We start from the raw sequence: 72089 nt of genomic DNA on the forward strand, positions 1-72089 counted from the left end.
CTTATGTAAAGAATATCCGGATTCAAAGATGATGGGCGGCAGTAGCAAAAGAAAGAACATGTTGGGACGAAACATTTCCTCCTCCTTTAAGAATGAGACAGTGACAAAGTTACATACAATCCACACACATTGAAAAAAATATAAATAAATAAATGTAGTAGTGGTGGGTTACAGACAGTCATTCTAACTCTGACTTGGAGTTGCAAGAAGTCTTTTTAGATTCAAATAATTAAAAGTATCCGAAACAGGAAACACTAAGTTCCAATTAAACAAATAGTTTATTTCCCAAAATATTTTTTAGTGGACTATGTTGAAACACCTTCCATCATGCCTGACATTTTAAATGAAACCTATAATAGTCTTTAAACCATACATTTTAATGCTCACCAGTACTGTTCATTGTGAGCAAAATATGTGTCTCACACAATTACGAAGCATGTGCTTGTAGTTAGTATGCACTCCAACATATATTCCCAACTATTCATCCGACCATGGAAGGTTGGCTCAGTGATCATCAGCTGACTAAGTACTTGGTGATGGAAGAGAGGAAATGGCGAGGAGGGAGGCCATGCCCTGGGCTTTTAGTAGCCCTTCATCTGACAAAACCAATTTGGATGTTGACGTCAGGACAACAAACATGCACACACTCCCACAACACACAGACACAAGTCAGCTGCTCATCATGGGGGATGCCTGTCTGTCCAACAGTCAAATTATGCACATCCCTACAATGTAACAAAAAAAAAGTTTCCTCTTTCAAATATGCTGAAAAAAGGACACGTGCTGTGAAAAAGTAAATTCCTGAATTCTTCTGTTTGTGCTTGTTTCTCACACTTATTTGTTTCAGATCATCACATAATTTATAATTTAAGACAAAGGCAACTCAATTGAAATCAGAATACAGCTTTTGAATTTACATTTTTATTGAATGCACGCACACACACACACACACACTATCCCAGTGACCATAGCTCTGTGGTTATTTCAGCGACATAATGAAATCATTGTTGCTTCTCTGCTAAATGGGCCAGCATCCCAGATCAGGCGTCGGCATCATGTGCCCATACATTACGCTCTGGCTGCCAATGTGTCTGTGCATGATGCACCATGTGTTCTTGTGAAAGCTAGTGTGTGTGTGTGTGTGTGTGTGTGTGTGTGTGTGTGTGTGTGTGTGTGTGTGTGTGTGTGTGTGTGTGTGAGAGAGACATAATGTGTTATGTGCATCTAATGTAAAAGTCAATATACAGTATGCATTAGCGAATATTCACCGGGAATATCTATTTTTGGACCCTGGTTGACACTACAGTTGTGCGTGTGTCAGAGAAATGGAAGAGGAGAGGCCCATATTTACTCCATCCAGCCAACAATCTCTCTCATTGTATTATGGTTGCCAGTTTCGACAGCTGCTAGAACCAGACTCTTACAACCTCTCAACAACCCAACATGCAGATATGAAGACAATTCCTTTCACATTTAAATGGGTTTCCTTCAAGGTCTCTATTTATTTACATAAGAACTGAATAGAGATGGTCAAAAATAAACAACCGCTGAGATATGAGCCAGACAAGTGCATGCTTTTCTACAATTATTTGGTTTTTGACATTCTGTACCAAAAAAAATGAATACACTGTGCTACTGGTAAAACATACTGTTGAATAGGATAGTGCTGACAATATTTTATAAACATAATGGCACCACAAGTAGCTTCATCATCTTCCGAATGTATTATCCATTTCTTCCCATTCAACCAATTACTTAGTGCTATGACGCCAAAGGTGCATGAGGTGATGGGCAAATGAGATGACAGCACACTGTTTATATAAAGATCACACACACCGGCTGTAAAGACAGTAAACAACTCTGTGGACACCCAAAGGCACACCATTCTGGCCACAAGCTGTTAGAAATAGGTCAGGCATAAAGATGTATGCTGGAGTAAAGGCTATGCTCCTGCTTACTTTGTCTCATTAGGTATTCAAATTTCAGGACAAGTAGGCCAACAATTAATTGCTTCCAGGTTAGCACTTTTTCATGACATTTCTATCAGGGCAGAATTCTACCCTTCATGGACGGTGAAAGGTCAGTACTAATTATTAGCCTCCGAGACAGAGGGAGGTATGCCATGCATTCCCCTACAAGAAGCGTGCACGTTTTACTGCCAACAGGCACATACTGACGCAACAGGCACATACTAACCAACTTTGCATAGGCTACACTCATTTACACATATTTAAATAAGCACACAACAGCAAGCTAGTACTTCGATTTTTTTTTGGTAAAAATGACAGACTTATCTTAGTCAGGCTGAAATTAATGGTTACAATTATTATCAATAATCTGTCTACTTCTTTTTTTTCAACACTAAAAACCACAAAGGTATTCAATAATTTACAAAATAATTGAAGAAAGAAAACAAGCCATCCATCATATTTGAGAAGTTGAAAACAGCAAGTGTGCATCATAAGTCATTTGCCGTACAAACCACTCAAATATCAAGATTGTTGATGATGTAATTACTGATGATCGACTAATTGAAGCAGCACTAGATGGGGGAACCATGAAGCAAGATGCAGCCTGATATGTTGGAGGGGGCACAATTATACTATATCCAAAAATATATGTTGTAATAGAAGGAAGGACCAAATGGAATCAACTGAGAAACGACATACTCTAGGGAAGTGCTGAGACAGAGATTGAACTAAATGAGAAAAGATGAATGGCAAAGATGAAGGTAACAGAGTTAAAGGAGGGACGAGAGATAACACAAAAAATACATAGTGCCAAAGATGAAGAGATCCTTCGTTTCTCTCTTTCTTTTTCGAGTACATGCTCCCCTGAGGGTGGGCTTTGACACACAGTGACATCACTACATGGGGGAAAAGCCAAAACAGGCCCCTGTAACCACAATTAAAAAACTGCTCTCCCTATGTAGTTATATATCTTTGCAGCATGATGGGGAGAGAGCTATTAAACGTATGTGCTGCCCTTTGGGGCTCAATACAACAACTACTGCAGCCACCAAAGGGAAAATGACGATCACGGATAGAATATGCATATATACAGCACAGGCTAAAATGCAAAAAAAATAAAACTGAGAGAAAACTAAAGTATAACCGTACACTCTAAATACAAATATATTCACCTATGTATTCTCTGTCTGTGCTTTGCCTGGCAGATGAATGAGCATGTTACTTCTTAACAGCGGGCTATTTCGTTTCAATCTGTGTCAGAGCACAGGGGAGAGATGAGCAGATGAGAGAGGAAAGGGAAAAAAACAGTGAAGAGTGGCAGAAAAGGCACATAAGGGAAAAAAACTTCTCCTTGTGTGCTGGTTTGTAAGGAAAGGGTCAGAGAGGGGTTGGTAGCAGAAAGCAAAAAAAAAGGAAATTGCCGGTGAAAGGCGAGGGCAAAGCCAGTGATGACAGGATGCTGCTGCCTGGGTTTATGTACAACCTCGCTGGTTGCTGGGGCAGTCTCAAAGGCTAGCTAGCTAGCTAGATTAGCCAAGTGGGCCAGCTTTACATCATGCCAGTTGGAGGGCATGACGCCATGCTTAAAGTTAGCCTAAAGCAATGAGGGAGGTTGCATCCAGTTTCAACCTGAGAAAATGAAGGGCCATTGATTGACTGTGACGGCGTGTTTTGGACAGTTTCAAAATGACAGTGGCAGAATCACATGATTTGCCATTGGCTGTGTTATTCACTGCAGTGGTTACACCAAGCATGCCCGCTTTAAAGGTGGTCCCTCAAAAACAAAAAGGTCATACCTGAAGGCCTTTTGAAGTCTTCAATGGCCTATAAACCACTTACTATATCAATACTCCTACAAAGCAGTTGCAGCAGATCATAGTGTAACACTTTACATACAGACAGTTTTTATGTAGCTGAATTGTGATAAAAGGCCACAAAGACACTGCCCACAATATATAGACAGGTGAGCAGGTGTGCCTTTAGTAAAATGAACACAGATAAAGTAGTCTAGCGATTCACTTGACTGAGGTAAAGAATTGGGCTCTGGTTACTAGTGTGGATGACTCTGCAACATCCGGGGGCCCCCCAGGCCAAAAAACAATGGACCCCAGTATGCAAGAAACATTGAGACAACCTGTCCTCTTTTCCTCCCCTCCCCTCCCTTCCCTTCCCCTCACCCTGCATTTCTCCCTCTAGCGCCCTTGTTCATTGCTTCCCTCGCTCACTGGCAGAGAACAAGGAATGTTAATTGAAGGCTGTGAGAATCGGGAGAAAAGAAGGAGGGCTCACAGGGGCACAGGGGGAACGATAGCATGTGAAGAATGGTGTGTGTCACTGTGGGTACACAGGTAATTGAGTGGAGATAGCAAGATTAGATTTGTGACAAAAACAGTGACCAGGAAATTAACAAAGGAGCAAAAAGATGGGCACATGAAAGAAAAATTAAAGACTCCAGCAAAAGGACGACGGATGTTTATTGGGTAAGGGGATTTCCAGAGATGTTGCTGGGGGATTGATTGCGTAATAACAGAACTAAGAAAAGTGGATATACTCTAAGATTGATGCATTATGTTTTGTTCCAAAAGCCAAAAAAATGACAAGTAGATTACAGTTGATAATGCTGTGGTGTGGCTCTTTTCTTAATGGATGTGAGGCCACTCATAATGTTAGGGAGTCACACTGACTGAGATGTTAAACCAACAAAGAACAAACCTGTACGAAATGTGCATGCGTTGCACCTGTTTGTGCATGTGTGTGTGCGTGTGCGTGTGTGTGTGTGTGTGCAGTAAAAGTGCAGTAAAAGTACAGTACCTTCCAGTTGGCCAGTTCCTGGAACTCAATGAGCTTGATGAAGCCTCCCATTAGAATCCCTTGGAAGAGCAAGGAGACACGAAAAACAGTAGCTCCGTTTAAATATTTTACGAGGTTCTAGGACATTTTCAAACGAATCATAATACATATTGAGATGCATACCTGAGGCAAAGTGCTATTTTGGCAGTTAAAACAAAAAGATGGCTAGCATTTCTAGCACAGCTCATGGACACATTATATACACAACAGTGTAAAGGGGCTATTGTCTTAGGTTTGTCTTTGTGAGAGTCCCCTTGGGCATTCAGCCCTTTTGTTACACAGCCCAGCAGAATATTTAATTGAAAAAGGGTGAAGAAAACAAAGACATGTAGAGGGCAGAGAAATATATAACATGAAAAAATAAATGAGGTGTGAGCATCAAAGCTTTGAGTAAGACTGACATATAAAGGCTTATGGAAAGGGATGTATGAATTGGAAGTCAGAGAATGAGCAGATCCGACATAGGAAGTGCCGAGGAAGGAAAACCAGTCTTTCCTGATTTGTAAGCAGTGGGTTATCTCTTTCCCGCAGAGGCCCTTTGCTGTAAACCCTCAGACAAGCTCTGTCTCATCTGCAACAAGCAAGGTCAAGCTAAAGGGAAAAGCCTTCAGGAGTGAGAGTGTCAGTGAGTGTAATTGCACAAAACATGTCAAGAGAGAGACAATGGAAGATATTGCAAAAAAGTGGAATTGACTAGAAGTGACCTAGTACAAGAAGCAACACTTAATTTGGCCTGCCGTGCTTATGCTGGTGTATCACCCAATGTATTAAGTTGTGTCTTGTCTCAGCTGCTATGTCTTTGTGTATTCTCTCTATAGATAATAATTGAAAACTTAAACATCATAGACATTATAGCATTTACTATAATCACATGTTTGTCGTGCCTGATTGGCTGTGAACTGCAAAACATCACAAAGTTTTACAAAGACATACCTTTGCACAAGTATAATCAAGGACATAAAGTAATGTGTATTTGCATGTAACGACTGTTTGATCTTGATAAAAGCAGCTGTAGGCATTTAAAAAAAAAGTCTTGACACACTTTTCTTCTAGAAACTCATTGGCCCTCATTTATCAAACTTGCGTGGAAACTGGTGCAGATTCTGGCGCCAATACCTCTTTACGCCAGGTGTCGCGTGATATTTATCAAACAGTCGTATCTCGCCAATCTCGGCGTACGCCACGCCATTATTGATAAATGCGGAGGATGAAAACGAGCGTATCACGCCCCTATATTTTCTCAGTTTAGAGGCCTCGCCCAGAGGTTTTACGACATGGATATGCGCAATACGGCACTTCCCTGAAGTAGAAATTGACAGAATAACAGCGAAAGTAGAAAAAAAAAGTTTCATTTCGGAGCATTAGCCTACAAGCAGCATCAAAGAACGACAGAAGGCAGCAGTTAGGAAGGAAATAACTGCTGCGGTCAACAGCGTTGGTGTTGACTCAAAATCGCCACTAACAAAAGCGTGTTGCTGTTCTGAAATGCAACCAACTGTGGGTGCGGGGCTGCGGGCATAATATAAGTGGAGAAAAAGACGCACCAACTGTCCGATAATGGTCTCCATAAAATAAATAGTCTGCAGAGATTTTAATGATTAGAATGTATTGGCCCTTTTAGATAGCACTACTCAAAATGGTTTTAAAAACTAAAAATTAGCCTACACATTTTGCGTTTTACTGTATGACAGCACGAGTGGTCAGCCCGGCCGCCAGCTGCACAAGCCGACCCAGCAGCGATCAGCTGAGCGCCCACCGTCCTGCTCCACCAGCAGATCGGAACAACGTGCCGGTTAACGGTGGAAATAAATCGCTTGCTTTAGCATCAATGACACATTAAAAGAGGAACTAACATCTACAAAGTGCGTCAAATAAATAAAATGTTAAGCTGAATGTTGTGCCGTGTATTTTTTTGTATCATAAAGAGCAGTGTAGGCCTACTACATATTTAATACTTAGGCTAACATTTTGAATGAATGCAGCCCCCGTGCCTCAGTGTCCCCCCAGCTGCTCCAAGACGGAGACAACTGCACTTACGCAGTCCCATGCAGCCCTCCTAAGTGGCCGGTGTGCGCACTATTGAATCAGCTCTCCTACTCAGTTGCACACCATAAGCTGCACATTTTTAAGTGATTAATATCTTTATTTCGGTCTTATTTGCACTGCATTTGTATATCTTCTAATAATTGTCCAACAAAGTCATCGGCTACCCGGCACAGCCTGCACTGCGAGTCCAAGCTGTTTTCAAATTTGCGTACACGAGCTGAGAGCTGGCGTGGGATTTGAGCGTATCCTACGCTCACGTCCATATTGATAAATGCCGAGGTTTGCGTGGAAATGTGTGTACACCCAAATTTCTGGTCTACGCAAGGTTGATAAATGAGGGCCATTGCCTCTATACATTCTGCAAACTCCTTCCCCATGATGCTTCTTGCAAATGTTGATCAAAATCGTGGTGTTAAAGTTTCTATTGCTGCCGCAGCCCCTAAAAATACTCGCATTCGGCTGTTTTGTTCAGAGTAAAATATGTAAATTACAAGAACAAGCATCAACTTCAATTATTTATACATGCTCTAAAGCAAAAGTTGAGTGTTCTGGCAAACTCTTCCTAGAGAGCTCTCTTTAAAAAAGAACAAAAGCATTGTACTTTCCTGTACCAAGCCTGTGCAGACTAGAGCAAGTAACATTAACTACTCACCGAGGGACACGACAGCCACACTCTCTGGAAGAAAATGCAGCTTGAACTTGATGAGCAGGTGCACCAATATGATGCAGATACCTGGGGTGAGTGGGGAGACCAAAACAAAAACAGTGAATGAATATTTAGGGAAAATAAATACATGTCTCAACCATCATGTCACACCGAATCAGATCATCCCAAAAATAAACCCGTATGTGGAATAGTGTTAGGATCTCTCTCTGGCCGATTTTCTCCACATTACCCACTGTAGACTGGACACGTATTTCTTTAATAACAGATATTCTGCTTCCAACCCCATTTCCTCTGATTGGAAGTCTAAATGAATACTTGACCTCACATTATACAGTATTAGTCTAACTAAAAACAAATATGTTATGGAAATTATAGTTCTGACACTGTACGATAAAAGATAGTTGCCTCCACTTAAAACATACAATTAGCTTTTTGTCAGTACCCTATGCCATATGCCAAAGGCCATACATATCAATGTGCTAAATCAGTGTGTACTGAGATTAGCATAATTATGATGACAAAGGCCACAATAAAGTTTAAGTAAACAGCAATTCATTGGTACAGTAAAAATGGAGTGCCAAAACATAAAGACACAGTGTATGCCATGCTAAATTCCGTAGAAGGTCTGTTCACCAAAGCTGGGTTTTTTTTGTCATATGGTGGTGTTAAATTAGTGCACACTTGTTCATAAACATGGTGCATTATGTTAATACACTTCAGTGCTATTTAGGACTAATGTGTGGTTTCCACTGTGACTCTGCATGTTGTAGCCTGGTCCAACCAGACCATCGTACTTCATTTAATTTGTACAGAAGGTCTGGAAGTGCTGTAATTGGCAAACGTTCACTCACTTGGAGGCGGGTGTCTGTCGAAGTTTAAAACTATTGGATCTGCCCAGTGCCACTCTGGATTAGCCAACCTATCGCATCACGTTTGGTCGTCACGTGTGTCATGAGCCGGCTTTTGACGGTGCGTTCCAGTTGGACAGGGAACTCGGAAATTTCCGACTTCACTACATATTGTAGTCTATGAATCTACCGGTACCTGGCAACAGTAACTTGTTAGAGCCTAACGTTTAGTTATTTGGACGAGAACGGTTTTAGGCGTCCATACTTTCGCGAGCAGATGCACTGGAACACAGACAGGTCGGAACTCGGAACTACCAAGTCAGAATCTCCTTCTTCCGAGTATAAAGGAACGCAGCATTCAACTGAAACTGGAGCGCGAGTTCGACGTCATCGTTCTCAGCCACTCTGTTCGCTGATTGGACGACTGTAGATTCTCCGGCGAAAGCTGGGAAATGCACTGTACACCCAGACTGACTACTGAAGAGAAAATGAAATTTGGTCGGAAGTAGGCGGGCGGGCGGAGCCAGGCTATGCATGTTGTGCTTTTGGCAACAAATTAAAATATTTGTTACAATGAAATACATGGTTCAAGACCATAACTTATACTTAACTAAATCTTTACATGCCTACAAATATAACGATTCCAATCGCTAACCTTATGCATATTCAAGTAATTTCCTCTGTCTCAAACCCTAATGGTGGTAAGCAGCATGTGACCTAACCTGCAAGGAACTAAAGTGCATTATGGGTACTTTGTGTCTTAGAAAGCACTTAATTACTTATGTAATAGATCTTTTTCCTTTGTCCACTTCCTTCATCCTATGTCACCAGACACACATCTGATTTCATGAAATGCTGAAGTGGCTGTACATTTTTCCTCCATTATTAGCTAACTCATGCATAGCTTGAATTTGTATAGTCATGGTCATTAAATTACAAATCAAATACAATAGTTGAGTACTGCATGAACCACAATAATCCTATTCCATGGTGGTGATTAGTAGTCCTTCTTTCTTCTATCCTGTATGTTTGGAAGGATAAAGTAGACAAAGACTAGATACCTTTTTTAAATTAATGTACGTGGGGTGTTTATAGGCCTGCTAACAATAACAGACAGACTACAACAACAAAAAAATTCAACAGAAAAGTCAAACAAGGGGCGCCCTTAGCTCAGTTGGTAGGGCGTCCCCCCCATGGGCCTCGGCCAGCAGCGGACCGGGGTTCAATTCCAGCCCGCGGTCGTTCTCTGCATGTCACTCCCCTCTCTGCCCCATTTCAACTCTGTCTCTACACTATCAATAAAGCAAAAAAATGCCCCAAAAAATATCTTAAAAAAAAAAAAAGTCAAACAGATATTCTGCAATGCAGCGACAAAGAGAGAACTTACCAATAACGAGCAGGCTGAAGAATATTGTCAACCCATTGGACTGCTCTTCTTCTTGGGCCTTGACCCCCGTCTGCACAGGCAGAATGGGCTTGGGGGTTGGTGGTGCTGGGGTGGTCGGCTTGACGGTGGGTGTTGTAGAGTGGAGGGTCTCATTGCTGTGGCTATCAGTGTCATTGGACTTGCTGCAAGTAGGCAGGGACAGGGGGGGAAAAATACATGGTGGTTTGAAGCCTACAAATCGATCAATTAGCCAGATAGATAGATACGTATAATGCATGGGAATCGATATAGCAATTCACAGAAATTACATTGTTATAATAGGAGAGCAGAGATGGGTCAGTGGGAAACAGAAAATCTTGAGAGGTGAAATCGGTTTCAAATGGAGTCTGACATAGTTCCTGTGCAATAACATTGTAACACTGTAGGCCTACCTGCAAATTTAAAAAAATTATATTATTATCTTATTATTATTATTATCTATTACTATAGATTGCATGTTGTTATAGCTACTAATAGGCCTAATGCATGGAGGACACCTAGAATGTTTTCTCCCCACCTTGTTCTTTTGATTTTGAAAGAACCATTTTTTCTACTTCTTGTTGACTGTTATTAAGTAGGCCTAATGATGCTGACAAACCAGTATTTGGTTACGTAAAACCGTTTGTCTAATTGACATCAATACGAGTTCAGAAATAGGCTATACCGCCTAATAAAGTTGATAAATCCTCACCTTTGATAATGAATGTTAACAATAAATGACAGCTGTTATGTAGAAAGCTAAGAATACACTACGTGTCTAGCTGCTCGTTTGCTATAGGCTACATTGGAAACCGGTTTAATAACATTTCACTGTAGCAAATTATACTTCCTAAACTGCAACTCCAGAGAAAAATATGTGTTGGCTCAAACCTGACAGACTGTCCATCCTTCCCTTTCGTCTCTGCATTTGAATCGAGACCATCTTCAGTTCCGTGTTGTTTTAATGTTTGCTGGTTTTCAGCTGGAATATTGTCCTTATGGTTCACATGCCCTACGTCGTCATCTCTCTTGTGTAGGTCTAACGAGTTTTCCCCCTCGGCTCGCGCTGGCACGCACAAATTTACCAATAGCAACAACAATGTTAACAACCAAACATTATGGCCGACTCCTCTCATCCTTAAACCGGCTAGTTTAAACCCAAAAGCAACGTTTTGTTATAAAAAGGACTGGAAGTTCCATGTCGACAGCTCCATGTATCTGTTGACATTACGGCTCCACTTCCTGGTAAAGACGTTGAAGGGAATTGTAGTCTTTAGGTGGCATGGATGACATGACAATGTAACAAAGAAACACACGGACGCAATTTGATAATATTGCCAAGGTTAATTATAGCCTACATTTTTTTTTACACTTTAGATTTTACTTTAATTTGCACAGATACAATTTAGGTGGTTGACAATAACTCTTGCGTACTCAATTTCCCGTGAGCCACTGTAGTGTATCGTCAGCTATCCTCCTGCTGTGTTATGGATATTGTAGTTTTATTGTAGCCTGCGATAGCTGCATGTAACCTGCATATAGGCTATGGGGACACACCCATGTGATGGATGCTCACAATTATAAATTAAATTAATGAATTGGGCAACATTAAGATATTTTGGAGTAGGCCTAGGCTATGTGTAGGTGTGTTTGCATAAACCTATTTTGAGAACATGCATGAATGCATGCAAGATCACTCCCAAAATCATACACTTGTATTCGGGGGGCTAGATTAGGTGAATAGATGTAAGCTAGGCCTAGCATAGTAGGCCTACTACTTAGTTTATTAAGTGGTATAGCCTAGTTCTATTCATGGGCCTATCTTTATTTTCAAGCTAGGCCTATATGATAGGCTATAGGCTATCATTGAGGACAAAATGCCAAATAGCCTGACGAATATTAGTAGGCCTATTTAAACTGTTTTTGAATTATTGGTTCAGCTGTAAGATTGGCCTATTAGGCATATTTTAGGCCTCATTTGGGGGGACCTATCCTAAGTCTACTTATGTGAGGGGGGTTGAACACAACCCTCAGTCTACACGACCAGAACCACACACGCACACACACACACACACACACACACACACACACACACACACACACACACACATTAAAGATTACAGATTAGGCTACAAACTAAATTCATCAACGTAAAACTGAAGATGAATAGGCGGTAATAGGCCTAGTTGAATTGGTGCTGTGATTGGTCATTTAGGCTAATGCTATGTGAATAGTGGACTGCTTATAGTTTATGATCATGCAGGCTTTGCCATAACGTAGTCTCCGTCGACGGTTGTCTGTGGAATTTCGTTGGTTGCCAGGTTACGTTGTCTTGCGGTGGGAGTATGCATAGATACAGTATATCTATGGGAGCACGTAGGCTAGGCTACTGTATGCTGGGTAGACTATAGCTACTGTTAACGCCCACTTCAGATATTGCTCATTTTGCGGAGGGGCTGCCCCATTCATAGGGCCATCAGGCAGGGCAGGCAGCCAGGCAGGCAGGCACAGCGCAGGAGCGGCCAAACACAATCAGCGACGTGTGATCCAAATAATGGTCTCTCTCTGAACATACCAGGCCGGGTTCAACCGAACTACAGATCCCAGCCGTTTGGATTGCCGAACAACACCGATATCCTCAGGAATGGAATTTGGATGTCTTGATTGAATACTGGAGGTCCACTCCTGCGCTAGACCTGCCGCGGAAACAGACTGACTTCCTTGTCGCCTGGATCGTCAACGCTGTCTGTCGCAGACCGGGGCCACCCTACTCGTCTTACAATCTGTCCGCGAAGGCATCAGGACACATTGGAACTGATCTTTTGCCGCCCTAACGTGCCTGTGTGTGTTTTTTTGAAGCCTGTATAATGCCGACACACTTGCGGTTCCGGAGAAGGTCATTCCTTGGGCTTTTATTCCTTTTTTCGCTGTCCACCTCCGCATTGTATTTCATCTACTCCGCCCCCGGAATCGGTAAGTCACATCTTACCGGTGATTTAAAAAGAAAAAAACGTTTTAATTTCTTAGACGTTAGGGTGAAAGTGAGGCTGATAGTAAAGGATGTTAGGGCATGTGTGACAGCTCTGCTTGCGATTGGGAGTGTAGACAAGCAGAGGGGCCATGCGACTGTGCTGCTGAGCCGTGATCTCTCTCTCTCAAGATCGATGATGAGACTGGATGCTGGAACTCAATCCTATAATATTCATGTGTCTGACTATGATAATAATAGTGCTTCTGATGAGCGTCATGGCTACTGTAATCATGCTGATGTTTGTAGGCCTAACGACCATGGTTATGATGCTTGTTGTAGGCTAGGTAACGAGTAGGGACACAAGCAAATTATTGTGTTTTTTGGCTCTGATTTTGGGTTCATTTTTGGCTTGAAGAGTCCAAATTGACCTGTGTGTATTTCACAATTCAGACCCTTTTTTGGCAAAGCAAAGCTATAAATGCCACCTGCAAAGACAGCCAGAGCAAAGAGATCACTGGCAAACGAATAGTTCCTTACATTGGGCCTATTAGCTGCCCGTAACTTACCGTAAGTCACATGAGGTTGTGCAATATCACATGTCCTGAATCTCTCCTATCATTAATTCATTATATGTGTCTCATCATCCCCTCCCTTGTCTTTTTTTCTGTCACTCGACACTCGCATTGTATTTGTGTGTGCAGACCATACAGACTGGGTGCAGACTTGTGTGTGACATATAGTCTTGAGCGTTACCCATCTTTTTAAGGAGGCCTTTTAGCTTAGGCCATGGTGCACTTATCCTATCAACCTCGATACATAGGGCAATATAATTGTGCTTGCTAATTTAGTCATTATCACCCATGTGATGGCCAAACATGAGTCACTTTATTGCAGTTAAAGGCACAGAGAGCTTATCTTGATGTGCAGTGCCCTTATTGTAAAACACTGGGACTTTCACCTGACTCTGTCCTTGACTCTGTGCCAACCTGATTTGTTCTTATTTTCCACTGGGTAGATTGGAGTGCACTGACGACTCATGTGTAAATGAGTGGCAATAACATGGTTCCCAGTATTCCTCTATTTTGGGCAACAGAAGAGGAGAGTTAGCAGGACATCTTTGAGGAAACACAAGGTGCAGTTGGCTACTGGGACCTTTTTCCTATGTACTGCTTAATCCACCATTGGTTTGATATCCTGTTTGCTGAACATGCATGCCTGGGCTTCCTTGGTTCCGCTCTAATAAAAACAACCCACAGTGAGAGGCCTGAGTCATCTACCTGAGCTAAAATATGCCAAAAGACCTAATAGTTTTCAAAATAATGTAAAATAGAAAATAGAAATTACATTCAATAGGTTAAGGGTTTTTCTCTGCCAAAATGATGTATGGCCATTATCTTTTTATGAATGCATAGCTCAGTGTTTATGTCATATAAGTGTAGCTCAAATGTTCTCAAAACATCAAAGAGAAAGCTGGTCCTTCTTATACTCACCAAAATGGTTATTGATCCATGCTTCTTACCTGCTGTGAACAACTAAATCAATAGTTAAATCAATTCTCATATGGAGGACACATTACTGATAGGAATAGTGTTTGTAAAATCCCAATAACAGAGGGCAATGATTCCTCTAAGTGTGAAACAAATAATCAAATAAATTGTTGAGCAACCGGGCTGTGTACAAATAATCCTTCGATCATCACTTGTTCACAATTTTTCCGCCTGATGTATTGATGGTGTGTCTGGGAACTGACTGAGAGCTGCTCTTGGCCCAATCCATCACCCTGGGTGTTGATTAGGCTGTAATGGCCAGCCACGTGGTTTACTGGAGAGGTCAGTTCACACACGGAACAAGGACCAGCAGCACCATTGCATTAATTATAAATGGTTACCAGGAGCCAAGAAGCTTCTGCTGCATGTTAAGCTACAGTTTAGCTCTTTTACACTTGGGTTACCGGCTGCCTGGTGGAGCTCCAGCAGCACGCCCAATCATGAGAGTCAAATGGGGGAGGGCAGTGATGTGCACATGGGTGGTGAGAGGGGGCAAACCCGGCCCTTTTTTTTTTCTTAAATCATGATTTAAACCAGTGTTATCAAAGCAGAAGTAAGCATTATATTTATGTTAATATACTGTTACATTGCTCTATATTCGTACAAGTGCGCACTTCACTACATAGTGCGCTCTTCATAACACAGATCTCTCTGTTACTCCGCACGTAATCGGTGGATACACTTTCTGGTATCCCACAACCATCAGATCAGAAGACAGAACGCAAATGTGTATGTCTCTCTGCTCTTGCACGCGCTAGAAGACCGCTGTACGTTAATGTGGTGATGTAGGGAGGGGACTGCCTGGTATCTGCAGTCACTGACTGGAAGTTAGCTAAAATAACCATTTTGCTTACTTCTCCTTTTAAGGTGCATACAGATTAATGTGGCTTCCACACTTGCCTTAAGGCAGTGGTTCTCAATTATTTTCTGTCATGCCCCCCCTAGGGGACATAATTTTTTTCGTGTCCCCCCCCCCCCTAAATCGAAATACTATTGAGAACCTGCTAATATTTATTTATTTATCTGTACAAAACCACTGTATGAGTTTCTGGCGCGAGCATTCTGCATACAATCACCTTATTATCAAATTAGATAACAAAAAATAGCTGAGATAACTTCTGCAGCAAAAAAAATCAAAGTTCAGTTTATTAGCTCAATTTATAACATTTAAACAAGACTGCTCAGTCTGTGTGAATCTCAGGACAGAGAAACAAGAGCAAATGATTCACTGAGGTTTGCATTTCATTCAAAACATTTTAAAACTGTAAACATAGTTAAGGTGGTGTTTTTTTTATTATTATAGGCCAATAGGCCTTCTATGATGCGATAACCAATAATTCATTAATGTTATTATTAGTCTACTTGCTTGATTTCTTTTTAAATAGCCTACAGAGACACTTGGAGACACATATGGACATTTATTTATTGCAAATCGCGGCCTTTTGCGCGGATATGACCATACACAAGCACACATTGTGCTTGCTAGCATTTATTTATTTATCTGTAAAAAAAAATTTAAAAAATGTATTATTTTTTTTTGGTCAGAGATCAAGGTGTTCTGTGGTGGATGTTTCTAAATGTAGGTAATGTATTACGCATTGTGTTGGTGTGACTTAATTTGTTGACTGTTCATTTACATAGCACAAATTGCAGCCTCGCTGGCACATCTTACACAGTTTTAGCCTGAGCTCAGCTGTATGTCCATGCATCAATATTACTTCTAGGTACATTTAACCACCATACTGTGTGTCTGAAAATCTGGCCTATCCCTTTAAGAGCAGGTGAAGATAGTGGTAGTTGGCAGAGTGAGCAGATATGCCATTGGATCTTTTACATAATTGCACTGTACTGTCTATGCTCCATCACTAATCCCAGCAAGAGTGAATGATCCCATAGTGTTTCCTATTGCCACTATCTTTCAATAATGTTATTGTATAACAAAACTCCCAACAGATATGCTCAAAGGGAGTTTGCTGTTTGGACACGGCAAAGAATAATGTAGAATAAAAACAAAACGGAATGATGGAAGGGCAAGAGGAGGAGGGGGAAATGTTGAGGGCTTGATGAAAGAGGTGAGCAAGCTGCTTTCCTTCTGCTGGTTTAATACAATGGGAAACCCATCCACAACACCTGAGCAGGGCTTCCTATAATACCCAGGTGGCTTCAGGGCAGAATGCCCCAATTTCATGCCCCACACTCACTCTCTCTCTCTCTCTCTCTCTCTCTCTCTCTCTGACGTTCTCTGACGTTCTCTATCTCCTCATATGCACTGACACCCCATCCTCAATGTGTTGCCCCTGAGCAGGGCTGCTGTCTGATATAGGCTGGGAATGCAGGGCACAGCTGGGCCTGATTGCTGCAGTTTATTTAATTAAAACATGAGAGCATCCCACTGGAGCATCAGCCAGGGAAGACACAGGCTCTATAGGTTTGAACACAGATGCACATACACACACACACACACACACACACACACACACACACACACACACACACACACACAACTTCACATCCGGGGAGAACAAGGAAGGCAGGTGCTTCCCTTTGTCTTTGGAGACCAGGCTAAGCCTCCCAGTTGAATGGCTATGTGTGTGTATTGGGGTATAGAGGCTTGTGAATATCTGTCTGTAATAATACGAGCGTGTACCAGATCTAGTTTTGGCCTACTGACAGCCAGTACAAACTTGACAGTCTTGCTTCACAATGTGAAGAAATGCAGCCACACTGTTATTCACACGGCATCCAATAATCCTGGTTTGTGCGTGTCGCCATTTTGTGAGGGGGAGGGAGATGGCTGACGTATACCTCCGAGGCAAAGTGAGGGACAACGGGCGGAGAGCTGTCACTCAAGAGATCGCGCCAATACATTTTAACCTCCAAAAGAATAAAAACTATTGTGGTCCAAAAAAATTCACCCCCCTCAGTGTTGTCATGGAGATATGACCTAAACATACAGACTAAAATGGTTTTGTGGACCACCAGGCTGTAAATAGGTTTAATAAGACTTTGAAAACGGCCTGTCTAACAAGTGAGTCAAAGAAAAACTGCTCAGTCTTGGTACCACCCCCCCAGTGGCACTTCCGGTTACTACAGTTGTGGTCACTTCCTTATTGGATGCTGGCAAAAATCGCTGAGGTTGGGGCTTGGTTGCCACCCTGACTCACAACACATAACAGAACATTCGCTAACAGCAACAAATACTGTGCTTAGTGATTTTAGAAGCTACCTAATGGTCCATTAAACCCTCTTCAGTTTATTTATATGTACACTATGCCTTATCTACCTGCCATCCTTTACTCTACTCAGTGGTAAGGGTGCAGCCTGTCAGTAAGTACATGTCTCAGAAGGAAAAAAAATATAGCCAACGCTTTTGTAGCACCTCCTGCTATTGCAGAAAGGAAGTAATTGTGGATCTACACACCATGTCCACAAGTGGGTCTGCTTTATCAGCGTATTATTCAGAGTATAACTGATACTAGGCAGTCTCTTAGCTGCCCACAGCAAATTTGCCTGGCCTTTTTTATCAGGCTTTTGAGAATATGCCAATACAGAATGATAAGCCCTGCATGACTTCTGTTGGTAAAATAAAAGGCCAGTGGAGGGCATTCTTTCAGAAAACTAACACAATGTTTTATATTGAACTGTGGACAAATATGTTACAATAATAAATAAGGTGGCTTACCTAAGTAATGACTAAGCCAGCCGAAAAACCCAACATGAACTTCAACATTTGGCTACCTGACTAAACCATCCCACTCAAGTGTTCCACTCTGCTTTCACAACTTGCTATAACAACCTCGTTTTCAACTGATTCGAAGCGGAGTGGCCTTGAACGAAAATGAACTAAAGATGGCATCCAACACTGCCTCAAGTCTTTCCACTTAACAAGTGATGTGGAGAAAATGTATTTTAGTTAAATTCTATATTACTTCTTTTAAGTCTTCCAACAAATGAATTTCTCGCCAGTAAACCCACTATAAAAACCTATCCGACATTGGCAATGAAGTTTGTCCATTCTTGTAAAAACATGGCGGCCTCTGAGTGGGTTGACCCGCTCCTAAGTAAATACAAAAGGCTCTTTCTAAAGAAGTTAAAGAAAAGAACACTAAATTCTACACACTGCACGTTAAAGTGTTATAAATAAGGGGTTGGAGAAATAAAGTATACCACAGTTTGACAGTTGCACCGGTGAAGCAAGTGGTGAGACAATTAAGCAGAGGTGTGTATCCTTAATTTGCTAAAGTCGGTTTTAGCTCTGAATCTGTTCAGCTTCCTGTCAGTTCAGCTTTCTGACAGGTCACAACCTGTCAGAAGGGAGCATGTGGACCTTTGACATTTAAATGTCAAATGCATTCATGGTGATGCATTTGAGGGATATTTTTTAGTTCAAAGGTATTCTAACTGAAAATAGTTTATACATTTAAATACAATATTTTTTTATAATTTATTTTGGAATCCTCACCTGTCTTGTTCTTGCTACCCTATCCTAAAGGGAGGCTTTTTCAGAAAGACGTACAAGAAGGACCCATTTTTTGATCTGTGCTTTCCTTGTGCCTTGTCATCACTTTCATGGCGCAGATATCATTGGCCACTTCTGCGTTATCACTCTGTGAAGCCTTCGTCCTAATGGCCCCATGCTTTTTGCCCCTTCACTGTTTCATACTCTCCACGGTGTCCGCAGAAAGCGGTTTCCTCTGAGCAGTTTTTACATTTCCTTTTGGTCTCACCCGCTATGGGGTGTGTGAGTGTGTTCCCGTGTATGAATGTCAATCCAATTCTATGTCAATTTGTTTGTGCAGCCACTTCCTGTAAAGCTGCTTGACTTTCCAACTCTAACTATGAGTCAGAGTGGCTGCTTTCCCCAGGAACATTTGAATCCTGATTTGGGTAAAAGCTGGAGCTTGTAAAGATCACACATATTATCTCTGTGCTATGCAGTTTGGTGCTCTGCATTACAAGGAAAGGAAAAAGTAGCTTTTAGCCTAGATAAACAGGTGTGTCTTTGCCAGCATTGTTCATGATTATTAGATAACCTGTTATCCTGGTCTGTATAATAGGGGTAAATCATTAACTTTGTTATGGGTAGAAGAACTGCTTTATGTGTTTAACTTCCTGCTCATCGATCTCTTGTCATCACTATCAGCACTATCATATGAATGAATAACATTTGATCTCTATTTTAAACACAGCTGGTAAGACATAAACTCCAAATCCCTACTTGCTGCCTTTCCTAAGTCTTAAAAGTTTATATTATAGGCATCAAATGTTTTGCACTGCATAGTTCTCATGTTTGCCAAGACTCAGACTCAAATCCACTTGCTGTGGTAAAAATGTTGTTTGTTTTTGTGGTCTGTTTGTATACCGGTGTAGACATATCTGAAGAAAAAAACAGCTTTAGTGTATGACAATAGTTCTTTCTGCTCATGATTCGTGTCCATGCTGCTTCTGCGCTAGTTATCCTCTTGTATTAATGCAGCAGAGCTTCTCCAGCACAAAAGCCATCCATCTCTATTCTTCAAGGCCCACTGTAATGCTACCCGCAACCCACCTTCCACCTGCCTTCTGTTCCTAATTGATCCATCCATTTAGCTCAATTCATGCAGCCTCTTAAGGCTAATTTCCAGGCAAGGCATAGCCTGGTTGAAATATTAACTTGGTGCCAACTGCCAAGCGGCCTCAGATATATCCATTGTGAATAAACAAGCATCCTACACACAGTGATAAATTATGCAGCTTCTCTATTTAACGTCTATAAAGTTCTTAAGCCATTTAAAAATGGAACACCTCTAGTTAAGTAATCATGATTAGAAAATGGCGTCAAATATTGATAAAAAGAAAACATACAGCTGTATGCACAGCAGTTCAATCACTGAAATTCCGGTTGGAGCACTGGTCTGGAGGTCTGGTGTTTGACATTTTCACTGCAGTCACCATGGTTCCCTGAGGGCTTGTTCCCATCCAGGCCTGACTCCTTTTTACTGTCACGGCAACCACAGAAAACATGCCATCCTTGTTCCCATGATGATAGGGGTGACAACAAATCCCCAAGGATACAGTCATTGCCGTCATTTGAGACCGAGCCAGGAACTCTCCCTTTGTCATGAACATCTGTATCCAGTAAAAGGGACCCCTCCAGTAAGAGTCATTACAACTTCTATACCTTTTAGATAATGGTAATTTTGCTTGTTCTTTAGCACTGACAGGTCAAAACAACACACCACTTCCATTAGTGGAATAAACCCCTTCCAAATAGTTTTATCTTTAAGACCTTTTGCACTTGTGTAAATCTGCCCGCTGTGTTAGTCTGGTATGTGCCTATGTAGGCCAAGGACATGTGACTCTAAATTCACCATTAACAGAGGAATTTAGTTAAACATCAATAGAGTGGGAGTTCATTGCACCTTGTGAGTCAGAGGCACGAGCAATCCTCTTAGAGACTTTCATTGACCGTGTGATACCCCACCCACTATCCCCCATTTTACACACACACACACACTCTATGTGTAATATAATTAAGTTTATAACGGTGGATATTCATTATTATACCATAGCCCAAAGCAGGAAAAAAGATAGGCTACTATAGCCTGACCTAAAATGTAATGACATGCTGGTATCAACAGATTTATTGAGAATCAATATTGAAGAGATGGTTCACAGTAACTAAGTCAAGACAAGCTCAATTACTTGTGCGGGGGTTGGTATCCCTTAACTAAAGAGGCAGGGTCTATTTGTTAAGTCACACCCAACTTTGTTTTTTGATAATACCCTTTGATTCATTGAGTTGGCCTCCCCTTTCAATGACAGAGCCACTCCTGTTTGGAAAGTTCTATAGCCCACTGACAGATCTTTATATCACGGTGATTGATGAAGGTGTTGCCAAGGTTTTCCTGTTTTATTGTAGGGCTGAACGATATGAGGAACACGTCTAACAGAAATTTCCCTGACAGATATAGCATTTGTCATTCAGTTCAATATTCACTGTGATATAGTGTTAATAGTTTGTCAACTCATGACGCCTTCGTGAACGCTTTTCATATGGAGTAACATTCGCAAACAAATCTGAAAATAAGAGTTTTGTTTTCTAGACTGGGCTAGAGCATCACTACAGTACACTCGTCTTATAGCTGCTTGATGTAGCAAGTGTTCCATGACAGGCCTTGAACAATACCTTCTTTTGTTGCACGTGTCATCTTAAACTCAAAATGTAAATGTGTAAACAGCCCCTAAGTTCCTGCATGTTGGTATTGTACAAATGTCTTTACCACCGCTAAAAAAGCACCATGCTGTTTTCTACTGTATATTTTAACTTCAGACACTATGTAGCAAGAGTTTCATCAAATGAGTTCCTCAATTTTCATATTTTATCTTTGTCTTTCTAACCACAACCTCAGCCTAGGTTCCCTTTTCGTTTACAGATATTGTACCTACAATGGCATGTGAGCCCTACCTATTAGAAAGAGATAGGTGGGACCATAGGTGATCTAGAGGTAATCCCTTAACACATAGTAACTCTACTCTAATGTTTTATACTGTAAAATTAATGATCCATCTTCAACCCTATAGTCCAGACATATGACCCCAAACAGATGGTCAAGCCGAATTAAGTTTAGGTGGAGGTGTACCAGTGCTTCGATGTGGAGTTGTGAGTCATTTCAGAGGCAGACACAAGGTCTTGTATTTAGGACACTAAATCGTTTATGTAACCCAATCATCCTCAGGAGAATCCCAGCCTTTGTTGACCTGGTCCGGGCCTCCCTTTGTTTTTCGAGACTGTTACCCTGGTTACTCTGGTCATGTGATTGGGGACAGTGAAATTGTTACTTATGATGAGCTGGTGTACAGCAGTGACGAATGCCAGTGAGTCATAATCCAAACACAAACGTTGATAACAATGTTGATGACGGGAAGAGTACTGCTGATTGCAGGGATAATGTTTATGATGACCGGGCCTGTTTCAAAGTTGGCCAGCAATAAGTGTTTTCATGAAAGAAAGCATATTTATATCTGCATATCTTAAAACCTGTTTGTTATAGTATCTGGACCTCATTCACATTTTCCTTTTCATAATTATCTGCCTAAAACTATTTGAAGTAGCTTGCTACAGTGACTCCTCTTCACCCATAAATCCAACCTCTGCAATTTTGGGGACAGAGCCTTCTCCAGGGCAACTCGGTGTCCCTCACCATCTTTCTCTCCTGTTTTAAGACCAACCGACTCTGCTCTTCTCCCTATTCCTACCCCCTCCCCTTTTTTTGTATGTTATTATAATCTGAATCCATACTCTTTTATAATTAAAGCTCATTTAGTTTCCCTTCATCATCCAATATGAAAATATACAAGATGAATACAAAAATGTTGCAGTGGTGTGTAGATGATACTGTATGTACACACCATTAAGTCCTGGTTGAAGGTTCCCCAGATGCCAAGACACTGCACAGTAGTTTAGATTGTCTGGAATGTTATCACTGTCGAACAGCAGACTTTGCACATAGCACACACATAGCACAGTACAAGCTATATGGAATGTGAGCTTGCACGTTGCTCAAATTGTCCAATGTGTTGCCAGATGACGTTGTACTGTTCTACCGCTATATTATTCGAAGCACTGCCAATGTCAGTGTAACCGCAGCGGCCTAAGCCAGAATGTGGAAATCCTGATGTTGCCTTCTGACGCACACCTGCCTTAGTGTCAGGTATCCACATCAACAACTTCTGTTGGCCATGGCAGCAAACTTAAACAATCATCAGCACAATGCCTTGGAGCTTCATTAGAAGCTTCCTCTAATAGAACCTCAGGGTGGTAGGTTAGTTGATTAACAAAGCACAGTAGTGGCCAGAGCTCATTTACATCCACTGTATGACAATAGTGCGAATTCACTAAATGCCAATTACCAGCAGCTTTTAAATTATCATTTGGTTTTGCCACTAAGATCAGAGGATAGATGTTGAAGTGGCTGGATGAAACACCATTTATTAGATCTTTAGGTAGGGTTGGTGCTGCACAAAATGTAGTTTAACAGACTTTAGTAATTGATTAACGGATGTTAAATGCATTTCCCTGGTTTGTAATAGTTTTTATACTTGATAGTCTTTGTAATCTACTGTGTCTTTTCACTTGCAGTTTATGGTTGACTTAAAAAGTGTGGATAACTTAATGTAGCATTTGTGTGAATTGCCAGATTACCAAGTGTCTACCAATTTCAGGTAAACCACAGTGATTACAAACCTTAGGTGTGTGCAATTTGGTCTTTGCCGGGAATTAGATGTTGAAATCTATAGGGAAGGGCATGTGGGGGTTTTCTGTCTCTTGCTAAACTGTACGTGCTCACTGTGGCGGTGTGGTATAGTTAGCTGCCTGCTCTGGCCCATTTGTTCAGTCAACAGGAGTAACCTCCAGCTGTGAAGAGACCTCATCTTTCTGCTGGGGGGCGGGCAGAGGGGGGGTTGAAAATAGAGCAAGCAGGAGGAAATAGGCAGAGGCAGTGTGTGTGTGTGTGTGTGTGTGTGTGTGTGTGTGTGTGTGTGTGTGTGTGTGTGTGTGTGTGTGTGTGTGTGTGTGTGTGTGTGTGTGTGTGTGTGTGTCTGCCTGTTTGTCCTCTGCACACTGAGCTACTGCAATAACACAAAAATGGTCTGGACATCTGCCAGATATAAAAACAGGCGGAAATGGGCTGGCAGAATGGAATGGCGGAGGTAGCATAGGGATGAATAACTACGTGCCGGCCTAGTCATACCAACAACACCACAACTGTCCCGCTTACTGCAAGTCCTTTGATTGGGACAGGACAGGACATGGTGTGAAATAGTTTGTGCTCATGCAAAGTATTAGCGGGGAGGTTTCAACAAGATTATACATTCACAAGTGTGTGTCGTAATAAGGTGGAGGTTTTCATTTTAAAGGTGCAGTTCAGCATATCAGTTGTTGAGCAAGAGACAAGCTGTAAAGCTGTGGCGAGACAGGAAGAGGAGAGGGCACATGGCGGGAAGAGACTGAAATTAATCACGAGCGGATTTAGTGCAATGTGGTTGAGTAAATGAGTGATGAAACAGGGGTTTCTACCCACAAGGAAAAAAATAAATGCAATCAAGTGGAACAGCAGTGAACAGTGAGGGTAAGCGGGAGAGAGTAGAGGTTTGGCAGGTTTATCACCACATGGAAGCAGACTTACTACAGCAGAAAAGAGTGCACTGTAAAAAATAAACACACAGAATCCAAAACTTCTAAAAAGCACCCATTGAACGTTTGATTTTTTTAGTTTGATAGTTGCTTACTGTATCTCTCTGCTTTTATGGTGCACAGCAGGCCGAAAAGCAATTGCATGAGAATGTGAACGGAAACATTAAACTAGCGGGCTGGACGGCTAAATGATGAGCTGAAACTTGTTTATTTCAAGTCTCTTTGACTTTCCAATCAAGTTGCAGATTCAGGTGATAACTCTCTGTAGATGTTTTTTGGGGTGTTTTCAACATGTTGTTAAGTACAGCGTTGCTATGGAGAGAGAGAGAGGGGGGGGGGGGGGGGACAGTAAACGCCCGGGCTGGACTTGAACCTGGGTCTGCAGACAAGGACAGAGCCTTAATGGTATGCAACCCTATTTCACATTATGTCACGGTGCTTTTATGTTGTCATTTATTACTTCAATATTAAACGTAGACTTTATCCACATTTGGCCCATGCAACACTTCAACAGATGCTTTTTGAAGTGGAAGCTGGTCATAGTGTTATTTTCTGCTGCTGTAGCAGATGACACTCAGATAGCACCCTCAACTTCTCACTGGCAAGGCAAGGCAAGGCAAGGCAAGGCAAGGCAAGGCAAGGCAAGGCAAGGCAATGCAAGGCAAGGCAAGTTTATTTATATAGCACAATTCAGACACAAGGCCACTCAAAGTGCTTTACAGGGGCAAGATTAGAATACATAAAACACATTATAAAACATTTAAAAGCGAATAAAAGAAGCAAAAAAAAAAATTAAAACTCGATTTAAAAACATAATAAAAGAAGCAAATAAAATGAAAATTGCAAGTTAAAAAGGAAACAAAAAAGTCTTCAGACTCGATTTAAAAGAACTGAGAGTTGCAGCAGACCTCAAGTTCTCTGGGAGTTTGTTCCAGATTGTTGGTGCATAAAAACTAAAAGCTGCTTCTCCTCGTTTAGTCCTAACTCTAGGGACTGTAAGTAGACCTGTCCCAGACGACCTAAGGGCTCTGGACGGTTCATAACTTATCAGCATATCAGTAATGTATTTTGGCCCTAAACCATTTAGTGCTTTATAAACCAACATCAGAATTTTGAAATCAATTCTTTGAGTGACTGGAAGCCAATGTAAAGACCTCAGAACTGGGGTAATGTGATCCACCTTTTTGGTCCTAGTGAGGACTCGAGCAGCAGCGTTCTGAATTAGCTGAAGCTGTCTGATTGATTTTTTTGGAAGGCCAGCAAGGACACTGTTACAGTAGTCAAGTCTACTAAAGATAAATGCATGGACAAGTTTTTCTAAATCTTGCTGAGACATAAGCCCTTTAATTCTTGATATGTTTTTTAGGTGGTAGTAGGCTGATTTATTGATTGATTTTATGTGTTTCTTGAAATTCAAGTCGGAGTCTACAACAACACCAAGATTTCTGGCTTGGGGTGTAGTTTCTAACATAATGGATGTAAGCTGTGCGCTGACTTTTAATTGTTCATCTTTGGCACCAAAGACAATTACTTCAGTTTTATCGTTGTTTAATTGAAGGAAATTTTGGCACATCCAATCATTGATTTGTTCAATGCACTTACTCAGTGCCTGTATTGGACTGTAGTCTCCTGGTGATATGGTTATGTAAATTTGTGTGTCGTCTGCATAATTATGGTAGCATAATTTGTTCTTATTCATAATCTGAGCTAGTGGGAGCATGTAGATGTTAAATAGAAGAGGGCCAAGAATGGAACCTTGGGGGACCCCGCATGTAATATTTGTCCGCTCAGATGTGAAATTGCCTATTGACACATAGTAGTCTCTATCCTTTAAGTAGGATTCAAACCAGCTTAGTACAGTTCCCGAAAGTCCAACCCAGTTTGCTAGTCGATCTAGTAATATGCTGTGGTCAACTGTGTCAAAAGCGGCACTGAGATCCAGTAAAACTAAGACAGAACTTTTGCCACTGTCTGTGTTTAAATGGATGTCATTGAGGACCTTAACCAGAGCAGTCTCAGTACTGTGGTGTTGTCGAAATCCTGACTGGAAGACATCAAAAGTGTGTACCATACTATGAAAGCACCCTCTATCTACAGTATGTTTCCATCTACAGTTTGTATTCCTTTCAGGCCAAAACCAGGGCGTTGGATTGAACTTGTATTTGCCATTGATGTTTGTAAATTGACATTGAAACAACCCTCGGCTTTCCGACGTCCTTTTTTCTCTTACCCACATATAAAATTATTCATATACACTCTGTATCATGCTCTCAACTTAAGCCCCCCTACCCCTTCCTCTAATCTGTTTTCAAGTGTATTTGCTTGCAGCATTGTTAAAACAAGGGGTCCTAGCACCACTGTGTAGTTTATGTAATTCTTCTTTGCCGAGTCTGGTCCCTGTGTTTCTCTGCCATGTCGTTGCTCAGCAGACACAGTGACTCAGGGGAGGGTCACACACGCACACAAACATGCGGACATGTGCTTGCGTTTGTGCAAACACACACACAAACACACACACACACGCTTAGGAGAGCAGAACAGATGGAGGTGCAGAGTGACTACTGCGAGACCAAAAATGAACTCAGACTATACCCCATGCTGTCCCTTCTGGCATTTGTTAGTATGCTGTGTGTCTGATGGTGACATGTTATTTTAAGAGAGATTTTTTTTATTTCCTTTTTAATGCATTTTTCATTTGACATAGTCTATGTTATTTGTAATAATAACTATACTGTATGTTATCAGCTGCGCTCCACTCCTTTTCCTCTATCTTTGGTATAGGTGCATCAGTGGGAAGGGTTCAGCACTCTTTACAGTCATAAGGGCACCACCCTGTTTCTCAGCTAACATACCACCCACATTTTTTTCCTCTCTTTCTGGAGGTTAATCAATCGATTAATGCCATTGATTAACCAGGCCAGTTTGAAAAAGCCATAAAGCTGAGCGGTTAAGAAAGAAGAAGAAAAATCACTATGAGGTGGAGTACAAAAGAGTTTTGACAGCACGTATACAGAGACCCTCTTCCTTTTTTTTAAACGGAAGCTGCTACCCACAGCTAAGACTACATTGGTGGAGTAGAGTTAAGTATAATTATTGCTGCCGGGAAGTGGCTGCAAGTTTACTGTAAATGCAATGCAGCTCTGGAAGGGAGTTCATTTTACCCCCATGTTTATATCTCTTTCTGTTCTCATTTTCACTTCCTTCTTTGGACTTTATTCAGACAGTTAAATCTTACGGGTCTCACATGTGCTCTTTTCACATGGAGCTTAGAACGCCCAACTAGTGTAGTGGTTTTGGACCCAGAAAAAAGTCTTGGTTGGAGTGTGTCATGTGTGTTGCCCGCACCACAACACCTTGCATGTGCAATGATTGCTTTTACCGTTACATGTCAGAACAACACACGTCATTAACTGTATGTTATACATGAGTATGTCAACGTTTATATTATATATTACAATATATATTTTTGTTCCCATTGAAATGAATTGTGGGATATGGGCTTGGTGTTACCTTACCTGTATTTTCTAAGAAGTTTTTGTATGTTAAGATCAGTTTAGCTTTTGGGTTGAAGCAAAAAAAAAGAAAAAAAGAAGAAGCAATGTTTTGAGAGTGTGATTACAGTGCTTTGCGAAAGCAATGACGAGTGTAGAGAGTTACCGATATTTCATACACAGGCTTGTTCGTTCTTTTTCGTCTGTCGTCACACAGGGATGTGGGAGAACATGCTCTCACTCCCACCCCTCTTGCAGTACACACACAGGAAATGAATACAAAAGTTGTCAAAAGATTGAAAGTTTTGCTGGGCTTGCAAGCACTGCTAGAAACCTGAAGTTGTCCATTAAAGTGATTAAAAAAAATCCTTTTGTTCAGTTATCCTTCACAGGCAGGCGTTTAACCCCTGAGTGAGGAGAAGAAGGCAAAGAAGAGCAAGATTTAGGAGATAAATGACAATGTAGTAAATTAATTAGTGAAACTGACCAGCCAAGAGGAAGTGGGGAACGAGGGGAGAGAAGGAGCACAAATGGTTTGGATGCTCTCAGGAAGTGGGCTGGATGCCAGGGGGGCCGTGATAAGTGCTGACGTCATTTCTGTTGCGGTAAATGAAGGGTACTCAGGCTGTCAAAGAGACATCTGCTCTGAGAATAATTTTTGTCTTCCGTTGCTCCATTCTGCTGTCATGGACTCTTTGCTGTCTTGATCTCCAGCCTGTCAGTCAGGCAATCTGTATTTTTGGCTTCTGGCCCAATCGTGGAAAGAGAGAGATCTCTCTGGATTTAATTTTAATTTTTTTTTGAATTCCTGTGCACATGATGAGGGTTCTGGTATGCTGTCGTCTTGGGCTTTCCTGTCATTGTAGTTCTACACACACAGTGTGGGTGTGGTGTGAAAGGGGATATGCGTGTGTGTGTTTGAGTGCCTATGTGTAGTGCAGCTGTGTGGTTCTGAGGAAGCCTCATGATCTACTTATGACTGACTTCCATGTGACCATAACTAGCATGGGACTAATGTTGTGTGCTCGCATCAGATGCAACTTCGGCGTTCATTCCCCGGTATGTTTATGCAAGTGGACAGAAAACGCATTCAAGGAGCAAAAAAACAAAAACATTTGTATCCGCTCTGACAATTCTTGTAATGACTTTTGTTTCCCATACTCCATTCAACCAGTCTTCTAACGTCACAACCAACACACCCATCCTCTCTGTCTCACGGGCTATAACCACTTCTTCCTCTTCCCTGCGGTGATCTGAGGACAATGCCCAGGTCTCTCGACAGCTGAGCTGATTCCTGACCGCAATAACAATCCAGTTCATAGAATCGGTTAGCGTGGCCTTCCTTCCTAATCATTTACTGGGAGAGTATCACTTGACAAAAAAGAGAGAAAGAGAGCCCTTTCCATTTAGTGTGAAAACATTGTGATATATATACACGTACAATGCAAATTTAAATTAAATTGCATCATCAGATCAGACCTGAAGAGGCAACTGACACCCCAAGAGAGGTGAGTTTTAAAATGTGGCCGCAACGAGATGATTGGCCCACAGAGGTTGTGGCGGATTATATGATAGGTCAGGCCAAAATAGAGAAACGCCCCATTGTCAGTCGGTGGAGTTAAACAAAGGGTGTGAACAAGGGTGAGAGGGAAATTGTCATAAGAGTGAACTTGTGACTTCCTCTCTTAACTTTCACTAAGCTTCACGTGAACAGTTGGCTGGTCATGTGTGTGAGGCATTCTTGAAGGGATTGTTCCGGGAGCAAACACTAACACTGCCAAGGTTTGGTGTTTGTGTTACAGTGACACAGTTAACACTTAAAAGATATGCCAATGCTGCTTGCGTTACAAATTGTGCCAAAATGATAACAACAGATGAACAGCAGAATGAATTAATAGCAAATCTAATAAACGATTTAAATTAAGAACAATTAACTTTGTTGATTGTTAAGCTTTCAATAGGGAGCATTTGGTTGCGCTTCTCTTCTGCATATTAAGTGTAAATGTTGTGTTTTTTTCTGACAAGATAACTGATACATTAATCCTCAATTGACAGTTGTTTTCCTACTAAAATAGGATAACATTCAAGGACTACAGTATAATCAGATTGCATACGAGCAATTGTTACTGAATGTCCACTTCAAATGTGAGGACAATGTGTCAGTATGTGAGCTTTGTGCAACCCCATAACACAGAACACATTTTACAGCAACATTCTACAATGACGCCCTTTTCCTCTTTCCGGCTCCCACTGATGGTGGTGTTGAGGAAACAGCAACTTTATTTTCTTTTGCATACATGATTCTCTTGAGGTGTGGACAAAATGGCCCCTTGGGAAATAATTATTGCTTCTTACATAATCTAATGTTTTTTTTCCTTTTTTTGTTGTGATAGGGGTGGGAGGGTTCAAAAATATGAGGAAGAAGGAAAGATAAATAAAGAGTAAAGATAAGAGACATCAAATCGGACACGGAACACAGAGAGCAGTGTATCCCCCTCCCCCCGTGAGTGCAAGACGGAATGAATGAAGTACTTTGTTTGATGAAGTACCTTCTTTTCCTGTCAACCTGAAAATACGAGAGAACGATATAATCTGGCAATCTTACCCAAACAATGGTGGAAATGGCATCTAATCAGCAACTTAAATATTTAGAAATACCAGCGCTGTGCAGTCATCCTGATGTGGTGCAGCCTAGTGTTTTTGCCAATCTGTAGTCTAGATTCAAACAGAACACCAGATGTATTTTCGGTCAAAAAATACTGTAACTCTCTTGAGGTTGGGCTCAGTATTCAACCCCTAAAGGAGTGACTAACCCTGTGAATGTTTATGTTGAAATGCTTAAGAACTATAACTCTATGCAGAGAAGGACAATATTCCCAGAGGTTGCGCTCAGAATGATACCCCCAAAGGAGTGATTTTCCCCTGTAAAAATTGTTGTTAAAATACCATAATAGCTCCATATGGATCATTGTCTGTAAATGTCATGCTCTGATACTGTGTATTTTGTATTGTAGCATTTACAACGCAATAATAAATTACACATGGGGGAAAGGGAAGTGGTTTTTGAAGATGACAGTGTGTGTGCGTGCGTGTGCAAAAGCAAGAGTGGTTTTGAGTGATTTATGTTAGTGTTACGTGTGTGTGTGTGTGTGTGTGTGTGTGTGTCCCTCCCCCTCAGGAAAGTAACTGGAAATAAAAAAGGAAAAAAACATGTGCGTGCGTGGGCTTGACTATTCACCGCAGCCTCTTCAGCCAGTTTCTTTGCATCACTAACAACGGGTCACAGGAGGTAACAACATGCTTGTTCCTTCAGATGAGATCCAATAATGCATGATCAAAAAAGGACACGCGTTTCAAAAAACCAACAAACGCTCAATCAGAAATACAGTAGGCTATATAATATGCCATTCTCTCCGTCATCATCTCATGCCAATCCCAAACATCCCCAATAGATCAATATGCTCGCTGACAGTGGTTGTTCCTGCTAATTGCGAGAGATTTAGTGCTAATGCTTTGAGTAATCAGCTGCTTACTTTCCAATAAGGCATTGAAATGGGCTGCTAAATCATGTGCAGCCAATTTAGAGTGTTACATTACTGATAGTGCCATTAATTCCACTTTTACACTGACATAATACACATGCACCATCCACTGTGATGTATTTGCGACTATAGTGCCCCATTTTCCTGGACGTCTTTATTCGTGTGCGGGTAATGGGTATGTGGGTGTCACTGATATGCATAGGTGGCAAGAATGACCTTTCATCAAGTGACGGCTTAAACCCTGAAATGTGTGTGTGTGTGTGTGTGTGTGTGTGTGTGTGTGTGTGTGTGTGTGTGTGTGTGTGTGTGTGTGTGTGTGTGTGTGTGTGTGTGTGTGTGTGTGTGTGTGTGTGTGTGTGTGTGTGTGTGTGTGTGTGTGTGTGTGTGTGTGTGTGTGTGTGTGTGTGTGTGTGTGTGTGTGCGCAGGAACCGTTTTTTCTTTACTCTGGGTGGAGAAAAAAATGCCTTCCAGCTCTTATCAGGGAACTACCAGAACGGGACCGATCACCTCCCTCTGCTGAGCTATCAATGTGGAGTTAATTGCCTTTCAGAGGCAAAGCCCAATGGTTGAGTGGGTGGGTGTGTTTTTATGCGTTTTAATATATATTTTTTTTTCTGCTTGTTTGTTGGCTTTTTCGTCTTTCATTAACTTCACAGTTACAGTGCAATATAGCGGAATTGTCCCTGTGTGCCTTTGCAATCCATCATGCCGGGTGATTTACTTAAATGATGGGAACAAAATTTACTTGACAGAAACTGATACAAACCACATTACACAGAGACAGCAGCAGCAGCACAGAAAAGATGGAGAGGGAAGATAGGGGGAGCGACAGATAAGTGGAAAGATGGAGAGAAGGGAGAGAAAGAGAGGTGGGCCGGGGGTTTGGCATGCGGACAGGGCTTTCTGTGAGAGCTATAGAGGACAAGGTCGTTCAAGGTCTCCTGGTAGGCTTGATGGGGGGGGGGGGGGTTTGTGATGGGAGGAGCAGCAGAGGGTTAAGGGTGTGTTTGGTCTACATGCATACTACTGTATGTTAGATGTGTATGCGCATCCCTTGCCAGTGATGCATCAGAATGCTGTGTTAACTAGGTATGTACGTTGTGTGTGTGAGTGTGTGCATGCGTGCGTGCGTGCGCCTTTGCTTATACGACCACCTCTAATGGCTCTCTGTTGTAGTCTACCTCGCTAGCTTCCTCTAAACTGCAGGTCTCTCATGTCTAATTGTATTTGTCACAGTTTGTAGCCTTGAATACCTTGGCGCTCTCCATTACGCCAGTCTCTAGGGTGCGTGCTTGATTATAGAGGATGTGTGTGCCTTTGTGTACAGTATACCAAGTGGTCACATTCTCCATCTCTGTGCTTACAGACACATGATGTGACTTCTGAACAAAACTGTTACAAGTAAAATATTTTACTCCAAAGGTCCGAATGCGGTTCAAGGTACTGTACTTATGCATACTGGAGTTTTTTTTGGACTGTTAGGGATATGAATAGATAATGAATCTCCATATGTTCAGCAAGCATGAGGAGGGGAGGCCAATGATGTCAAAGTCTGTTGGTGCCTGCAGGACAAGATCACACTCCAGAAGCCTCTTAGCATTTTTCCATCATGGCGCCTCAGAAGGTCATCAGTGTGTGTGTGTGTGTGTGTGTGTGTATGTGTGTGTGTGTGTGTGTGTCGATGCACTTCATTTGTTACAATGAGAGTGAATGGCATTTATCTAGTGTTCTTATGGTCCTTTTCATCATATCTATCCTCTGCAGATTTGCTTCAGCTGCACCATAATATTTGCGTGTCGCAGAGGTAACAATAAAAGTTACCGCTTAGCCACTAGTCTCTATGCCTGCAAGCCAGGCAGTTTGCGTGAAACAAGATTAATGTGATGGAAACTGTAATACAATTACTAATGACAAATCCCATCCCATAGATTTCAAACTCAGCAGTAAATTTACACACACGCACCAACACCAACACACATCTACGCACATTTGCAGAAGGATGTGGATCATATTGGGATTGCTTTAAAAAAAATGCTGATTGGATTAATGGCCAGTTGGATACATTCACTGAGGCAGAGATCCATCAAATTGGCAGTGCACAGTGCTGACATGCTGCTCCACATATCAAAACAGGAGTAGTGCTTATTGACTCTAGAAATTAGTCAAGGAGTTTGGGACAGATCTTCTTTTTCTCTGTTGAAATAAACCTATGCAAGTCACTATTCTATTGGTTTAGAGGCACACTGCATACATCTACTGTGCATACACATCCTAATGCAAGCCCACATTTTTGTCTAGAATGTGCGTGTGGGTGCTGTGTGCATGGGGTGAGCTGTTGGATTAATGTGACAACATTAGACCACATCCCGTTTCTTTGTTTCACTGCATCCATTGCTCCTTTTTGGCAGGTTAAACTCTGTTGTAATGTGATTCAGGTCAACCCACACTGAGCGGAACTGACACTTAGCATCTGTGGTGAAGTTCTAGATAATAACTGTCATGCAAATCAACTTAACGGTCGTCATAACAATTTTACAACATGATATGAGGATATAGACCGGGTCTCTTGGTTTTTAATTCAAAGTGGATTCTGCTACTATTTTTTTTTAGATGAAGCATTCTTACAACTGGCATTGTATGTTTTTTTTTTACAATGATGCAGCACAAAACGGGGAAACATTGTGATTTTTTGTATGCATGGAAGGCAGGATTGATTGATTGATTGATTGCTTTTATTTGACCATATCATATATAAAAATAGGAACAGCACTCTGTTACAATTAAAGTACATAAAAAGCGAGGGATAAAAACACAAAAAAGCCCAAAGGCTTATTTCCATTTTGGTCCCTTGTGGAACCAACCAATCCTTTAGAAATGCAATCTCAAGTATCTTTGGCTGTTTGAATAAGTGGGTTGTATCTTTGTCCTGCCTCCTTCCCCCATGGTCATAGATTAACTTAATAGTTTGCTTCTTAGGAATGAAAGCCCCTTGATGTTTGGGTTGGAAAATCCCCCCTCATTAGGTCACAGAGGCAGATAATCAGTTTGGGCCCGATCAGGTGGAAGAGTGTTCTTACACCAAAGCAGGCATTAACCAGCTTCAGCTCTTCGAACCTGGGCATTGTTGAGAAATAAAAAGAGGAAGTTAGTCATTGACCTAAACACAGAATTTCATGAATAGTGTAGTTGTATTCATGCAATGGTGTGGGTTAGTAGTACGCCTGCTGACTCCGCCTGCCTAGGTGTATTTTTTTATTTTTAAACTAATGTCTCTTTTTAATCTACTGGGTAGAAACACTTTGGGGAATTTTTCAAAGTGTGTCCAAAGTTGAAATGTCTTTTAACTCTCTGTCCCCTTTTTTCCCCTCTCTCCACAGTGAATGAGTATGTGTTCATGGTCCAAGCTCGAGGGATCCAGATCAGAGAGAACGTGAAGAACATTGGAGCTCAGGTTCTGGAGCAGGTGGTGAGAGGGGCTTACAGCATCAATGGCACAGGTAAACATGTAAACCTTTTTTAATGCACCAAGGTGAATTGGGGAATGCTTAGCTTAATACCCAGTATGTTTTGTGGACAAAAATGTAGTTTCCATCATGGTTAAATAAAGAAAGTAGTGAAAAACTGACTGTTTTAGTTTGTTTTGTTTTCCTGTCTTAGTGTTAGGGATTCATATAGAGTACATAGCTTAGGGCAGCCGGGAAAGAGGTGGAAAAGATTGAAATAATTGATATACAAAACAATAGAATACAAAGCCAGACCAAGCTGCTGCTGATAGTGATGTTAATTATTCTTGTATGTTTGCCACTCCAGATTACTCCTACGACTTCAATATGAGTGAGATTGATGCTCCCTCCACCACATACCTCCCTGAGGGCTTCACCTACCTCCCATCTCAGGTTTGCCCTGAGAGAATGCTCTCCATGAGTGAGTGTTTTGATTTTTCCTGGTTGATGATACTGTAAAATCAGCAAAGCACTCACATGAGAAAAATGTCACTCATTGACTAAAGACAGTTGTTCATCCGGTTTTCTTGTCCCTGAAGTGAACTTTCGGTGTGCTTATCTGTACTACTAACTTAGACAGTTTTACTTCCTGCTTGGAGTACTAATGCATGCAACTATGCTGTAATGGCACAAAATAGCTTGGCCCATCAATTTATGTATGTCCCATATTATTTCATTTTATTCACAAATCTCTCTCTCTCTCTCTCCCTCCCTTCCTTACACTGTCTATTATTTCACACACACAGAGGGCAGGTTGAAGGTAAATATGAGTGAAGTATCTTTGGAAGATGTGGAGAGAACCTTTCTTGAGGAAGAGCCTAACGTGGCCCCAGGAGGCTACTGGAAGCCCAAAGACTGTTTACCTCGCTGGAAGGTGAGTGTGCATGTGACATTGTCTAAGGGGCTGTTCACTGAAAAGCATTCATTGTCCAATACACAGACGTGTGAGTGGAGAAACATAGCACACAGATGCTTTCATGAAGGGCATGAGGGGTCACAGGGAGGTTTTAGTACAAAAAATATCTAGATCTCAGGCTCAATGGCCCTCATTTATCAATCTTGCGTAGACCAGAAAAATGGGTGTACGTACATTTCCACGCAAATCTCGGCATTTATCAATATGGACGTGAGTGTAGGATACGCTCAAATCCCACGCCAGCTCTCAGCTCGTGTACGCAATTTTGTAAACAGCATGGACTCGCAGTGCAGGCTGTGCCGGGTAGCCGATGACTTTGTTGGACAATTATATGAAGATAATACAAATGCAGTGTTTGCTCAGACCGAAATAAAAATATTAATCACTTAAAATTGTGCAGCTTATGGTGCGCAACTGAGTAGGAGCACTGATTCAATAGTGCACACACCGGCCACTTAGGAGCGCTGCATGGGACTGCGTAAGGGCAGTTATCTACGTCTGGAGCTGCTGGGGGGACACTGAAGCACGGGGGCTGCATTCATTCAAAATGTTAGCCACAGTATTAAATATGTAGTAGGCTTACACTGCTCTTTATGATAAAAAAAAATACACGGCACAACATTCAGCTTAACATTTTATTTATTTGACGCACTTTTTAGATGTTAGTTCCTCTTTTAATGTGTTATTGATCGCTTAAGCGAGCGATTTATTTCCACCGTTAACCGGCACGTTTTTCCGACCTGCTGGTGGAGCAGGACTGTGGGCGCTCTCACAGCTGATCGTTGCCGGGTCGGCTTGTGCAGCTGACCGCCGGGCTGACCACTCCTGCTGTCATACAGTAAAACGCAAAATGTGTTATTTTTAGTTTTTACAACCCTTTTGGGTAGTGCTATCTAAAAGGGCCAATACATTCTAATCATTCAAATCTCTGCAGACCTGTATTTATTTCATGGGGACCATTACCGAACAGTTGGTGCGTCTGTTTCTCCTCTACCACTTAGGCTATATTATGCCCGCACCCTCAGTTGGTTGCATTTCAGAACAGCAACACGCTTTTTTTAGTGGCGATGTTTGAGTCAGACCACTTTTTCTTCATCTATGTAAAGAAATGGCGACATATAATTGTATATGCTGTTTTATAGCATTTGAGCGATAGTAGCCTACTGATGTAAACCTAAAATGCAAAATCCTCAGCTGGAGATCGTTTTGTCAACACCAACGCTGTTGACTGCAGCAGTTATTTCCTTCCTAACTGCTGCCTTCTGTTGTTCTTTGATGCCGCTTGTAATGCTCCGAAATTAAACTCTTTTTTTCTACTTTCGCTGTTATTCTGTCAATTTCTACTTCAGATAAATTCCTCTTCTGTGCCGTAATTCGCATAGCCATGTCGTAAAACCTCTGGGCGAGGCCTCTAAACTGAGAAAATATAGGGGCGTGGTACGATCGTTTTCAGCCGCCGCATTTATCAATAATGGCCTGGCGTACGCTGAGATTGGCGAGATACGACTGTTTGATAAATACCACGCGACACCTGGCGTAGGGAGGTATTTGCGCCAGAATCTGCACCAGTTTCCACGCAAAATTGATAAATGAGGGCCAATGTGTATGTGAGATATGGGAGATTTTTGAGCAGTGTGTTGGACCACACTGTCCAGAAACATCATCAAAACAAACACATATTTGAGAGAATGTGTCTAAGGATAAGGTGTAGGCAGTGTTGCACTGGAAAGGTAATGGGGTAGGTTTTCAGCATTCGCAGTCCAGTGACACGGTGCACATACAGTGACTGGCATGTCTGACATAGGTCCCATGCGCAGTGTCAAATATCACTTCGTACAATAAGTACAGTTCTATGTGCGTTGCTGTACTGTTTCATTTTTGAAGCAGCCCCCTCAACTGCATGGTCTTTTTTTATCACACTTTTTTTTTCGTCCAACAGAGCAATCCTGCCTTCCATCTGCCTGTATGTCTGTCTCTCACAGTCATTTACCCTGAGGGACTGTGTCAGTGGAATAAATAAGTATTTGATCCCTCACCGATTTTGTAAATTTGCCAACTTACAAAGAAATGAGCGGTCTATCATTTTAAAGCCAGGTTTATCTTAACAAAAATCCAGAAAATCACATAAAAAAAATATATAAATTATTTAGCATTTCATTGAGTGAAATAAGTATTTGATCCCCTACCAACCATAAAGAATTCTGGCTCCCACAGATTAGTCCTCGTGCTTTAAAAAAGTATTCCTAATCTCAACTAGTTTCCTGTATAAAACACTCCTGTCTCAAGTTGTTACCTGTATAAAAGACACCTGTCCACAGAGTCAATAAATCAAACTCCAACATCTCCATCATGGGCAAGACCAAAGAGCTGTCTAAGAACATCAGGGACAAGATTGTAGACCTGCACAAGGCCGGAACAGACTACAAGACCTTTGGCGAGAAGCTGGGTGAGAAGGAGAAAACTGTTGGTGTGATTTTTCGAAAATGAAAGAAACACAAAATGACCATCAATCTCCCTCGGTCTGGGGCTCCATGCAAGATCTCACCTCGTGGGGTATCAATGATCATGAGCAAGGTGAGGGATCAGCCCAGATCTACACGGGAGGAGCCTGTTTATGATCCCAAAGCAGCTGGGACCACAGTCACCAAGAAAACCATTGGTAACACACTATGCCGTAATGGATTGAAATCCTGTAGTGCCCGTAAGGTCCCCCTGCTCAAGAAGGGACATGTACAGAACCGTCTGAAGTTTGCCAATGAGCACCTGAACGACTCAGAGAATATATAGAAATATGGATGGGGCCATGTACCATGAAATACTACAGTAGGTGACAACCTCTTTCTCTCAGCCAGGTCTGTAAAAATGGGTCATGGATGGGTCTACCAGCACGTCAATGACCCTAAAAATACAGCAAAAGCAACAAGGGAGTGGCTCAAGAAGAAGCACATTAAGGTCATGGAGTGGCCTAGCCAGTCTCCGGACCTTAATCCAATAGATCTGTGGAGGGAACTGAAGCTCAAGTGACAGCCTCAAAACCTTAAAGATTAGGAGAGGATCTGCAAAGAGGAGTGGTCCAAATATCCTCCTGAGCTGTGTGCAAACCTGTTCATCAACTACAAGACACGTCTGACATCTGTACTTGCGAACAAGGGTTTCTCCACCAAGTACTAAGCAATGTTTTGGAAGGGGATCAAATACTTATTTCACTCAATGAAATGCAAAATTATTTATATATATTTTTTTGTGTGATTTTCTGGATTTTCTTTCTGATATTCTGTCAATCACTGTTAAAATAAACCTAGCATTAAAATGATAGACCGTTCATTTCATTGCAAGTGGGCAAACTTACAAAATCAGTGAGGGATCAAATACATACGTATTTCCTCCACTGTATTCTGACATCCGACTCTCTATCTCTCGCTCTCATTGGCCAGAAATCCTTCTCTTATCTACCCCAATAGATGCTCTCTTATAGACACTTGTTGTTTTCCATTTTACTTGCTTTTTGTTCCTTGCTGTGACGGTTTGCCTTTCATTGAGTTTCAAAAAGAAAGTTTAAAACAGGAACTGTCATAGCTAGTTACCACTCTATTAGATACAATAAACACCTTTCACAGACGTTCGTTGCCACAGTGCACCTATGGTTGATGCGTGCCAAATCTTACTGTGGGAATGAGATTTCAACAATTTGCTTGTCATGGATTGTTTATCATTGTCACAGTAATTAGTGTTTTTTGGCATTGTCTTCACCTACACTTTCCTACAAACATACTGCTGAGAGGTTACAAACTTCAGAAACACCCCCTTTTGTACAAATTGTACAGTTTGTACAGTGTTTCCCAGATCAGGCTGCTCTGTGCCTTGTTGGGTCCCCATACATTTTTAATGCATTCTGTTGTATTTTAATCAGTGTTGTGTCTTTTAGGTGGCAATCCTAGTCCCGTTCAGGAACCGACATGAACACTTACCAATTCTCCTGAGACACCTGGTGCCCGTGCTGAAGAAACAGAAAATCCAGTTTGCCTTTTATGTCATTGAGCAGGTATGCACACACCTATTGACAGTTGTTGGCAGGGATTCAAAGACTCACCTGTGTAAAATCTAAAGGGCTATCACAACTCTTTCTCATGTGACGTAATGTCTGTGTCTGACAGTTGATAGTGGAACTAGCGTAATAGTTTGAGTGAATACTTTGCAAGCTTTTGCATTACAATCAGTGGAAATAGGAATTGTAAATTATGTAAAAGTTTCTATTTTTTTTTCCTTTTTAGATGGGCACAGAGCCATTTAACCGAGCCATGTTGTTCAACGTGGGCTACAAGGAGGCTATGAGGGACCTGGACTGGGACTGTCTGATATTCCATGATGTGGACCACCTCATGGAGAACGACAGAAACTACTACGGCTGTACAGATATGCCCCGTCACTTTGCGGTCAAACTCGACAAGTACTCCTACATGTGAGTCCTGAGTTTGTCTCTATGGGCATATACTGTAAATGTATTCCTTTCTTAACATGAATTTAATGTGTATAATCCCACCACCTCCCCACAGGCTTCCGTATAATGAGTTCTTTGGTGGTGTCAGTGGCCTGACGGTGAAGCAGTATCAAAAGATTAATGGCTTTCCTAATGCATTCTGGGGCTGGGGAGGAGAGGACGATGACCTCTGGAACAGGTGAGGGGACTACACACACACACACACACACATGCACACGAGCAGACAATGTCCATCTGATAGAGCTTCAGCATGACGCTGTTGGAAACGTTGACACAAGGCATGCACAAGAGAAGGGTTAGGCAAGTTGACAGCTTTTGTAATAGTTTTTGTGTTTTTTTCATTCATCCATTTCCCTTCGCCGCACAGCCCTCTGTTCCCTCCCTGCCCCCACCTACACAGCTCACAGGCAGCTGTACACACTCACTCAGAATTTGCAGTGTGTGTTGAAAGCCCAATGTATTTGTTTCTACATATAATGATCTCATTTGTTTGCACTTACTGTGAAACCCTTCCGTATTGTGTTCTTTTTGTAATATTTCTGAAAGGGTTCACATGATAGCACGGCTGAAGTGATAATTGCTTTGCCAATAGGAATAGTCACCACTGCAATGCTTGCTCTGTCTGACTGTGTACATAATGGATAAATGAGTGTTAAATGTTTGTGCAGGGTGCGGTATGCCAATTACACAGTAAGTAGACCACATGGAGAGCAGGGACGCTACATGTCAATTCCACACCACCATCGCGGGGAAGTCCAGTTCCTGGGAAGGTGAGTGTTTATGCACAGACACACACACACACACACACACACACACACACACACACTTTCTCTTTAGTTAGAAGCGGTCACACAAAATGGCCTCTTCCAATCTGTCTGTTCAGCCGATTAACACAAACAGACACACACACACACACACACACACACACACACACTTTCTCTTTAGTTAGAAGTGGAAGCTAATAATTGAGGCTTAGGCTCATGTGGCGTAAAGTCACATGAAACAGTGACTTTGAGAGAATTTCAACTCTTTTAAAGACTTTGCATGTGATACGCTTGTATGCTTCAGGGCTGCATTCTAATCATGCTCTCTCTGCTCAAATGCTTACTTACTTGAAACAGTCCAAGGAATAAATGCTTCTTGCACTGGTTAAAAAGACAAACTCAGGGAGTGAATGTTGGGCCGGACAAATCATTAAAAAAAAATATATATATATATATATACAGTATCTCACAAAAGTGAGTACACCCCTCACATTTCTTCACATTTTTCTTTATATCTTTCCATGGGACAACATTGAATAAATGACACTTTGATACAATGTAAAGTAGTCAGTGTACAGCTTGTATAACAGTGTAAATTTACTGTCCCCTCAAAATAACTCGACACACAGCCATTCATGTCTAAACTGCTGGCAACAAAAGTGAGTACACCCCTTAGAAAAAATTTACAAATTGGGCCCAAAGTGTAAATATTTTGTGTGGCCACCATTATTTTCCAGCACTGCCTTAACCCTCTTGGGCATGTAGTTCACTAGAGCTTCACAGGTTGCAACTGGAACCCTCTTCCACCCATTTATGACAGCATCACAGAGCTGGTGGATATTAAAGACCTTGCGCTCCTCCACCTTCTGTTTGAGGATGCCCCAAAGATGCTCAATAGGGTTTAGGTCTGGAGACAGGCTTGGCCAGGCCATAACCTTTACCCTCAGCTTTTTTAGCAAGCCTCTGGTCGTCTTGGAGGTGTGTTTGGGGTCGTTATCATGTTGCAATACCACCCTGCGGCCCAGTTTACGAAGGTTGAGTGCACGTGGTCAGCGTCGTACACAGAGGTTGGCTTTGGAAAATAGGCCTATGAATACTGCCAGCATTGCTGAAGGGCTTGAAGGGGTGGGGGGTCAACCTGTCAGTGCTCAGACCATACGCCACACTCTGCATCATACTGGTCTGCATGGCTGTCATCCCAGAAGGAAGCCTATTCTAAAGATGATGCACAAGAAACCCCACAAAAAGTTTGCTGAAGACAAACAGACTACGGACATGGATTACTGCAACCATGTCCTGTGGTCTGATGAGACCAAAATACATTTATTTGGTTCAGATGGTGTTAAGAGTGTGGAGCGGCAACCAGGTGAGGAGTACAAAGACAAGTGTGTCTTGCCTAGAGTCAAGCATGGTGGTTTGAGTGTCATGGTCTGGGGCTGCATGAGTGCTGCCAGCACTGGGGATCTACAGTTCATTGAATTCTAACATGTACTGTGACATACTGAAGCAGAGCATGATCCCCTCCCTTCATAAACTGGGCCGCAGGGCAGTACTGCAACATGATAACGACCCTAAACACCCCTCCGAACGACCACTGGCTTGCTAAAGAAGCTGAGGGTAAAGGTTATGGACTGGCCAAGCATGTCTCCAGTCTTAAACCCTATTGAGCATCTTTGGGGCATCCTCAAACGGGAGATGGAGGAGCGCAAGGACTCTAATATCCACCAGCTCCTTGATGTCGTCATGAATGGGTAGAAGAGGGTTCCAGTTGCAACCTGTGAAGCTCTAGTGAACTACATGCCCAAGAGGGTTAAGGCAGTGCTAGAAAATAATGATGGCAAAACAAAATATTGACACTTTGGGCCCAATTTGGACATTTTTTCTTAGGGGTGTACTCACTTTTGTTGCCAACAGTTTAGACATTAATGGCTGTGTGTCGAGTTATTTTGAGGGGACAGTAAATTTACACTGTTATACAAGCTGTACACTGACTACTTAACATTGTATCAAAGTGTCATTTATTCAGTGTTGTCGCATGGAAAGATATAATGAAATATTTGAAGAAATGTTAGGGGTGTACTCACTTTTGTGAGATACTGTATATAGGGGAGAACGGGGTAATCTGAGCCACTTTTTATATTTGCTCCCCTCTAAGAGAGCTAAAATTATTTATCACTCAAATTTACACATTTCCCATTAATTCAGGATGTTTCCTAGAAATGGGCATTAGCAGATTTTTTCAAGACAAAGGGCAGTGAAAATATGATTGTTTTAAAAAAAGTTGTCATGTGGCTCACTTTACCCCAGCTGTGGGGTAAACTGATCCACTTACTTTTTCCACGCTGAAACTACCATAACAACACATATTGTAACAGTAAGAATCCTGAAAGCTAGCCACACATTCCAGAACTAATTTCGGACTAGTAAAAGAATGATGTGGTTTGGTCAATTAAGCAAAGCAAATTTTCTAAAAACTTGAAAGTAACTCTGAACAAAATCAAAAACAACATATTATAATTCAAAAGGTTTTAATAAGATTCAAATGAAAGATAGAACCAGTTAGATTAGAACACAGTCTGGGGGTCAGAACACAGGACCCTTAGAGTCAGCTAGTGTCTTGGGGGTCAAAGCATAGGAAAATCAGAACCAGCAAGAACAGCCTGGGACTCAGAACACAGGAGAATACCCAACTGGATTATAACATCAGCCTGTCATACTCTACAACTAGGCCTACTCTACATTCCAGCCCTGAAGGTTACAGGGAAAGATGAGAAGGTGCTCTTTCTGTGTGGTTGCCCCAGGTCGTCTTCCTGGTGTATTTCCTTGGCATGATGGCTTTTCTACAATGTGTATGACATTAAAATAAAACATACAGTATCTCACAAAAGTGAGTACACCCCTAACATTTCTTCAAATATTTCATTATATCTTTCCATGCGACAACACTGAATAAATGACACTTTGATACAATGTCAAGTAGTCAGTGTACAGCTTGTATAACAGTGTAAATTTACTGTCCCCTCAAAATAACTCGACACACAGCCATTAATGTCTAAACTGCTGGCAACACAAGTGAGTACACCCCTAAGAAAAAATGTCCAAATTTGGCCCAAAGTGTCAATATTTTGTATTGCCATCATTATTTTCTAGCACTGCCTTAACCCTCTTGGGCATGTAGTTCACTAGAGCTTCACAGGTTGCAACTGGAACCCTCTTCTACCCATTCATGACGACATCAAGGAGCTGGTGGATATTAGAGTCCTTGCGCTCCTCCATCTCCCGTTTTAGGATGCCCCAAAGATGCTCAATAGGGTTTAAGACTGGAGACATGCTTGGCCAGTCCATAACCTTTACCCTCAGCTTCTTTAGCAAGCCAGTGGTCGTTCGGAGGGGTGTTTGGGGTCGTTATCATGTTGCAGTACTGCCCTGCGGCCCAGTTTATGAAGGGAGGGGATCATGCTCTGCTTCAGTATGTCACAGTACATGTTAGAATTCAATGAACTGTAGATCCCCAGTGCTGGCAGCACTCATGCAGCTCCAGACCATGACACTCCAACCACCATGCTTGACTCTAAGCAAGACACACTTGTCTTTGTACTCCTCACCTGGTTGCCGCTCCACACTCTTAACACCATCTGAACCAAATAAATGTATTTTGGTCTCATCAGACCACAGGACATGGTTGCAGTAATCCATGTCCGTAGTCTGTTTGTCTTCAGCAAACTTTTTGTGGGGTTTCTTGTGCATCATCTGTAGAATAGGCTTCCTTCTGGTATGACAGCCATGCAGACCAGTATGATGCAGAGTGCGGCGTATGGTCTGAGCACTGACAGCTTGACCCCCCACCCCTTCAAGCCCTTCAGCAATGCTGGCAGCACTAATACGTCTATTTTCCAAAGCCAACCTCTGTGTACGACACTGACCATGTGCACTCAACCTTCGTAAACTGGGCCGCAGGGTGGTCTTGCAACATGATAACGACCCCAAACACACCTCCAAGACGACCAGTGGCTTGCTAAAAAAGCTGAGGGTAAAGGTTATGGCCTGGCCAAGCATGTCTCCAGACCTAAACCCTATTGAGCATCTTTGGGGCATCCTCAAACGGAAGGTGGAGGAGCGCAAGGTCTTTAATATCCACCAGCTCTGTGACGCTGTCATAAATGGGTGGAAGAGGGTTCCAGTTGCAACCTGTGAAGCTCTAGTGAACTCCATGCCCAAGAGGGTTAAGGCAGTGCTGGAAAATAATGGTGGCCACACAAAATATTTACACTTTGGGCCCAATTTGTAAATTTTTTCTAAGGGGTGTACTCACTTTTGTTGCCAGCAGTTTAGACATTAATGGCTGTGTGTCGAGTTATTTTGAGGGGACAGTAAATTTACACTGTTATACAAGCTGTACACTGACTACTTTACATTGTATCAAAGTGTCATTTATTCAGTGTTGTCCCATGGAAAGATATAAAGAAATATTTGAAGAAATGTGAGGGGTGTACTCACTTTTGTGAGATACTGTATGTTATGTAATATTACATTAAAATATGTTTAAGACTAAACTTAACTTGTGCCTCATGGTGGGGGAAAGTGAGACCGTGGCTCACTTTCCCCCACAGCATTTGGCTCACTTTCCCCCACCACCACAATTTGAGAAAAAACTACCTCTCTTAGCACTTCAGGCTAATCTTCAGTTATCAGCATCACATGGTTTCAAAAGTTGGTAGTTCATCAACACGTATGATAGAAGTTTTTCTCTGTGAATACATTTGCTTTGGCACAACAGTTGATTAAGTTGTCAGCAAGAAAATGTACTTTTACATGCTAAATACCTATTTTGGTGAAAAAAACATGCTTACCACAGCACCATCAGGTCCTCTCTTTCAGGGCCATGGGGAAATGAGAGGGGCTTGAAAACATATATCTCACATGACCACAAATGTTTTCCATTGCCTAGATACAGGGGGTGGCTCACATTACCCGATGCCTCAGATTCCCCCGTTCTCCCCTATATATATATTTAAGTTAATATTACATTAACTTGTATTTATATATAAATATACAGTATATAAATCAAAAGTTACATTTGCATCTTGTAAAGTGTCACTATAAATCTTGTGTGTCCATGCTAACAATGCTGACGTTTTGTCTGCTGATGAATCATTCCCCATGGAAATAAATATGGAGTTGTCACTTCCTGTCAGACAATAACACTCTCAATGTCAGCCAATTTCAAAACACTCTGTGGGATTACGAAACCTGCTCCACAACATTGTGTCTCATTAATGCCTGGATGCCACTCAATCGTATTTGTTTAACCCGAACATTAGACTCGCCTTCCATTGTACCGTGGGCAGAACTGCTGCAAACTGTTCTGATGCATGTTTGCTCTTGCAGGTATAGTCTACTACGCCATTCAAAGGAGAGACAGAAAGTGGATGGTCTCAACAACCTAAACTACTCCCCCGTAGTGTCCAGGCGGCCTCTCTACACCAACATCACAGTCAGCTTGAGCAGAAAGCTTGCACCCGTCGCTGACTACTGATCCAGGCACAGCTGGACTGCAAAACATCTGGGAATCAAAGTCCTCTGGGACATCAGCCATATCTCACCAGTTGCAGCACTGCTTAGGACTCTTTAGTTGATCAATTCTCTGCTTTGTTTTCGTTTGTGTGTATGCAAAAAAAAAAAGAAGTAGATGGAGACTCGAAAAAAGAGCATGTTGGATAAATCATATAAGAAATTAAGGATAAATGCTGCACTTGCTTGTGCCACAGTCCATCACTCCTCTCATCTGGGCGTATCTAGTCTTCAGTCTCCACATGCCTTTTGCACCATTTTGGCCTTCAGCATCCATTCATTGATCCTCTTTGTTATTCTGTCAGCTATAAGCTTAGCCCTTCACTATTGCGCTTGTTCATTAAAATAAGCCAAGATACACATGCACATTCGAGTGCACACACGGACACACGCGTAATGTACTGTACTGTACACGTGCTGACACAGTCCCAGAGGTGTTGAATATTACTTCGCTCTTGCACTTCTTATTTTAACAAATGCAGTAAACCTGTGAAAACAGTTGCATGCACACACAACCACACAGCAAACTTCAGCCGAGTGGACTCTTGCAGCTGGCTCTGCAGAAGGTATGCCAAATCTTAAAGCAAGAGAAAAAATGATTTTAAAAAGAGTGAGTGTTCTCCGTCATGTATTCTGTCTGTGAAATAGTTTATCCTAAGTTTAGAGAATAGTAATACGTTGATCATATCTTACCAATTTTTTTTCCCTGTGAAAATACCATGTAAAGACTGTGATGTTTGTGTTTGCATAGTAATAAGTCGGACGTTCTGGCTGCCTGCAAGTGGCTGTATGTTTGAGAGCAATGCTCATCCTTTTAGCAATAAGCTGTAATATCAGACAGTAGAACTTAGACCTGACTTCCTCATTATACAGATGCAATAGCACGGGTGCTAACATACCCTTATTGGACTACAGAGAAGGAGCGACTGCGTATGCAAACTTCACACTCAACACACCTTTGCCTAAACAAAGATGCCACCCCTTTTCGGATCCTGTGTTTGTCTGTTTGCGTGTCCGTGTGTATATAAAGGAGGGAGAGCTATGCAAATGGCCTGTATCTGTCCTGTTGTCAGTGCAAGGTCGTCAGGGTGACCTCCTGTAGACTTCACCCCTGAAACTGTGACAGACTGAATTGCTCTTTGTGTGTAAGTCCAGGCCAGGGAGAGATACAGAAACGGTTGCTGTTTTATTTTTTAGGTCCCGTCCCCATTCCTTAAGGTTTAATCACCTTAATTTTTTCCACGGGAGAGAATTGGAGGTAGAGAATACTTGATTGCTGTCGCTGTCACTGGTGTTTACAGAAGCTTTTGCTTTGTTATTTTTCAGATTGTGTGGTGTTTGTTATACTGTTTGTCGGCCCTCCTCCACTGTGGGTGCTGTGAAAACTGTATCTCCACGACAACAAATCTATGGCTGCCTTTATTTTTTTAACCGACTCTTCTTTATCTAGACGTGGATAAGGAAAAGCAGATCTGAATGCTTATCTAATACGTCAGGTGATAAACCACTGATTAGCTTTGTTTGCTTGTGGCCAAGCTTTGACCAGTTAATTTATTTGTGTAAATCGCACTTAGGAGTGTTGGTCAAGGTGGAGGTTTTGTTCAGTGGCATGCAGCCTAACACTTTGCATTGACAAAGACTGATAGCACTCATGGCAGTACACAGCAGTTGCTAAAATATCCCTTCCCTGATGTGTGTGTTTGACAGTGTTCATTTTGAGTAAAATATCTCAATACTGTAATCGTAGTTCCTTTTCCTAGAAACTGTCTCCTCACTATCTGTCCTCTAGTCATGCAGCTTATTCATTTCACACAAATCGCCTTGTATACATTTCTTAAGATGTATGTTTTTTTTGGGGGGAGGGGTAAATGTGGGTGATTGACAGACTGTTGTGTGTTCCCAAAATGAAATAAGAACTAAAGAGGCTGGACCTCATTTTATTTATTTGATCCTTTATGGATTATTTTCTGTAATTGTTCACTTTTTATTTTTCTTGCGGTTGTTGTGATGATTCAGTAGGTGACATATGACAGACTGTGTTAGATGCACTGAAACTTATTAGTAGTTATGTGTGTATGTGGGATCCTGAGGTTCCGGTTTCCTGATCAGATATTAGGTGAACTAGCTGCTTTTGATGAAATGGAACGCGACCCGTAGCCTCGTGTGTGTGTGTGTGTGTGTGTGTGTGTGTGTGTGTGTGTGTGTGTGTGTTTGTGTGTGTGTCTGTGTGTCTGTCTGTTTGTGTTAATCGGCTGAACAGACACATTGGAAGAGGCCATTTTGTGTGACAACCACAGGAAGAGCAAGACACCTAATCAGAAAATGCAAGTGGTCAATGCATTTCACTGGGCACCTCCTTTCTACTAATTGATAATCAATGGTGCTGACCTTCCAGAGTTCCCCTTAAGGGCTTCTCTCTTATATGCTTGCTGGAACAAATCCTACCATCACAAAGGCTAGTATTGACAGGTAAACTGTAATGGCTCTTTCATTTGGTTCCAACCTGCATATTATTGGCGTAGAATGTTTTAACATCCATACATTCGTAAACCTGTCGCCTTTCCGTCCAGCCAGGTGAAGCTAATTTGTGTGTATTTGTTGTGCTGGTTTCATAGCCACAAACGGAAGCACGTTTTTACCTCTCGTTTAGGAGGTGCCCAGCGAAGTCATGGACGGGAATTTGTGTTTACGTTTTCTTTTTCCGAGTGCGTTTGAGTGAAATGGCTAAACCTTTCGGAGGTCTAACTGTTCTCCTTCTAGATTTTGAGTGATTTTTTTTTTCACATTTTGTTTTTCCAGCACTGATAAGAAAATGATTAATAGTGACCTGGATGTGAACAACTCCCAGGTTCCTTTTCTAGTTCTTGACAATTACATGATACACAGTATATTTTTTATTTAATCCGATTTCCATTGCTTTAAATTAAAAGCTAGATGGACACATAGCAAAAGTCGAATGGTTTTAGTTTGAGTGTTCAGGTGAGGATTCACACCTGGAGCAACCTCTCAATATAAGGAGGCCCTCTGACAACTTTGTCCACTAGATGAATAAGTGACAGGGGGGAAATTAGTCAGCGCTCTCTTGCTTTTTTATTTAAAACAGGTAATCGATTGTTTTCAGTTGGTGATTAGAGCATGCTGGCTAGTCTTGTTCCTATTTCTATATACTGTACATGGTCTTAATCCAGACCAAGACCAAGCCTGCTGCTCACTCAAAATATTTCATCGTACTATAATCGCACCTGCTCTGATCCATTCTGTGTCAGTTTAAATGAAGGGACCATTCTTTGGGCATCTGACAAGACTGGCAGCCTTAAAGCTTTTTAATTTATTGCAGTGTTTTTTCACACAAGTTTTTATTTTTTTTTATAAGCAAAAATATATTAGGAAAAAAAAGAAAAAAAAGTGCATATCAAGAAAACGATCATTGTAAATATTGTTGTGTGTAGTGTTTTAGAAATTCTATAAGGTCTTAAATCACTACAGATGCTACCATAAAGAACAAGGCTTTTCGGAGGGGATTTGGCTGGGGGTTTATCCAGTGCCATTTACTGTACGTGCTAGTGAAGCTCACACAGTGACATCAATGTTTTACATCACTGCTTCCCAGCACAGCCTTTTTTATTAAAAAATTAAAAAAATTAAATTCATTTCCCATGAATTTAAGATTCATCTCACAATCTCTGTGGTGCTCTGCGTTTCAGAAGCCTCCCTGTACTAAATACGCTGTAGCAGTTGAAGAGACGGATCATATAGCAGACAAAGGCATCAATCTTCAGATGAACTTTGATGTCCCTGTTCATGCGTTTGACATCTCTCCCATAGTGACAGCAGTTGGGGTAAGGTGTAGGTCAGAGGAATGCACTGCAGGATAGGGATGTGTCAGCCAAAAACACCATATGCTTAGAATGCAATGAACACAAGCACCAATCCACTCTAAAATCTACAAAGTTTAGTTTTTTTGTATGAAAGCTAACTATTAAAACAATTAAAAATAAAAGTACAATGATACATACTGCTAAATTTAGACTATATATCTTCTCTGATTGTAAGGAGGGAAATTCTCCTTGAAATTGAAGCCATTTTAAGCCACTTGTCGAAACTTGATGTCAGCCTTATGTGGATCTGTTTGTGTATCATATTATCTTTTGATTATTGAAATTTGTATGATGGAGATTTTCTTTTATACCATCATTGTTATTGTCAAAGTACACCAATAAAATGAAACTTGTAAAGATACAGCACCCTGTCTCTGTCGTTGTCCCTGTTCTGTGTGCATGGCGAGGTCCATTTACTTTCAATCAACTAAATAGGAAACCGCTGCCTCTGTCCGAGCATTTATTTTATTTATTTTTTTAACCTTTATTTATACAGGTAAATCCCATTGAGACCGAAGACTCTTTTACAAGGGAGACCTGTTTTCCTTTCCCACGTTACCATTCACACACACATTCATACACCAATAGCAGGCTAACTATCGACATTCACACGAGGCAAGGTGGGTGAAGTGTCTTGCCCAAGGACACAACAACCATGACACAGGGCGCCGAGGGCGGGGATCGAACCTCCAACCCTTTGGTCATCAGCCGACCTGCTCTACCAACTGAGCCACAGCCGCCCCATTCTGCAACGCTAGTTCTATTTACGGTTAGAATAAACATGTTGTTATACTGAATGTAATGACTGTTGTAAATGGTGGTGACATGCACATGCAGGCACGCTTCCAGTCAAGAGACACTTTGTTCACAGTTTAAACAAAACTGTCCACAGTGAAAGGATGAGCCGCCAGTGAAATGGCTCTGCTGGAAGTATTGTAATTGTGAAGTGTAGCTTCAAAATACTTCTGTCACTTTTGATAGCTTGTGCAGCTACACAAAGTGACAGCATGAATAAGGTACATTAAGTAGTTAAGCCTGGTGATCTCCTGGAGACCAAGAGGATATTTTGCAAAAGTTATCAATTAACTTATTCAATCATTTACCTCCTCTAAACATATCAATGCAGCATTGTGTCCCTTTTTGTACACTCTCCTCTAAACTGAGGAGGATTGTCTGGGTTTTTGGCAGTTGTGACCCGCAAATGTCCCAACAAATTCCCAGCACCCTGGGACTAGATTCCTCTGTTTTGTTTTGCGTCTTTAAATAGTCCCACTTTCCTCCCTTGTCACTCTAAGTGCTCTGCGGTCTGATAGCGTGTGTCTGTGGTGCATGTACCCATCCGGAGCCATGAGACAAAGATGATGCTTGTTGGGATTGTTCAGCCTGTCACCCATAGAAGAGGGATGGAAAGCAGAATGAGATGCTTTGAAGAGAGGTCACTTAAGATTCATTGAATCAGAGCAGCTCCAGCCCTCTGGCGTTTGGCACATTAACTGCACATCTCGGCTAGATAACAGAAGTGACAGCTGATAATTTAATTATGTGCTCTGAAAAGGAAATGCTAAGTGGCGGGAGATGGGATATCTCCATAAAATGCAATCCACAGAATGTGTGCACCATTTCCCACCCCGTTTTTCCTTATCAAAACATCAGTAAAAGGACTGCTCTGGCACTGAATAATATAGAGTAATGCATTTCATCCTCCATTTATCCTGTGGAAATGCCCCTTCCTCCGCCCTGCTGTGTAACAGTAGATGCAGTGTGTGTGAGAAGCTTGGCAGAGGCACAGAGCCCAGCTGGAGTGGCCACACTTTTAATGGAGTCCGGGAAACACAAGGCTTTGGTATGCTAACACTAGTGTCACTTCGCTGTCAGACACACACACACAGAGGGCAGCTCTTAAAATCTCAAGAGTTGTCTTGGCTTGTGTGTACCACACACACACACACACACACACACACACACACACACACACACACACACACAAACACATCCGTTATTAATTCAGCCACACTCACCCCCTCGAGTGTTCTGCCTCTCAAAGGCTTTGATGTCATTTGTGCCGCCATTGACTTTGTATGCTTCTTCTGTGTGTCTGAGTCACTGCACTTCACCCTGCAGTCTCTCAAACTGGAATCTGCATCAGGAAATAGCTGAATAACTAAACTAGTGGCTTTCAGCGGTGCAGCATAGTGTCACACTCTTCATCTACACTTCTGTGCTTGTGTGTGTGTGTGTGTGTGTGTGTGTGAGAGAGAGAGAGAGAGAGAGAGAGAGAGAGAGAGAGAGAGAAAAGCACTGGGAAACAACCAGATACATGGCCTTAAGCTTCCCACGATTCTAAGCACTGTGTGTACCTTGTACGCAATATATATGTGCTGACATCATGTGTTACAGGGCCCCATGCACTCAGATCTGGTTAAATCAGATGCTTGAGTACCGGAGAACAACAGTGCCTTATGGGAAGCTGTGTGTATGTGCACATGTGCTGTGAGTATGTGCTGTATCATGCATGTGCTAACACAAGGAGCAGAGACAGAGAGGAGCCATTGTGTGCCTGTGTGTGGAATTGATGTCATGTGAATTTGTAGCGTTTTGTTGTAAAACAGAACTATTTGTCACGGTCTCAGATATGAGCATTACCCAGCAATCCAACACCTTGCTCCCCCTTCCTTGATCTTTTTAATTTTGTCTTACGTATGTTTATTTTTCTCGTCACCTTCTCTCTCCCCCTTGCTGTTTTTCCAATGGGACAGTCCTTGTGTATAGCGCTGTTTCTCAAGGGATGGCAGAGCATCCAGCTGCTGTCGTGCCCCTGGGGAGGTATGCGCTGCTGCTGTTTGTAGCTCACTGTTTTTTGTTTTAGCTTGCACATGCGTTGTTTGCCTGAGCATGTCTTTTCTCCATCTACTGGTGCAGCTCCTGCCTGATTGCCTCGTCAGGGAACAATGGAAAGAGAGACGGGGAAGTTGTAAGCTTCAGATTCCTCATATTTTTTTTCTCCCTCTTCTTGACACTGCTGTGCTCCTTGTCTCTGTCCATTCCAATGCTCTCGAGCCTGCGCTGCCCTTGTCGCTTCCCTGTCCATCATCAACTGCAGCATTCCTCCTCAGCGAGCCGAGCTCATCCTCTCAGCTCTTCTCCTCCCTACACTCACTGTCATAGCCATACTCATCCATTGTGGCTGTTCTTTTTTTCCTCTCAGATGCCATCTCAATGCATGGTGCGTCTAAAAGAAAAATGTCTTGACATTATTCCTACTTTCCTGTCTCAGCCAGTTCATTTCCCAATACAGCATTCATATTTGCCTCTGGCGTGTGACCTCGGGCCTCTCCATCCGCTTTGTATTGCCCCTTCAGCAATTCTATGTTCACGTCTCAAGCCTCTGGTTTTCATTACGCTGTGAGTGCTCCATCCTGTTCTGGTTACCTAAAGATGTTGTGTTTGAAAACTATGTGCTGATGCCGTACAGCAGACCTACTGACGGTGCTTCAGTGGTGTAAGGTCAACTAAAGTGTTGCGGCTCATTTGACGTCACGTTTCATTTATTAACAATGAGTCTAACCCACCCTTGACTCTTAATATCCTCCACACACTCACCTACTGACCTCACCTTATCATCTGACCCATTCATGTGACCAGAGTCTTGTGAGCAGTCTTGGTTTGCAACTTTGGTAGGATGTATTCATGTTCAATTACAATTTGATCAAATGGACACAGTTGCCTTTTATGTAACAGTTTAGTAAAGTCAGGGGACTTGAACAAGAAGAAAAAATAACTTCTCTAACAGAACTGCTTACTCGTGTGTAGTCACACCTCAGATTCCCCCAGCCAATATGCCAAGCAGCATATATTAATGATACACTGCTGTTCCCCATTACATGCTGACAGCCACTTCATCAGTGAGAGATGTTGCTGTCTTAAACTAAGCAGTGATATTCTGTGAAATCTGCTAACAGTGCAACCCGACTACAAGCTAAGTCATAATTCAAAATCTGTTTCCCTGTCCTAAATCTCTGATAGCTAATATTGCAAGAGAGAAAATGTGATTCAGATTATGCTTAAAACTCTTTCACAAGTTAATGATTTTCATATTAAAGCTATTCCCTCTCATTTCTCATGCAGACTGCAACATGCCCTTTCATAGGTGTAGTTTTAACCATACATTACTCAATGTCAATGGTGGTCAGCAAAAAGTTTGAACTCCTCATTTAGTTGCACTTGATCGTATTTTTTTTCCATTTGCCAAGAAAGATCTGGTTGAATTATTGGAATGAAAAAGAGGGATCTGTGACAAACAGATGATAAGGACATTGAGGAGCATATTCAACCCACTTTACCACTTATTGGCAAGTGAATTTGAATGTCTGCATTTAGGAATAAGTTTCACCATAGCTTTCAATCTCCGGCTCAAGACAAGGTGACAGAAACTGTTCCTGTATCTGTGCATGCTATTTTGATATAGAAATGGGCAAAGGTTGCTCATCCAGGTTAGCCTAGCTCAGACACTGGTAGTCAAGGGGAGCAGATCAAAGAGCTAAAAATGTTGACATATCCCTTTAACATGCCCTTCTGTATCTGCCTTTAAAATCATAGTTATTCCAATGTTTCCCTAAACTCTCTAAGCGATCAGATTGTTTTGCCTGAAAACATGAATCATATACTTTATTTCAATAGCTGTTCAAAAATGTAGTGCCTCCAACAAATGTATGTATTATACTTACATTGAGTATTTACATATTAAGTGTAAGTTTATACATGGAAATGCTTACCATCTAATAATAAAACCCCAAATAATAACAAAAATAATTCTATAGCTTACCCTGTAATAACTCCACTGGCGAAAATACAAAGGGTTGTATTTAATTGAGTTGAATAAAATGTCTTTCTTCTTATGTGAATATATGTGAATAAAAAAAAAATGCCACACATTGCCAAGTTGTATGTAAAAAGCACTGCCAGCCCGGGAGTATTTTTATTTTTATTTCTTTCCATCTACTATGCCATTTCATGTGTTGTCACTGTCCCCCAGTGGTGACGTTTGGAACATCTCTTCAACCTGGAGTAGTGCAGCAGGAAACATACACAACTGTCAAAGCAGAAATACATATCATTTGAACATGTGGAAAACAGAGGTTTATAAAAATGTAAATAGCACCAGTTTGACGTACAGTATTTTTTTCTCTCGAAAAGACCAGACAAGTGCCCACACGGAGGATCTCAAGTGTGCTTGTCAGTATAGAGACCCGTAGCAGCGTATTAGTCCAATATCATCCACTTTGTTTTGTTATCGGTTCTCTAATACAAACAGTTTAATAACAATGCAGTCACTTCATATAAGTTAAAAAAGGTAAAATGTGAAAACAAAACAATCATGATCCGAGAAATAAAAACAAATGCCCTATCGAATACAGTCTCAAGGGAAATTTTGCCCGGCTCTACAGCCATATGGTGTATCTTTGTATCCTATTTCTTCCGCTCTCACTTTGCTTGACTAAATACCCATGACATCTGGAGGCACTGGGGTGAAGGAGCTTATTACTTTCACCGCTTCAGTTCATTTGCATCTGTGCAGATGGAATTCGAAGAGAGAGGAGAAGCAGAGGAAGACACTTGAGCCTAATGAGAAGCACACATATGTCTTTTTTTTATTTCATTCTGTGGCTAAGATTCCACTGGTCTACTTTTTGGTTGGCTGCTTCCTTGGCTGTGCAGTCTTTGACTCCTCTTTCAGCTCGCCTAGCTGTTGCGAGTGGTTGGCCAGGGTGCGATTCACTTGGGCCAGGTAGGAGTCTGAGTGTTTCTCAAGCTCTGCCCTGATCCTCTCCAGTTGTTCTGCCAGCTCCCCCAGGCCGCTGCACTGGCCCTCTACCTGGCTCACCCTGCTATCCACGTCCTTCATCTCCTTCTGTACCTCCACCGCTGTGCTCCGACAGCCCTGCAGCTCCCCGGACAGTTGTCTCCTCAGGGCCGAGAGCTCTCCCTTCAGCTGGGCCAGCCGCCTATCCCCGGCCCCCAGGAGCGAGGCTTGGTGTCCCACTAGTTTGGTGATTCCTTGCACCTGGTTGACTAGCTGGTGCTCTCTCTGCTCCCAGGTACTGTTAGCGTGGCCCACTTCGCTCACAATGAAGCCGATGGAGTCCTTGAGGCCCTTCAGAGTGCGGTTCACGGAGTTGATGTTGACCTTCAGCAGGGTGATCTCTCCCTGGACGGAGCCCTCTGTGTCCTCCTGGGCTATTCGGAAGAGCAGGTTCTGCAGGCTGTTGTTCAAGTGGGCCAGCTGTTTGTTATGGGAATCCAGGCGGTCAGTCATCTTCTTCTCCATGCCCTCACACTGCTCCTCTACATCGGTGGCACTGATGCCCCCTGCTGGCGGGGTGGAGGGAGAGCAGGAGGAGGTGCACAGGAGTTCCAGGTCTATTAACTGTTTCTGAATGCCGTCGAGATCTCCCTCCACTCTCCTCCTCACGGACTCGATCTCTGTTTCCAGTGCCGGGACCACCTGACCCTCCAGGAGCGCCGGAGCAGTGGCATTACTCAGCTCCTCCACGGCCACAAACACTCTCTCCTCCAGGGTCTTTAGCTTGTCCTCCATCATGGTCTTGAAGCCGTCCAGACCACCCGGGAGCCCCCCATCAGTTCCACCCTCTGTGGTATTGAGACGGCCCTCTAAGTCCACCAGGCGGGTCTCGATCAGTGTCTCCACATGTATGCTCTGGTCAGTGAGGGCACTCTGGAGCTGTCTCTGAGATTCTGTCAAACCCTTGACCGAATCCTCCAGCAGCAGCACACGCTGGGACAGACTGTTCACCTGCAAAAATCAAGAACCGTTTAGTTCCAATGTCCAGTTATACATTTTGCAAAGTCTCTGTATAGCATAGTCTGAAATCTATAGAATAAGAAGATCAATAACAACCTGTGCAATAAAGGTGAAGCTAGGAGGCAGGTTATCTTAGCTTAGCTTAGCTTAGCTTAGCTACTTCATGAATTTCGTATGACTCCAGGTTGTCGCTGCTTCCGACACAAACCAAGTGCAAAACCACAAACTATCATTTATGTGGTTCTGTTTGTGTATGTATTAAACAAAGGAGGTATTATGTGTTAACTGAAGGGGTGCTGATGGGTTGATTTTATTTCCGTTGGACAGAGAAAAGCTAGCAGTTTCTCCTGCTTCCAAACCATTCCTTCTGTCCACACTTTGTGGTGTCACCTGTTTACTGCATGCTGATCATATAATGTAACAGTCACATCGGTGTCATACCTGCCCACAGCAGCTCTCAGTGAGAGTCAGGCCCTGGATCTGAGCCTGCAAAGTGCCCAACTCCTCCCTGAGCCCGGTCTCTCTTCCATCCAGTGACTGCTGCATCTGCTCCTGGCCATCCATGTGGTCCCTATGGCACTGCTTCTGCACCTCCCCCATTTTGGAGTCACAGTGGCTCACCAGACCGGTCAGACGGCGCTCAAAGCCATCAAGGATCTCAGCCCGTACACTAGCCAGCTTGGAGTCTAGGATTACGTCCAGATGAGCAGTGGAGCTGGAGCCAGGGATGGGCCGGCCTCTAGCCCCATCCAGCAGCCTCTTCAGCTGGCCATCATGACCCAGGACCATCCCCTATACGGACGCACACGTGTTTTTGGGAGGGAAAATAGCATTTTATTTCAAAAAAAGGAGAAGGAGAACTGACAAATGATCCATCTGTACAGATATTCCATCAACTGATCTTGGTACAAGCAAAGTTGTACGTTACCTGAATCTCTTCTAAGATGTGAGTTTTGGCTCGCAGCTCATCTCTCACTTGTGTCACCCTGCCCGCTAAGTCTCCGAAACCGGTGATGCTTTCTCCTCCTTCCAGTCCATCTGGAGTCCCATCTGGGATCAACCCAATCCCCACTGCAGAGTCGGGCACCCGGGGAGCGTTGGGTAGCAGGGACACCAGAATTTTGTTGGTGTCCTCCCGGAGTGATGTGCGCAGTCGTTCCTCAAGGCCAGCAACCACCCCATTGAGAGTGTCCAGACCTTGGGTGAGGCGACGCAGGTCGTCCTCCATGCGGTCCAAGCGTTCACCAGTCACTCCTGAAATACCAAATGTGTTTCCTTGATTTTCAACGATCAAACAGAAATGAGAAAGCATGATTTGTTTGGAGGAAAGTCTGCTAGCACAGAAGAATAAATGATGCGGCACTGAGAGTTTGCAGGCGGGAGAAAGAAAAAAAAAGGATCTTGCTCAAATACACACACACACACACAAACACACATGCGCACACACCTGTAGGTATTGGTCTGTGGTCAGGCACGCTGGGCAAGGGTCGGCCAGGCTCCAGCTGGCCTCCTCCAGGCTTCTGGTCAATGGGAGGTTTAGGACCATGGGGATAGCCCTTCACGCCTGGGCGATGGGGCAAAGCCGCACCCTTGAAAGGTGGCATCAATACGTCAGGTAGCGATGTGGGTCCATCATAGCAGTTTTCTCCAGTGTAGCCAGGACAACATTTCCACTCCATCTCTGTCACTGTTTTAAAACCCACCTTATATGTAGGCTTGTAGAATGTCCTGTACCTAAAGGAAACATGATGTAAAAAAAACATATTTAAAATCAAATGTTAAAAGTATATAAGAAGAGTATAAGTATTAGTTTAATTTGTTTTTACTAATTAGGAGCACAAAGAAAGTGAGGGAAGGGATAGGAATATGGTAGGTGCGGGGCATAGATAAAAGGATGGAGTTGTGCTCTATTGGATTAAACAAGGATTAGTGGGAGATTAGATGATTAAGATAAATTAAAATGTAAATGGGTGTGGCATTACAGGATTGAACCATGGCCGGCACCCATCTTCAATGTTATCTTGTTTAGGCTGAATTTCCTTCTGATGAATGAATTCAATTATCTCTATCCCACACATACTCACTTTACTCACTCCTTTAACATCCCCTGCTTGGGAGGCTTTTAATAAAAGGCATGTGAAACTAATTCACAAATCAGTTAGCTTCTGCTTGTCTCTCTCTCTAGAAGAACACAAGTGTGCATGCAGCTGTGAAACTGAACCTCCTCCTGAGGGAAGCACATCGTATGAACACTAGAGGGCAGAATTGATATAGAGTATATTCTTCCACATCCTGTATTCGACTAAATGGGAAATAAGGACACATTTTAAACTTCACAAACTCACTTGGACTCGGACTAAAATCGTCAAAGCTGTAAATTGGATGTTTTAGCGGTTACGTGTAATTAATGTCTTCTTTGTTTGAAAGACTTACATGACAACAGGACATAATTGACCCCATATGCACTTGGTGGTGTACTCAGCCTTCACATAGGTAGATACTCCATCCTGCATGATGCATGTGATGTTCTTCTGGACCACATAGGCACAGTGGTTTCTGTGGAGACAATAGATTGACATAAGATTTCAACAATTTACAGCGCTGATATATACAGTATCAACATTATACCAATCACAGTTAGTCAACAGTACAAATATTTTGCTCTTGTCTGTTTGTTGATCTCAAGCACCCTTGGGTCCCTGCGAGAGGCATTCTATGAAATTAAGTTATTGTTATTATTAAACAGCAACCAGTGACAGTGACTGACGGAAAATGTTAAAATCAGTCGCAATCTAAAAAAGTGTCACAACTTTGGTCAACCTCACTCAGTTATGCAAGTAATACAGCATTATTCTAGCAAACAGTAGCCAGCCTGAGCTACTGGTCATACCACAGACCATGTGAGCCTGTATCAGCAAATACCCAAATGTATTGGATTGAGGAAGGGTCTGTTTCAATGCCTGGATTACGTTCAGTGATATGTCCCTTTAAAATGCTGCTGCAGCTCCACCTCCAGCTGGGAAATGAAATGATTTCTTTGAAACACATTAGTCATTTGGCTATGAAGCCTCCCTTGAGTTCAGTCCATGCAAGCTTTACTGCACATGTTTAATTTGATTAGTATGTCTGTTCTCTATTATGTTGTATAGTGATCGTTTCATACTGGTCATGCTTGTCTTTCTAATCTATACCTCAGATCAAATTTCAAATTCTCTGTTTAATCTTAAAAATCATGAATGTGAGGATGCTTTGCGTTTGCTGAGCTTCATCTAAATTGATTGTCTTTCGTTTCCTTCTATTTGAAAATTATTCTTCAGCATTATTCTCACCAATTTAAAACACATTTGACATCCTCATTTATGTACATTTTTAAAAGCTCAACTAAACAAGAAAATATGAAGAGAAGAAATAAATTAAAAAAAAAACGTTTTCAATTATGGTCATGCTTACATTTGTCCAGAATTAAATCACATATGAACTTCACTATACTTTGAGCGGTTGTTGCATCATGCTAGCTAGATCTTCGCTGATCCTTCTCTCGCACTTTATTGCCAGTGCAGCTACAGCAACTGCTAAATGTTCCCCCGGCCCTTTGCAACACAGGAAACGATGATCTGTGCTCTTTAGGCTCACATGTGAAGCATTTCTTACACTCAGAGGGGAGCGTTTAGAAACACATGCAGTACTTAACATTGCTACACAGCTGTTTCAGGACAAATAGAAGTGTCTAGAGGAGCAAAGGGGGTGACACAGGGGCCGAGGACGATTTACACGCCAAGTTAACAGGTTCAGAGGGCTGACAGGCAAGACAGACTGTCTTTGAGAAACTGCTGCAATGCTGCTGCCTTCTGCTCTGTGTTAACGGAGTGTGTGTGTGTGTGTGTGTGTGTGTGTGTGTGTGTGTGTGTGTGTGTGTGTGTGTCACCACTCTCCCTGTGTTGACATATATGCTAATAGCAGTGGAAGGAAAAGGGCAGGAGTCAGAATGACAGAGCTCCTTTCATACCAGCCTGACAGCCTGCTGCCAGGTTGTGCCGTGTTGAGGAAGTGGTGGTTATGACCTGAACTGATGTGGTTTGATGGAAGTTATTAAAGCACTCAAAAAGTCACACTGGCAATTCACTATTTTCTGCAGATTTTTTTTTTCATTTTGCAAAAAACATGGAAATCTAACCGGAGACATTGTTTTTGTATATATCAGATGGTGCTTATGTATACGAAACGAGGACTGAAAGCTTAATCTGACAAGATAAGATGGGCTGAAATCATATATTCTGGTACTTTCTTCTCTCATGAAAACTCTTAACTCTTGTGCTCCTTTCATGCAAATGCTGCTGTTACGAAGCTGCTTATACGTTGCTTTTTTTCTGTATTTTTCTTCTCCACCACCTCTTACTGTGGGCTTGTTTTTTTTAAATAATAGGTAGGAAAAATTGTCATCCAGAGAATATCAGCCCATACTGTAGGTGAGTGATCTATGTATCATATTGTTAGAACTTTAACAGTGTTAAATTAGCATGGCTTCTCCCCATAAATGAAGGAGTTAGGAAAAGTGACTTAGGAAAAGTGAAAGTGTGAGTTGGGTTAGGGTTAGTTTCTATAGGCATATAATACTTTTTTTGACAGCTGATGGAGAGCAGACCTGATGCATGAGTATGTCTGTGTATACACTACAGTACGTGCTGGACCTTTCTCACATTGCATGCAGAGCTGATTAGCCCAGTGAAAAGTGGCTATGTTCAGCGATATGTTTGTCAGGTGCACATCTGGGAGGTGCCAATGACCTTCACAATGCCTGAAAATTGCAGGAATCCAGATGTACAGTACATTGCTCTCTGTCTCTGTTTCTGCCACTTTTCTCTCTCTCTCTCTCTCTCTCTCTCTCTCTCTCTCCCAGTCTGCTCTTTGCCTGTTCTCACATATCTGTCAATGTCATTTGGGTCTCTGAGTGATACTTTATCCTCAGTGTCTTGCAGACAGAGGGGCTCTGGCTATGTGAGAATCAGAGGCGAGCGCTGAGATAAATCCTGTCCCTCTGCGCTGCAGTGTCGGTCAGGGCAGCCGCAGGTCACCTCCTCTGCTGTGTAAAACATGTAGGGAGCCAACGTTGAGCTTCAACTTGAGAGATAGTGATAGCGTGCATGTGTATGTGAGCTGAACAGACACAGACACTCTCACACACGTGCACGCCTCATACACATTCAATGAGGCTTACGGCCATTTATTTTTTTAAATCTCATATCCGCAGAGACCACATAGTTCTGCAGGATGAGGATTGAACGAGTGGCATTGTGTATATGGCCAGGAATCCGAGTCAATGATGTTTAAAGGGAAATATGTAAGAAAACAAATGCAATTTTCTCAGCCACCAGGGTAGGTGAGAACTTTGTGTGTGTGTGTGTGTGTGTGTGTGTGTGTGTGTGTGTGTGTGTGTGTGTGTGTGTGTGTGTGTGTGTGTGTGTGTGTGTGTGTGTGTGTGTGTGTGTGTGTGTGTGTGTGTGTGTGCGTGTGCGTGTGCGTGTGCGTGTGCGTGTGTGTGTGTGTGTGTGTGTGTGTGTGCGTGTGCGTGTGCGTGTGCGTGTGCGTGTGCGTGTGCGTGTGCGTGTGTATGTGTGTGTGTGTGTGTGTGTGTGTGTCTGGTAAATGGATGAGACGTCCTGATCCAGTATGGTCTGAGATCAGAGCAATACGGAGAGGAAAGAGCAAAGGAGAGAGGGGAGTGTTGGCCTTCACTGAGCTATTTTCACACTCACCCTTCCACCAATGTGGCACAAGGAGACTGGTTTTAGACAGTATAAATACGTTCTGAGGTTTGTTTTAGCACTCATTGGTGACAGATGGTAGCGGTGGGCCTCACAGGATAGTCAAGTCAGTGCCAGACAGTAAAAGTCAAGTTAACCTTATTTATGAGTTTCATAAAATAAATTAAAAAAATTGCATTGGACAATTAAACACACAACTGCAACAGTCATTATGATAGTGGTGGAAGTAGTGTGTGATCTTACTAATTTGTCAAGGAGAAACTACAGGTTTTCAAACCATATTTAAAGCTGTCATTCGATGGCAGGTGAACAGTTTGGGGCAGCAACAGCAAAACAATACCTGCTGTGACTTGGAAAATACCTATAGTTAAGAAGGTCAGAGGATTCGGAAGTCGCTTACACACATAATACATTTTAACGAGGCAAAGGGTCTAGAGACAGCTGCTAACTTTGACCTGACAATATATCACAATTCTATAGCAAACTCTCCAACAGTTGTTGTGTCAGCATCCGCATGGTGGGATAGAGGAAATGTAAGCACCACCAAATCACATTAGGGCTTCATCCTCTGAGCACCATACATGTCTGTGCCCAATTGCATGGTAATGCTGGCCAATAGTTTGTGAGACATTGAAGTCTAGCTCAAAGTAGACTGGCCAATTGACCAACCAACATTGCAATCCCCGGAGCCACACTCCACTCAAATCTCTAACTGCAGCTGATTAGTATGCTTTATTTGACTGAACTTACCAATGTGATTACATTCGCCCCGTCTGGTATAAACATTTTTAAAAAAACAGGGCCTTGAAGAATGTTCTAAAGGGCCCGATCCTACTCCAGTTTTACCCATTGCCTGTTTGAATCATTTAAGGTACGGATCCAGCAAAATTAGTTTTTTTTTGCCAAAGTGCAAACTGACTTCCTCTGTATTTCTTTACAGCTGCTGTAAATTGTATTTAAGATATATTGTAATGATATTTCACATATTGTACACTGGTGTTTGAATGTTTTTTTTATTATCTTTTGTGCATTATAAGAAACAACACATTTGAATCCCATTGTAAATAGTCATACAGACAAAATTATGAAAATAAATGTCAAGTCAATATTATTTACATAGCTCAATATCATACATTTCAATTAGCCTCAAAGGGCTTAACAATTTGTAAAGCATATACCCTCTGTGCTCACACCTCCAATTCAGATCAGGATATGGTGTACACAATCCATAAAAAAAAATTAAAAAAACACACACTACGAACGCATTTTGAGTAGATAAAACATATGTGAAAATGTGGCTCCATATCTCCAGATGATCCACACCCTCACTGAGCCACCCAACCCCAACTGACTGAACTGATTGATTCTAATTCCTCTGTGTGGTTAACTCCAAGGTGCACCTTCCACCTTCCACCTGACCCTACTCAATTCCTCCCCAATCAACATCAAAACAGTCTTCACCTTTCCATACCCTGACAGGCAAGACATGCTTACTATTTCTCAAGCCCCACTTCCCTCCCTCTCACCCCTAACACCCTTTTAACACCAAAATATTGTCTCTTTTTTCTTCTCTGTCATTGCAGCGTATCGTTTCCGCCAGTCTGGTCCCACTGTAAATATTTCCAGTATAGTATTACAGTTCCCTAAATCGCCTCCCAGCTTCCCAGGGGGAAAGCAGAATTCCCATCTCCGATTCTCACGTGGAACGTTTTCTGAAAATATTATTGCTTCTGGACCTCCACCCTCTGCTGGGCCCAAAAAAACCAAAACACACAAAAAAAAACCCTTACCTTTCGATTCCACTTTTTTTCTTGTAACCTTTCTCTTTTTTTTCTGCAATACCCTCAACCTGCTCTAATCTCTGTTGATTCATCTACGCATACCAGTCCTGCTTTTGCCTCTCTTTCTAATATACTGTATTATGATTTTACACAAAGGCCCCCTCAGTGTTGACTCATCATGACCCTGACATCATGGGCCCTCTGCGCTACCATTGTTTTGACGTTGCAGCACTAAAATGCTCACCTGCCTCATTACTGACCGCTCTCCCACCTGCAGGGTTCTTGACTGTTTGAACCCAGGCCTCTGACAAATTTATGACTTCAACAGGGCCAGATAGAAACCAGGCAATCTTTAATAGGACCTTTAACAACCGTGTCTATATAGGCTATAACCAGTCTCCTCCAGGGCCCATCTCTTCCGATATATGCATTTTAATGAAACCTATTTCTAGCCAACTGGCCTGTCTTGAAAGCCCCCATGGTGCTGGGGCTGATTGACGTTGCTCTTGTGGCTACTGATTAGGGCTGAAGGAACTACGTGATACTCCCAGCCCTAGGACCAATGGGATCACATTGTCATTCACTGCCAGCTCTCGTTATTATAGTTTAAAGGCAGACCACTATACTTTAAAATGTGCTTACATTTAGTCCATAAGCAACAAGTCCTCACTATAGCCACAAAAGCATGTTTTGCCAACATAATTTTTTTTATTATAAATAATAAGTTAGAAGTTGAACAGCAATATATTAGTATGATGTATGATAGTATTCATGTTGTTCTGTTGTGCTGTACTTTTCTCTTGGAGTACGTTAAGAGGCTCAAACAACAGTAGTGAAAAACACCAATAACTTATCCTCAGGCATTTCCCAAAGCACATAATCTGCTTTTGGCAAAGAAATGCTCTCTGCGTTTTTGAGTGTTTAAACATAATCGTATAGGCTCGTTATATGTAAATGTTTGGGGGATGAAATCAGTAGCAATGTGTACAGGAGACGGATGATGAACAAACCAAACAACGACCCAGTAAATCACTAAGAGATTCTTCTAGAAAGACAAAATTTTTATTAAAAAAAAAAGACAATTAACGTGAAACTTGGCAAAATGTATGAATCTACAAATACAAATATTTTCTGATAATGATAAGCCCTACACTGTTTAAAAGGGCGGGAGGGAAATCGGAACTTCCAGTTTCGGTTCCAGATGCGGGAAAAACCTTGTTTGAGTGACAGCATCCTAAAAATCCAGCTTAAGCTGTGTCAAGCGTAAAACTTTCCCTTCCATAAAAAATATAATTTTGACAATCTTCAATATCAAGTTGCTTGGATTCATTCTTTTGTAAAGAAGAATTTTGTGCATCAAAAAAAATGTGTAAGGCCTTAGCATATTAAACGGTAAAAATCCATAATGTGTCACCTGTGTTTTTTTTCCGTAAAGAATTACAAACATTTTAGCAGTAAGGTCGGTGACAGTAGTTAGTTTCATAAAATATGTGTTGCTAAGGATCTTGGGAATGTACTGCCCAGCCTCTATGACCCTCAGCAGGAGGCTGGCTCCATTGCTTCTTCCACCACTGGACACTCAACGCAAACGTACAACAACAACAACGCATAACCCCTGACCTCTACCAATTCACTGACCTTTCCCCCTTGATCTCTGTCCAATACATCATCGAAAAAGCCCCCTGATAAGTATCTAATCTGATCAGCGAAGACGTGTGGCATCTGCTAGGATCCTAATTGGTTTATACGACACCTATGTCCCAGTGATGGATTTATGTCTCTTGGATTATCTTTCACCTGTTGTTTGGCATTTTGTGTGATAGTGGTATGTTACAGTGCAATGTGGTGAGAGATGCTGGGAAGATGCTTGACACATGTCTGTGTTCTTCCTTTTGCTTTGTGACCTATGCAATAAACGTCAAGATTTCAAATGTAAATGTGTCATTACTTGAAACCAAACCACTCCAGGAACTCTGCCCTATAAGCCACATATGCACAGTTGTAGCCATGCATGGGCCAATAAGCTTCCGTGCAATAAAGCTGCGATGGGTACAGAAAAGTAACTGTCTAAGATGTCACATGTCAGGGACCAGACATATTTTTCTCACTGTAGCAAGTGGTTGCACCAAGTGAAAGGAATGACAGTGAAATCCAGCCACTCGCTTTGCTGCCAAAACACAGATAATAATTCAATGTGAAGAAGAAGAAAAAAAGGCATGTGGTGCACCAGCAACAGCTGAGAATTTTTAAATATCTCATCAAAAAACAAAGGCATGTTTTGTCCATGTGACTGTGTGGTTAATGAGAAACAAGGAGTTTGTATTTAGAAGCTGTAAAGGCACAAGGGTGAAATCCTTCACAAAAATAAACACAAACAGACAGACACACACACACACACACACACACACACACACACAAACACAGATACACACATACATACACACACACACACACACACACACACACACACACACACACAGAAACCCATATACACATACACGCGCCATAGCACGTGTGTTATTTTTAAGTCTCTATTTCCACTGACCAATGAGGCTGACAACAACTGAGCTCATATATCTGTGGTGGTGGTCTGACAATGACATGTCCCTGGGGCCCACTGTGTCCAAGATGGTCAGCAGCTCTTGTATAAACACTAATGTTGGACACAGGCGCACGTGGGGGAACATTACCAGCTACCAGCAACAAGCAATTACTGACCATCTGCCATTACTCTTCAGTTGGTTTGGTAGAGAACAATCGCTTTTAGGGATTGAGGCTTTGAAATGTATTGGGCATAAACATGGCTGAATATAAATAACCCTCTTCGGTGCCACTGTCAAAAAGTAAATGTAATCCTATGTCATATGCCAACAGAATAAAGTGAACAGCAAAGGGTCAGATATGAGAAAAAACAGGGCACAACAGATTGCATTATATGTAGACATAAAAATAAGCGTTCAGAAGAGAAACACAAGGAAATATTGAAGGAAATATTTGGTCAAAAATGGCATTTAAATTTCCACACGTGTTGAATAATACATCAAATGTGATTCTTTGATAGGGTAATGAGTGAATGACTCTAATTACTTTTCTAGAAAGTGTTATGTAAAATCTTATATGTTGCATTTCACTGATCACTGGTGAGAAAGAAAAGTTGCAAGTGCTAGTGGTTGCCTTAGAAGAAGTGCTGGCTGAGTCCATATGCATGGAAATGGTAAGGAGATGGTTGGAGGAAGGTTATATATTGTACATTGTTTGGTGAGAAGGTTAAAGGTGGAGAGGGAATGGATTTGGGTGAGGGATGCTGCAGGGCTCATTCCCTAGAGGTGACGGGACAGGGCAGGCTAAGTGGGGCCGGGCCAGCAGCCGTGCTCTGTGGCGGTTTGAGTGGAGCAGCAGGTAGCTGGGGGAGCTGTCCAAAGACATAACAGTTCTCAGGGGAAGCCAAGCAAAAGAGATGGAAAAGGAAGGGAGGAAAAACTAAAAGAGCCCTGCAGGCCCTACATCCGCCATCTCTGTCCAGGCAAAATATATCCGCGAGGCTCTGTTTCATCTCCTGGCTTAATGGCTTTCAAATAGCATGCATAACTTGGGGAATTGTATTCCTTTCTGCCCATGTGGTGTGACTGTCCTGACAATATCTCAATCCAGTGTATTTACTTTACATCACGGATGACTGAGTTGAAACAGGAGAAGATCCTTCCACTCTTTTTGTTGATACTGGAAGATTTAGGTGGAGGCAAAAACAAATCAAATCGCAATCCCGATGCAAACTCAGTTGAGACCACTGTGTGATTCCTTTAGTATTGATTGGAGATTAGTTGCACCACTCCCTACTGGCAGCGGGTGCCAAGGTTTACTATCAATCGAAGGCCCACTTCCCACCGCGGACAAACACACACACACACACACACACACACACACACACACACACACACACACACACACACACACACACACACACACACACACACACACACACACACACACACACACACACACACGCACACATAGAGGCAGGGATGTATCAATACTCTTTCATCAACTCAGCACACCTCCTTGCTGCACCATCACGACCATAATGATGGCTTTATTTGTTTTCTCGCTCTGCAATGTTTACCCGCAGCCACATAACAGATGGTTTTAGGTGTGAACCACAGAAAATGGCCAATGGTGAATAAGAGAGAAACAGGGATTTGTTACCAAGCCGATACCCTAACTTAAACCATACGTCTGCATCTTACCGGTGACATGCTTTTCTCAGGGGATATACAGTATTGAGGTGGGTCATGCTTGGCAAGTGCTCTAGCTACTTGGAATTCTTTTTGAAATCAATACCCCGCAGCATGGGAAGGGAAATAAATTGTGCATTAGCGTGATGTGACATGTCCAAAAAACGGAGCACTTACTTGTGACGGGTCATGGGCTTGTTTGGTGAATGGTGAGGGTTGAGTCCAGCCTTGTACAGGTTGTATCTGTTTCCATAGATAGGGTTGACATGGCCTCCATAGAAAGTTCCTTTACTGTCCACCACAGAAGGCAACACTCCCAAGAGAAAGATCTGTGCAACCAGTTGACTCAACTTGGTCCTCATTGTTTTTTTTGTTTTTTTTTAAATGCTCAGTAAATTCCTTGAAAAATTGCAACCGGCTGCGGATGGAAAACAGGGTAAGAAAAAAAGTGATAGTTGTAGAATTCTCAAAACAAAAAGCTTTACTCAAGTTCCCCCAGCTCACATGCAGTCTTGCCCTTCCTCAGTGGGCCCTGAAGGAGACATGGAGCCCAAACAGCTGTAGCATCAGCAGCATCTCGCCCTGCACGCCTTCAGCTTGCACACCCGCCACAGTCTGAGCACACATAGGACAGAGCAGAGGGAAAACTAGGGAGGCTGAAGAGGGAGGGGGGAGGAAGAGGGGCAAGGAAAACAACACAAAGGTGTGCTGGAGGAAGGGGAAAGGATAAGAGGAGAGCAGGACAGAGGAAAGAGGGAGAGAAGTGCGCGTGAGTGTGTCTCAAGGAAGGTTTCGGGCTCCCAATGCACCGACACAAACCCACACACACATGCAAGTGTGTTTGAGACCTGCTGACTATAGGCTCAACCCTCCAAGTCCTCTGCACTGTGCATGAGTGAGTGAGTGAGTGTGTGTGTGTGTGTGTGTGTGTGTGTGTGTGTGTGTGTGTGTGTGTGTGTGTGTGTGTGTGTGTGTGTGTGTGTGTGTGTCTGTGTGTGTGTGTGTGTGTGTGTGTGTGTGTGTGTGTGTGTGTGTGTGTGTGTGTGTGTGTGTGTGTGTGTGTGCAAGAAGCAGTGTGCTGCTCTGCTGCCTCTAACGGGGCAGGGAGTCAGACAGCCTGTATTTGCATATCCCACCCCAACGTTAGCCTGGCTGCTCTGCACAAAGGGTAGATATGATTTGGTGACTCTTTCCCTCTTTCTCACACACATAAATGCAAACACACCTTCAAATCAGATTCACATAGTAAAAAAAGGGCTGTTACTTGATTGTAGTACTTAAGCTTTGTGCATAATTTCTCCTAGTCTGTCCACCTCCTCTCCAATCACCAAGTTTTCTTGTATTAACGGTTTTATTTCTTTACCCTCTCCTTTTCTTTCTCCATCTGCTCTGGGAGCAGCTGTGCATCAAAGTCCAGCCCCAGTGTGCGGTGCCTTGTGCGTGGCTGCGGCTGCAGCCCGCTAAGACCCTACAGATCTGGACACAATGGACCTCCTCCTTGCCTCAGTCATTAAAAATCCCAGACACAGCTTCAGTGGCGATCCACACCCCGACCCCCTGCTTACATCTGAACACACTTCAATGTAGTTCTTGAATTCATGCATAAAAGCCTCCTGTGTCTTTCAGAAGGATTGCCCTGGGAATTCCTCAAATCAATTCAGTTTATATAATAAGACAGCGTCAGTATCTTTCATCAGTGTCTAAATTAATGTTTGCTGAGCCTTGAAAAAAGGCCCCTAAAGCTCTACTCTAAGACCAGATTGTTGTCATCTGATGGCTGTGTTCAATGTTGGAGCTGCAATGTTCTACCTTTCTTGTCCCTCCATGACTTGGTCCCAGACACAAAATCATGAATGAAAGTAATAGTGATAACAGTGATCATGTTTATCATCTTCCTGGAACATGTTTTTAGTTTTTTTAAATGCCTAAAGTTGGTCATGCTGGAACACCACCCTCTAGAGGCGCCCAGGTTGTCATCCTTACCAGATGCACCAACCACGTCAACAGGCTCCTTTCTACATGCAGAAAAAGCATCATCTCTACTCTAAGCTTCCACGGATGACTGAGCTTCTCACTCCATCTCTAAGGGAGTCTCTAGCCACCCTGCTGAGAAAACCCATTTCTGTTTGTACCCGCAATCTAGATATTTTGGTCATGATGCAAGATGGAAACATAAAAGAAAAGCCTTGGATGGGGGAAGGCCGGACAAACTAACAGCTCTATCAATGATAGACTCTTCAGTGTTGTCCATACCCCAAACCTTAACACTCCCAAAGTTCTTTAAAGTTGGTCAGGGATGTACATTTGTGACAGGACAACCCATCATAACTTACCAGTGAGTGAGGCAAAATTGACAAAGTTAGACGAGAAAGGAAGAGACCACTGTTCGAAATGGCCTCTTTGTTTGGATGGTATATTTGCAGAGTCCTTCTCACCTCTGTGTTTTCTTTACTCTTCATTTACAGGTCAGCGTGAAAGAAAAAGATACAGCTTCACCCTATGCAAAGAGACACACAAGTGGAAGAGTTTCCAAATACCTATAGTACCTACTGTATGTATAGAGGCAGTATCTATCATCCTTTGTGTTATAGTGGTCAAATGGATTGACACAACTTTTGAAAAAAAACTCTTTTGAATGATAGTTGTTTATTTCTTTTCATAACCCTAATCCTTATCCCATGGTATGCACGTTTGTGTGTTGTTTAACGTTATGCCATACAGATGCAAAGACAGTGTTTAGCCTCCCGCTGAAGGTTCCTCCAGTCGCCCCAAGAATAAGCACTTCACAAAAGCAGGGACACAACGGAGAGGAAACTCTTTCTGAATCTTTGTCTATTCTGGCAGACAGC

At 42.2% G+C, this 72089-nt stretch overlaps 3 protein-coding genes across 3 annotated transcripts in view; 1 reads left to right on the forward strand and 2 right to left on the reverse strand.

The window, feature by feature from the left end:
- The window catches only part of slc9a8 (solute carrier family 9 member 8), a 19487-nt gene extending 8480 nt beyond the window's left edge, over positions 1 to 11007 (reverse strand). The window contains exons 1-5 of the mRNA XM_080030693.1: positions 10678 to 11007; positions 9769 to 9950; positions 7519 to 7599; positions 4782 to 4840; positions 1 to 84 (exon numbers count right to left, since the gene is read on the reverse strand). Of these exons, the coding sequence (XP_079886819.1) occupies positions 1 to 84; positions 4782 to 4840; positions 7519 to 7599; positions 9769 to 9950; positions 10678 to 10922 (651 nt within the window). The 5' untranslated portion in view covers positions 10923 to 11007. The remainder of the gene's footprint in view (positions 85 to 4781; positions 4841 to 7518; positions 7600 to 9768; positions 9951 to 10677) is intronic.
- A 1264-nt stretch (positions 11008 to 12271) lies between these two features.
- b4galt5 (UDP-Gal:betaGlcNAc beta 1,4- galactosyltransferase, polypeptide 5) lies at positions 12272 to 51009 on the forward strand. Its single transcript, XM_080031326.1, has 9 exons — positions 12272 to 12759; positions 34893 to 35012; positions 35326 to 35439; positions 35765 to 35892; positions 39860 to 39976; positions 40206 to 40393; positions 40488 to 40610; positions 41101 to 41202; positions 46585 to 51009. Exons 1-9 carry the CDS (start codon positions 12654 to 12656, stop codon positions 46730 to 46732), a joined length of 1146 nt encoding a protein of 381 aa, XP_079887452.1. The 5' UTR covers positions 12272 to 12653; the 3' UTR covers positions 46733 to 51009.
- Positions 51010 to 55586: 4577 nt separating this feature from the next.
- Positions 55587 to 70048, reverse strand: emilin3b (elastin microfibril interfacer 3b). Its single transcript, XM_080031415.1, has 6 exons — positions 69418 to 70048; positions 59899 to 60021; positions 58913 to 59199; positions 58394 to 58719; positions 57907 to 58257; positions 55587 to 57456 (listed from the first exon to the last, which is right to left on the reverse strand). Exons 1-6 carry the CDS (start codon positions 69600 to 69602, stop codon positions 56326 to 56328), a joined length of 2403 nt encoding a protein of 800 aa, XP_079887541.1. The 5' UTR covers positions 69603 to 70048; the 3' UTR covers positions 55587 to 56325.
- Positions 70049 to 72089: the final 2041 nt, after the last annotated feature.

The sequence above is a fragment of the Ammodytes marinus genome (genome assembly GCF_949987685.1).
Source record: "Ammodytes marinus genome assembly, chromosome: 7".
Lineage (NCBI taxonomy): Eukaryota > Metazoa > Chordata > Actinopteri > Uranoscopiformes > Ammodytidae > Ammodytes > Ammodytes marinus.

Coding starts and splice junctions, on each gene's coding strand:
- emilin3b (XM_080031415.1), bottom strand. CDS start 69,602: ATGAGGACCAAGTTGAGTCAACTGGTTGCACAGATCTTTCTCTTGGGA. Junction 59,200..59,898: donor CAATTATGTCCTGTTGTCAT/GTAAGTCTTTCA, acceptor TGTTTCCTTTAG/GTACAGGACATTCTACAAGC. Junction 57,457..57,906: donor CTGAGAGCTGCTGTGGGCAG/GTATGACACCGA, acceptor TGATTTTTGCAG/GTGAACAGTCTGTCCCAGCG.
- b4galt5 (XM_080031326.1), top strand. CDS start 12,654: ATGCCGACACACTTGCGGTTCCGGAGAAGGTCATTCCTTGGGCTTTTA. Junction 39,977..40,205: donor CCTTTTATGTCATTGAGCAG/GTATGCACACAC, acceptor TTTCCTTTTTAG/ATGGGCACAGAGCCATTTAA. Junction 40,394..40,487: donor CTCGACAAGTACTCCTACAT/GTGAGTCCTGAG, acceptor ACCTCCCCACAG/GCTTCCGTATAATGAGTTCT.